This window comes from Calonectris borealis, chromosome 1, assembly GCF_964195595.1.
Source record: "Calonectris borealis chromosome 1, bCalBor7.hap1.2, whole genome shotgun sequence".
NCBI classification, from domain to species: Eukaryota; Metazoa; Chordata; class Aves; order Procellariiformes; family Procellariidae; genus Calonectris; species Calonectris borealis.
The window spans coordinates 102,915,024-102,985,215 of NC_134312.1; the positions used below are offsets into that span (position 1 = coordinate 102,915,024).

Below are 70,192 nucleotides of genomic sequence, written 5' to 3' on the forward strand. Positions count from 1 at the left end.
TAGGAGACTGTCTTTGTGTGAACGACTTAACTTCTCAGGATGCTGGGACCTCTTTGGTAAGGCTGCCTTCTGCCCTTGTCTTACAGGAGAAAACAAAAGGTATCATTTCCTTCCACTGGCGAACAGATGAGTGTTATCAGCTGAATTCAGTTCATTACTCCATATACCTTGTATTCCGCATGCTGGTATTGGAGCCATCAAATGCTGACAGGATGAGAGGAGACGGCCTCAAGTTGTGCCAAGGGAGGTTTAGATTGGATATCAGGAAAACTTTATTCACTGAAAGGGTTGTCAAGCATTGGAACAGGCTGCCCAGGGAAGTGGTGGATTCTCCATCCCTGGAGGTATTTGAAAGACGTGTAGGTGTGGCGTTTAGGGACATGGTTTAGTGGTGGGCTTGGCAGTGTTAGTTTGGGCTCGATGACCTTAAAGGTCTTTTCCAACCTAAATGATTCTATGATTCTATGAAAAATAGTTCCTAAAAATTGCATCTGCTTTGCAATGGGATCATTTCTCTGACAAAAATGTTTTTAGGGCACTTGCGCAACCATTTTTTGGTGAGGTACATCTCTGGAAACACATCTTGGATACTTCCCATTCAACCTGGACAATCTTGTATTAAAAGCATGCGGATGTGCTTTTCGTTCAGATTAATGCAGATGGGGATGTCCGTTCGCATTAAAACCAATAAAAGGGATCCCAGTTCTGTAGGAGGGAATGTGGTTATGAATCCTCACCAGAGAGTAGGTGCTGTGTTTTGGTTTTCAGTATTTACCCAGTTCTACCCTTTCTGATATTTCTCTGAGATGTCAACTGAGAAATAGGGGGAGGTTGTGGGTTTTTTTGTTTTTACCAATCCCTAAATGTTCAAAATAATGGTGTCTGACTGCGCTGGAAGTGAGTTTCTGCAGCGGTGGCTCTGCCATTCAGAAAAGGTTCGTGATGTCAGTGGGTCTACAGGACAAATCTAGCAGTGATATATTTGAACAGCCTTCCCTTTGAGTGCAAAGGATTTCTACCACAAGTGCTGATTAGCGGAATTAATTTCCTCTACATAGCACATACGCTGCAAAATTTCACTTGTCTTTTCTGCTTTTTTCCGAATGATTTTGTGTGAAAGGAAAGAAAAAATGTGGTGTGTGTGGTGCTCTCACATCTTCCTGTTTTCCACAGTAATTGTTTTTAGCAGAATTTAAAGGCCCTTTCTTATTAAATGCAAGCTTCCCTTTTCAGGCTGCAATGCTGCTTCTACCCATTTAAACCTGTTTCTGGAGCACATATAGGTGAAATGCTGAAAGCCTATTAAAGGGCGCGAGAAAGCTTATTCCTATGGGGATTTCTCTGTGAATTAGTGGGCTTATAGTACCCGCTACAGTGCTCATATAAAGGAGTCTCTTCTGAACTGTGACTTCAATATGTATGAGTCCTTTAATTTTGTTAGCATCCTAAGGATGCATAATACCTCTTCGCTTGAAGAGATGGCTTCCAAGAATCAAGGTTACGTGCTTAGGGAAGCTTTGAGTGATGGAAAAATTATGACTTCTGCCTCTGATCAAAGCAGAACAAAGCACTCGGCTGCTACGCTATCTCCGTTATTGCAGTCTCCTTGCAATCAGGGAGCTCTCCAAAGGAGAAGATACCAAGAGCCGTGATACTCAGAAAAAGAGAAGGAGCTCTGACGGAGAATAGCATCCGTGAGATCAGTTGTCTATCTAAAACCTAGGCAGCCTTAATGAAGCAATTAGCTGCTCTGGGTTTCTCTGTGGGTAAGAAGGGGTATGATGCCTCCTTCCTACAGACTGGCAGCTGATGAGCTCAATCGCTTTCCCTGGGACTGCTCGTCTAAGAGCAGGGTTAAACCCCAAACAAGAAATGCAGATGTGGATGTAACAGGCTGGAGTTTCTTTCTAGTTGTAATATGCTAATGGCAGAAATATAAAAATAAAAAAAAGGTTGAATTTAAAATGAAAATGAGATGATAAACTGTACAGCTATAACAGGGTTGCCAGTAACTCTATAATGATGCAGGATAGGTGATTAGACTAGGAGTATAAAGTGCCTGGGCCTATCTGACTTGCAGAGAGGTGCAGTCCCCGTGTGCCTAAAATGCTGCACAGCCGTATGGGACATGCAGTGAGGGGAGGATGGATCGGTGGCCTGAGAGCTGGAACTGTGACTTGGGGAAACAATGGATGAATGACTGTAGTCATTATATTTTTTTCTTCTCCAAGTACTGTGAAAACACTTGTATGTAAACAGATGGTCCTGGTGTCATCTGCATTAGCAAACTGTGCTGGTGGTCCTGTTAGAAAATGCACAGGTAGAGTACAAATGTACAGGATTTAAATCAGAGCCCGAATCACCAAACACATGCACTAGAAACCCTGCAATGGAGAGAGACAGTCCCAGTCTGACTCAATAGCAAACTCCTCTCTGCTGTTTCATACAGAATAACTTTTTTCTCTACAGAAAAGTAGTAACCTGTTCTTGTTCTGCCATTTGATTTCTCTGTAGAATACCAGCTGGTTATGTCAAAATAAAACTCTGATTTGTGTTATGATCCAATAAGCCCAATTCACTTCTACATCAATACATCTACTCCATCTAGTCCAAGGCAGCTATACTGAAGAAAAACTGGAGCAACATAGTGGCAAATAATTTCTGATAAAAAGTATGCATTTGCTTTAAATCAAAGCAATTTAAATCAGCAAGCCAGAAATCTGCATTTAAATAAATTTTAATCTTGGTTTGCATTTGCACTTTATTTTTTTTCCTTGAAGAAAATCAGGTTTTCATTGGTGTGTAACTCTTTCGCTGTGATTATTACAGCTAAACATAACCCCTTACACTATACCGGGGTTCGTTTTATTTTGCAGGAGGGTGTGCAATATCTGTTCAAATCTACATCACCTAGCACATGTTTACTCCCTCGGGCCCTTATTTACTAAGCGGTTTGTTTTTCTGCTTAGGATTTGCTTCAAACTGGTTTTGTTTGGCCGCTCAGATTCATGAGGGCTCTGCCCTTCCAGGCTTTAGAGCAAGGACAGCCCACGCCTCTCCCCTGCCCCGTCCGGAGCCGGGACGAGCGGGGGAGGGGAGGAAGGGGCTGGCGGTGGGTGCCTCCTGGAGGAGGAGGACCCGGCTCTGGGAAGGCAAGCGCTCCCTCCGCCTCTCCGGCTGGGGCTGATGGATGCTCTCCGGAGCCCCTTTGGTCCTGCTGGCGCGTCCGGCGGCTGCTCCCTGTCCGGGTGCTCGGCCGTGACGGCCAACACGTGCAGCTGAAGCGGTCTTTCTTAAATTTTCTTTATGTAACTGAACTTGATGGATGACATCCAGCGGGGCCTGAAATGATGGTGTGGGTTTTTTTTTTTAATTTCAAATATAATTTTATAGGACTATTCCCAGAGTAGAGTCAGGGGTTTAACTTAGTTGCATTTTAAACTCCAGCTTGAGAAGCCCCACCGGTGCCCAGCACTTATGCTCGACACCCGCCGGTCGCGGGCAGGGCCTTTTTCTGCCCCCTCAGCCCGAAACCCTCCTGCCCCCTTGCTGGAGGCTCATCCGAACCGGCACTGAGGGGCGAAGGCGGCACCCGTGCCCCTCCCTGGGCGGCGGGCGCTGGAGCCTTACTCACGCCCCGCGAGGAAGCCGTGGGCGGGCGTGAGGTGACTTTATGAGGCCGAGCGCTCGTCCGCTGCTCGGCCTTCCCCCCGCGCCCCGGCGGGGAGTGAGCGTCTCGGCCGCCCTGCGGCATGGCCCGGCACTGAGCCCCTGCCTCCTCCCTGCCTCAGGGGGTGGCCGCAGGGCCGCTCTCCCAGGCAAGCCACAGGTACCCCGGGGCACCGGGGAGGGAAGCGGGGCGGGCTGGGCTTGCGCTTGTGTGTTTTTTTGGGGGCGGCAGCAGGCAGGAAGGAAAGGGGCGCGGCGGCGGGTGCTGTGGCTCCTCGGGCACCGTTCCCCTAACCGTGTCCCCCCCTCTCCTCCCGGCCCAGGAGCTACAGGAAGATGGCGTGCCCGCCCGCCGCCCCGCCGGCGTTGAGGAGGTGGCTGGGGCTCGGGCTCTTCGTGCTGCTCTGCCTTAGTTTAGGTAAGCAGGAGCGGCCGGCGTGGGAGCGCGGGAGGGGGCGCGCTGGGCCTGAGCGGGCGGCAGTGCCCGCCTGCCGGTCTTTGGGGGATGGCGGTCCCCAGGGCACTCGTTCTGGTGTCGTCTGCCAGGGCTGAGGCTGGGCCAGGGTTTGGGCTGGCTGGCTCTGCTAACCATGGCGGCAAGCGCTGAGGACCCGTGAGCTCTCAACTCCCCAGGCCAGTCACGCTGGGCTGCCGACTCCCAGAGAGAGAAGGTGGTCACCCATCCCAGCCGGGGTCAGAGGAAGGAGGGTGTTTTTGGGGCAGTTGACAACTGCGGGGAGGACGTGGCATGGCACCTCAGGCTTTGGCTTCAGTGTTGGGGCGGTTTCTGCAGTTTTTTGGATGGCTAAAAGTGAGTGCGTGGTGGGGAAGACAGGGCAAAGCGGTGGATCGGAGGGGTCTCAGTTGCCCGGGCAGCGCAGCGCAGAGCAAGTGCTTTCGCCAACAACACAAGTCCCCGTAGGAGGACTGCAAGGGCTGTCCCCTGCTGCAAAGCTCACTGAAGTCCGCAGGTCCCCCTTGACCTCAAGAGGCTTGGGATGAGTCTCCTCAGCTGTGTGAAATGTTAACCTGGAAACCACACAAAACTCATTTCTCAGCTGGGATTCGTTGTGGATGCAAAATAGGTTGTGCTTATTGGCAATTTTAGTGTTTCATTGCAGCTAACGATACTCTGGAGCAAACCCGGGCTGAACTGAGGCTTTGATTAAAAATCAAGTGATGCAAAATTAGGAGTTTTTCATGCTGATGTTGTGAAACTGGGAGATATTTGATGCTGAGTTTCATTTTGAGTTTCAGTCTCAGAATCTTAAAACAAAACTGGGAGAATTTAACAGGGATTGAATCGCAGAGCTCACTTGTAAAGAAATCAACCACCTCAAACGCCACTCGTGAGATCTCTGCCCTCCTGTCTTCCCCCGCACTCCTTCCCCTACCTCTGCGCTTGTGAAGCACGTGTCAAGCTGACAGATGTATTTTGCCTGTACTGCAATGGGCAAACAATCCGTCATGTGCAGAACTGTTTCTCTCTCCATACTGTAAGAGCTTGTGATATGTTATTAATGTAATTATGAGCATGTGGTAATTAGCCAGTCATGTAGTTTCTCTAAAAAGGATGCTGATTCCAAGACCGAAGACAGGCAATACTTGGATATACAGTCTGATGCATGCTAATATCCAGTACTAGAAATAGGAGTTTGATAAAAGAAAACTAGGTGTTCCTGTAGTTGTACTTTTTTTTCACGTGACTTACTACGGGAATGATAGTTTATCCTGCTTTCCATCTCTCCGTCTGTTTCTTTAGGCCCCTGCTCGTAACTTTCAAATCCCCTGCCTAGTTTCAACTAAATTTGAGTGGGAGGCAGAGCTGGCAGAGATGCGGCATCTTTGCCCACTGCATGGAAGCCCCTGGCTAGCCACGGGCAGCACTTGAACAGCGGGAGCCCGTGCTGCCCCTCCTCGTGCCCAGCCGACAGAAAGGGCAGAGGGCAGCTGCGAGGGGGCTGTGAGGAGCGGGGCGGCGCTGAGGGCTTGGGAATGGTCTGGGAGGTGTGGGGAGAGGTGCCCGGGCTGGGAAACACAAGGCACAAATCCATATGCTAGCAAGGTTTGGTCACCCTGTTGCTGAGAAGACTTACTTCTCCAAATCGGATCGATTACAAAATTCTGGGGTTTAATTCTGCAAGAGGCGGAGTGGGGAAAAAGCTTTTTTAAAAGCATTATATCAGCTTTTGGGGCATAATTGTTAGATGCTTCCCACACAATGAGTCTGTGGCAGTCCTGGTGCCTCGGGAGCGGGTTGCTTGGCAGGCTGACAAGGACAGCACATCTGATGTGCTTGCTTTCTCCCTCTGTATGCATGTGTACACACCCTGCCACCTTTCTCTCCAAAAAGAGGTATTCCTATGTTAGTCGCCCTTGAAAATGCATGCTATGGTACCCACAAACGAGTGGTTTTGAAAGCTTTACTGGGACTTGTAGATGATGCCTTCCCTAGGTCACCCACAGGGACCACAAGGATCAACTTCTGACCTTGTCGTGGCAAAATGGTGAAGCCCAGAAAGGGAGTCTGCCGTGGCCCTGCCCGTGACTTCCCACGCGTTATTACGCGAGTCACCAAGGCCAGCATTTTCAGAACTGACCCCATGTGGGACTGGTCATGACCACATCAAGGCACAGTCAAAGCTGGCACCCAGGGCTTGTGGCTACATCTTGCATCCTTGGGTTTAGCCCAGGTGTTCCGGTGCTTGCACACCTCCGTGCTGTAGCGCTCTGAAAGGTCATGCTAGGATGAAAGCAGGTGCTCTCCGTATGCCCTACACGAGTGGGATAGTAATATAGGGAATGCCGGGCTGAATTTTTACATCATAGCAGAAGGCGGCTTTAAGAGGGTCTTAATTTAAAAGGATGATTTGAAGGCTGTATTTCATAGGAAATTGTGTATGCCCAAGCTACGCAGAGACATTTGTTTCCTCTTGAATTGAATTTTGCTACGCTGGGATTCATGTGAGATGACCCACTGAAATGCCAGTGTAATTTAGGGCTGCTTCTGAGATGTCATCTGCTGCTGGAGACACTGATGTGCATGAACACCCTGCTGTCTCAGCACAGTGGCAAAGTGGCAGAACAGCCTTGATTACAGCACAAACTTCTTTATTTATGGTCTGAAGGCATTGCTGGCATCCCTATGGGCTTGTTTTTCTCCTGCCATTGCACCTTCACACCTACCTATGAATATCAGGATGTTCTCAGTTGCAGTTTGTTGTATTAGGAAAATGTTGCTAGAAGTCACCCGGTACGCCCTTTCCCTGCCCTGTGTGCAAACATGGCGTAGGCACGGATTGCAGGGCCCCAGCGAGCCCAATTTTTGCCCATGGAGTATTCCTTTTAGGCTTTCCTGGAGTCTTTTCATCTGATTGGGGACCGTCTAGTTCTTGGTTTCTTCCCAGTGGTGAAATTTTTTGGGAAGTTTTGAGGAAAATCCCTACAGCTTTTCTGAGTTATTGGAGAGTCGGCAGGGGGGAATAGCCACTTCCCTCCGCGTTGTGAGCGAGTGCTGGCTCACAAGTAGCTCACTCTGGGAATCCCCTCTCGCATGTTACTGCCAATAAAGACCCTGAGTGGAGCTGGGTTTCAGAAAGGGACAAAGAGGGTTGAGAACGAGAAAGATTCCCTGTTTCATGGCCACTCCCAAATAGTGAAGTGTCTAGCAATGAGCTTTAGGTGCTTGGCGGCTAATTTCCATGCCAGCTCCAGTATGGGTTGTGCCTAGGACAGATTTCATGGCGGAGATGGCTGAAATTTTTCTTTACGTACCGGATTTGTTCACTTGATCACTGGATGCAAATTGAGTTTCTGTCTTATTGCTCTTGTTGCCTTCAGCTGGTTTTTTAATGTCTTTTTTTGGATGAGTTTCTGTCTCCTCCTGTTCCAGACATGCAGAAAAGAAATGTCTTTGGTTCAAAAACAAGAGCAGCTGAACTAAGGAACTCGTTTTTCTGTCTGTCTATCCAGAGTGAAACCTGCTGTAACAGATTGTCTGGAGAAACAGAAACCCAACTAAAGGCTCCTGCTTTTGCTTATAGACGCTGTTTTACTTCTTCTGTTGTGTTTAAGTGAAAGAATTATTTAGAAAAAACGCAGAAAATTAAACATAGACAAGCTACATTCTTAGACAGTCAAAATACAGTTAAATGCCTGCATACCAAGTTTGTAAAACTACTGGTCGAACATTCCTCTCACCCACATTGTTTCCTTTTTCCAGTTAGATCAGAATGAACCCAGATAAGTCCGGTGAGCTGAGGGCAACAGCTTTTTTGCATTTCATTTCTTGGATCACTGAGACGTTTGTAACCTTTTTGCAATGTGAACGTCAGACATTCCTGCATTTAAACATGCAAAGTTGGGGGCTGAAGTTTTTAGACACTGCGGTAGGTTGCCAGCAGAAGTTGCCACCCTGTACGCCCTCACACCTTTCCTGCTGATTGCTGCCTCAGTTCTGAGTTACAAGCGTGGTTTAATAGGCGTAATTAATCTGACATAAATGAAGGCTACCACTGATGGGGTTATCCCCCTGCCTCGCTTGTGATGAGTTGTTAGTTTTTTGGGGGGTTCAGCCTGCTCTCTTCAGTGCCAGTTTGCTTTTACACCTGACGCTGTGTACCCCCGAGGGGTATGCAGACAGGCAGCACTGAGGGGGCCAAACAGGCCATTGCCACTGAAAGCTGCAATCCTGCTCCTCTCTCCTCTGCTTCTGGCTATGCCATCCTCCTCTCCTTTGCACTAGTTCTGGTATGTGTCTGATCCTTGGATGATCTAATTCACCTTCCAGCTTAGCAGAAAGTCTCTTTTTTCTCCTTGTTTTACACTGATGTGGTGTATTGAACCAGCCTCTGGAGAGCCCTGCAAGGAAAGCAATGGGAGCACGTGAGGTTGGAAGGGAAAGGGGAGCCAGATCCCCTCTGCTCATGTGGGGAAGGCATGAGATCAGTGCCAGTTTGTCATCTGGCTGCACCATGAGGTCGTACCAGGCTGGAGGAGAATTTCCACGTTCAGAGAAACTCCTCTTCCTTTTTAACATGTGTTTCCTACTGTAAGCGCTGAGCACCTGTAGATGTGGTATTTTTCACGGGATGGCAAGGCAAATGTGCTGAATGCAGTGAAGTCTGTTTGCTTGGCGAAAGGAGGTCAGTTTTGTTTTTAAATAGATGAACTTTATGTTTAATTGTAGCTGTTCTGTCCCCTTGGAGAGACATCACAATTGGGAGTCTCAGGAGGTCATTTGAGAATATGTAAATCTTTCCCAACATGGAAATGCCACAGGCTTTGCTTCTGCTTTTTCACTGCTATGCTTTTAAAATATCATTGGTCCCGGGGGACTCCCTGGCTGAAAATAAAAGTGCTGACTGCTGGCTAATGGTGGCATATCTAGCTATACAGCACTCAAAAGACGCTCACTTTTTGGCAAGCCCAGAATGCCACTGTATCATACAAGTTGTCAAAAAAGACCATCGAGGCAAGTCTCTCTGCACACCGCTGCTCTCCCCGTAGCAGGTACCCTCCGGTGTAGTTCTAAATGCCTGGCAGACAAGGATTTCATCCCTGTGCCGGGGGAAGTGCTTCAGTCTGAATAGACCTCGCCATCAGGCACTGCTTCCTACCAGCCGAGAGAGCCCCTTCCCCACGCCGCCCTGCCCTGCGATGCTCCCAGCCGGTGCCTCCAGCAGCCCCTGCCCAAGTCTCTCATTTCACTCCCCCTGTGGCTTTTGTAGCTTTCAGACATCTCTGGACTGCTTTGGTTTTGTTTCCTTAGTCATCCTTCCGTTAATTACCATTCGCCATGCTGCACTCTTATATAGGGCTATTTAATCTCCCCTCCAGCTGCGGGGTTATTGTCAAGTTTGTCATCTGCAGAGCGTTCATGAGTTAGTGCCCAAGCAGGGACCAGGCTTTTATAACAAGATAATGGTTGGCCGGCCTCAGGCCTATAGCCTTGTTAGCCGCACTGGTGAATATTGCTATGACTGTGGGCAAGCACTTTAGAAGCAAAAGAAAAAAAAAAGCAATTTTTCTAATTTTGAGTGGGCTTATGTGAGAGGTATCATACTTGATTCTCCTGGTTACGGGGCACTTTCACCTTCTATTAGTTTCAAGAGTGGGCTGGCTACCTGGGGAGCACGTGAGGCAGTGAGATTTAGCAAGCACTGAAGAAAATTGAGGCCTTAAGCAGTGGGGAGGACCTCAGCTTCAAAAGCTGTGCTGCAAGGACAGCAGTATGCATGGCAGTGGTACTGGAGGAATTAGGAAAATGATCTGAGAACATCTTCAGCTGGGAGATAAATATAGAGGAAGTGCAAAGTGATCCAGTCAGCAAGAGACAAAGTCTGCAGGGGAAAAAATTAACAAATTTATTTTTGTCTTTGTGTGTGACAAATGTGCCCCGAAGGACTGTCTTACGCCATATCTAGTTTCTGCCCCCAAAACTGGGAGATCGTAAGAGTGCTGAGCCAGTTGCAGGAACTTGATCTTGAAAGGAACTAAAATACGCAAATCCTCTGAAGACATCCAGATTTAGTGTCCCCCCTGCCCTTTTTTATTCTAGCGGGGTCAGCCACTCCGCGTGCTGGGAACAGAGAAAAGGGGAAGGTTCAGAAAGACTCTTCCCTTGGCTCCTTTCCCCAAGTCAAAGACATCCTCCTGTCCCCATCGCGGTGTCCCTGCCAGTATGCAGCACAGGAGATAAGCAAGCCTCCTTCCTCTCCTCCTCGAGCAACACCCATGTGGAGGGCTCTACAGCAAAGGGGAAGATCTTAAGACACGATATAGTCCCCACCCCACCCCCAAGTACTTTGGCATCTCATCTCCAGCTCCTTGCTTGGATCTGACCTCCTGGCTAGTGCCAGAAATTTGCTGACTGACTTGCAAAGAGTTGCGATCTTACTCACGTTATAAACAAAGCAGACTGGACATACCCAGGCGGTGGGCTTGTCCCAGCCAGGGCAGCGGTGACTCAGAAAGCAGTAAATCTTTATCTCAAGAGTACCGAAACACAGAATCACGAGCTGGGCGCAGCAGCAAGAGGGAGGGGTACCGGCTGGCCCCAGTGCTGCAGTGAGCCCCCTTACCAAAGTATTTCAGATTCCTTTTTGTCTTTTCAGTTGCTAATTGCAGATCATGGAACTTTTTCATGATTAATGGAGTTTCCTTCCCTTTGAATCCAGGTTTTTGACAGAGTCGTGACTCAGTAATGGCGCTTCCTTTCATTCCCCGTCTGGCTGGGTTGCCTTGCTGGCTTTCGTGGCAAAAAGGCTATCAGGGGGATGTGAAATCTGCTTTCTGGTGAGCAGCAATTAAGACTGGAGAAAGCAGAGCAGAGAAAGCAGGTCTGCAACCTGCAAAGGAAACCGTAGTCGGAGGGAGGGCTTCAGCAGGAGTAGTGTGTGTCTAAGAAACTGGGACCACATCGGACACCAGCATGTGTTGAGAGCGCCCTGTGAACCACCCTAAAATGAGTGTTACCTACAGTACATCACTGCTTATCAAAGAATGCTCAGGGAGACCGATAAAATTGATAATTTCATTTGTCATCAATAGGGCCTCAAGTTAATATGCTACTGGGAAAAAAAAAGGGGATTAACGTGCACCCCCAAAGATGGGCTGTCTTTCTGTCTATAGACACAGGAAGGTGTCCTCTGGTTTTCACAGCTGCTTCGTGATTTCAAGGATTTCTTCACTAAAGGCTTTTCATGTGAAACAAAACAGCATTAAAATGGAACAAAGACTGCTGAAGGACTCAGGCACCAAAACACCGTGGGGATATTATAATCGTTGCCAAATCACGCAGTATAGAGCTGGGTGAAGCAAGGTTACTGTTTAGGAGGAATGTGGCAAGGTGAAGGTCAGAAGTGCATAAGGCGTGTGAGGGGTGCCATGCCCTTGCTATACCGCTTCAAGCAGGGCGCCCCGAGGTTATGGCACAGAAGCAAGCAGAGCTGAACTTTTAGAAAAACCTCTTTAAACTGTTTCCCTACCTCAGGCAAGCCATGACATCATCATAAACTAGGATTAATCCCATCATTTAATGGCCACGGGCATGCTTGACTAGCGTGAGTGGGTACAGGGAAGCGAGACTGAGTGAAGTGCGTCGAATGTTTTTCTTCAGGATGCCTTCTCTTCTGCTCCTCTCTCTCACCGCATTTGGGATGAGTAAGGGAACATGACCTCGCAAGAGGTCACCGTGACATGAGTGAAGCAAACGGGTTTTGCAGCCGCTTTGCTTTGCCAGAGCAGCCTAGAGCAGCTGAAGGGTAGCAGCAGGCCTGTGGTTCATGACCGGAGGTTGGGCTTGGGGTTGTGCAAGGGGAAAGGGCTGCTCCTCCTTTCTCTGCGTGCCGAGACTTCCCTTTGCATGCCTCTACTTGCTGAAGTGGAGCCTGGGTAGAAGGAGCCTAGGAGGCTTGCCAGGCACTTGTGCCCAGGTTAATATGCAGTCACGGACTCCTTAAAGAGGATGACCAGCAGGGTCTGCAAGCACCCGCTTTTCTCTGCGTCATCCCGTCTTTCTCATTTCACGGGGTCTTTACAGCAAAATGCAAAGGAAGGCAATGATTTTATGCACTGCTGAAATGTCATGATGTCTCCACGTAGAAGTTACCTGGGCATCTAATGGGGTCTTTTCTGTGATTCGTGTATTCAGTGTCACAACACTGATTTAGCTTAAATACAAAGCGTATCTTCACGTATTCCAGTGTAGCACAGGATGTTTGCTGAATTTTAGCCCCATGGAAAGCTTTGGGAGAATCTGATTCCTCACTGGTAAAATCACCTGGGATAAATAAAAGACCAATGGAGAGTATCTGGTCCTTTAAAGACTCAGCTTTTCAAAATTTCTCAATTTTTCAACTGATTGTCTGTCTTGCTCGGAAGTCCCCACAAAATACAGTGTTGTCCTCAAAGGATAAATTCTGCAAGTTTGGGGGAAATGTGCTATTCACAGAAAATGAGGGGCCTGAGCTGTGAATTACCTGGGGACTGTCGGGTGTGATTCCCACACTGACCCCAGGGGACGGCTGCCGGGAGAAAGCCACAGCTCCACTAGACGTGTTTTCCTCAGCTGGCCCAGCCTGGTTACCAAAAGCGCCCTTGCCTCACCACGACGTGGTGTGCACCAACACCCAGAGCTGCTTGAAATCCTTTCTTCCAGCCCACATGCAGGCAGAGGCTGAGAAAGGTGTCGGTGCCCCGGCAGAACAGGAATCCCGGGTGCCAGGCAAAGTCAGTGATGCCAATAATTTAAGAGTAGAGAGACCAGCTGCTGTTGCAAAGATGAATAGGGGACCTTCTGGAAAAAAAGCAACGCAAGGCTGTTTTGACCCTCCCGGTTTTGGAGGGCCACCGACAATATGCTTCAGAGCTTTTTGCAGGACTGTCGGTCAAAAAAAATGTGCAGATCCACTGTCTTACCTGCAGCTTACACAGGGGCACAAAGGACTCCAGACCCACCAAGGACCTTTCCCTTCACATGCATTGCTTAGTGGGTTGTGTGCGAAGCGAGGTAACACAAGGTAAGATCAAAAAAAGGCAAAGCAGTTCAGAAAGGCAGAGAAATGGGGAACGGAGCAGAAAGAGAAGGCTTTGGGGTTTCTGTTCACCAGGAATTATCTGAAGGTTTCCAACAGTTCAGCGGTGCTTCTCTAAAGCATGGCGTGGTCTTTTACTGCCTTTTACAGTCAAACGTCTCTGCAGGACTTCTGTCCCAGAGGCAATCTGCTCTCCCATACCGCCTGACTGTATGTGTGGTCAGGATAACCATACTCTCCGTGGCCAGGGAATTTCTGAAACATGGTTTGGGCAAGGAGTGAAGGAAATAGGGATACGGGCTCAGCAGCTCTCCTGCTTGCTGACTCTCGGAGCGAAGAAGAAAGGACAGTTTTCCTCTACACTCACCTTTCTGTTCCTGTTAGCCCTGCCATGTGAGGCATCTGCAGCACAGGTGTAGTTTGAATGAAACATGTTTTCCTGCCCGGGAACAGAAAGTCAGCCCTGTCATTGGTTCAGTGTTGCCACACGCCGCGGGCTTCCAGTGATGGAGCAACGTGCGTGCACAGCAAGGGAGCGGCTGGGCTTCAGGGGGCATGGGAAGAGGAGGGATCTTTTTTTCTAGAAAAGTCATTAAAAATTATTTCCACAGTGGATACCTCCCCCACAGCCTGGTTATGGAGAGCATTCAGCACAGAAATGGGACAGAACTGAATTTTCATTTTTGCTTTGCCGTTCACCTTTAAAGTGAAAGGGGACTTTTGTGGGGCTGAATGACTCTTTGTGGACTTTGGTTCCTTCAGGCTTGCAGCATTCAGGTTGCAGTTTCAAGGGTGCAGAGCCTTTTAAGGGTAGATGTGACATCAGCAGGAGTTTCCAGCCCCTGCACATGTACTGCCGAGGAGGTTTTTGTTCTCCTTTTGGTTGCAAAGGAGACTCTTAGGGGCAAGGCGTGGAGAACCTCATGCAACTCATGATGCGATGTCACCCTGACATTTACTGTACGCCTACTCTTCCCCTGTTGCTGCAAAAGAAAATAGAAAATTGTCTTTATCAGGCTCCACAATCCCAAAGTTTGGCTGCTCTTGTGAATCTCTCCAGCAATAGTAAGAGCTGAACTGTGAGAACAAGCGAAGATGTGGTCAAGGGAAAAAACACACACACACACACAAATGCATGCAAACACGCAGGAGGAGGAACTTTAAGAATCACAGCCTAAAGTGGGCTGCTTTTAAGGTGAACAGGAGGAAATGCTTTTTCACACAGCATGTAATCAAACCTTGTAACTCATTGTCACAGGATGTTGTGGAAGCCAAAAATATACGTGCATTCCTGAAGGGGCAAGATCTCTTCGTGAAGGGTAGGTCTAGCAGTAACTAGTCTAGCCAGCGTCAAGAAATCCCTAAATTCGTGACTGCCAAAGGTTGGCAGGGCATGGCAGCTTTTATCCTGGGCGGTGTGGAAGAGCTGTTTTTTCTACCATTTTGCTACCAGTTGCTGGCTGACACAGGTCAGCGGGCTGAGTGGGCTCCTGCTCTGCCCCAGTCTGGTTGCTCATAGTCTGCGATGCATTATAAGGGGAAGTACAAGTAGTGTGTGTGGGGGGGGAAATTGAATCTTTCCCTTTGGAAGACCAATGAAGTGGATGAGTGGAGGGAAACCAGTTAAATGAGAAACTGCTCATTTAATTACATATTCTATTTAATTAGTATGAAAGCATTCCATAATGTTGCCAGGACCTCCCCAGAATTTTTCAATCTGCTTCCTATGGATTTAATATAAAATGTGTGGGTGGGACAGGGGTAGGTGTGTCGCAGCAGAAGGGTGTAAAACTTACTTCGCATTCTGTCCCAGGCTCTCTGCCTGGGCTAAACTTCATCAAGCAGCCCCAATGCTGCCCCAAGATCAGGCTGTGCCGGGCCTTCCGACACCGGCAGCTGGAGGACTGCAAAGCATGTCATCGGGGAGTGCCGCTGGGCACAGGTCAGCATGCTCCAGGGGTCTCGCTGCCGCGTCCCAAGGGTTTGTGAGTCACCTCTAAGCAAACAAGCCCTGGTGGGCAACAAGCTTGTGGCTGTTTTGGACACTTCAGCTGAATCTGAATGTCACAGCACCCTGCTCACACCCTGAGCGCTGCACTCTGTGCCCGTGTACGGCGTGGCTGTGGTTAGGCGTTAGCAGTGACAATAACGTGAGCCAGCATCAGCCAGATTTTGCTGGGGGTGTGTGGCAGTTCTTAGGCTCAGCTTTGTCAAGCGTTCAGGCTTCAGGCTGAGGCTTTGCACGTGGGGTCTCACTTCCACTGACCGCTAATGCTGCACTCTCCCCATCGGTGACACACTGCCTAGTCAGGACTTTCCCGCTTTCTCTCTCAGACGTGTTTACTGAGACCTATTCTGCAGGGAAGGAAGAGGGAATTTGAATCTTCTCTGTCCTGAGGCTGGCTATTTCCTTGTTTTTCTGCTCTCAGTCAATGGAGTGCAACAGATTGGCATCCCCCTTCCACTACTGGAGATGGGTGCTAAGGTAGTGAGGCTGAAGCAAGCAGAGCAAACGTACAGCAACCCGACCTTCCGCACCAACAAAGCGGGGTGTGCAGGGATAGGCACCATCCTGAAGTTCGCACAAACCAGGCGAAAGCCCAACCATCTGCCCTGGCCTTGCTGCAGCACAGGACCGCGCATCAGGGCTGGGTCGCTCTCCCAGCAACAGCAGGAGCTCCTTGCTGGGCTGCTCCCTCACGTGTCAGGTCCTGGCCCCTGCGAGCGCCTACCCACTGGAAAGAGGGAGTGGGAAAGCAGGGCTGATCGCGGGAGCGGCGTGCGTAGAAGTCGTAGTGCGAAGCAGGGGGATTACTGCTAACCTGGTCAAAGTTGTACTGAATTTCCCCCTTGCAAGGGCCTCAGCTTGTTGTTGTAGGCACATACCCTGTATACTAGGTACGGCACCGACACGGTCGCTGGGCAGGAGTTGGGGAATGCCTGTGCTGTTTTGCAAGTAATCCCAAGGGAGGCCCATGGGCCTTCGCAAATATCAGTTTCTTTCAGCTAGACTAGGCAGAATTCTTCATATGCTAATACTAGGAGGCTGCTGACAGTGTGGCTGTAACCTTTGTTTATCATTGTAGGGTTGCTTCTAGCTTCTGGGATCTTGAAAGGTTTGTTTGTTTGTTCCAAAAAAAATCCCAAATCCCCAAACTAATAGTCCACTGTGGCCCTGTTTGGCATGCAGGGAACCCACCGGAGCATGACACAGACTTTCCAAACACTGACCTCTGAAAAGGGAAAGCAGAGGAGATAGCAGTTTGGGCATGTATGTTTTTATCCCTTTACATGAATAATGGCAATTCTTTACTCTGAGGTTTTTTCAAGGGGCCAGCAAAATTTCTGTTCAGGCAGGTAACCCTCCTGCCTTTGCCTTCAGTAATGCATGCAGAAATCATTGTGTGCCCGCTAGCTCGGGATCCTAAGTAGGACTGGAGCATCACGTAAAAGGCAATGCCAAGGTAGGCCTCCCCTCAGTGCAGAGCTGAAGTTGTGAACAGCTCGGTGAGTGATGAGGTACATTAGCGGGTGCAGACAGAGCCGAAAGAGGCGAGCTCTATGCAGCAGGTCCTGGCACAAGACTATACCACTGTCTCACTGACTTTTGTTTGCCCCCCACCTACAGGCTATGCACTGGAGAAGAAAGTAATCAAAAGCAAAGCGGGGGAAAAAATTGGCCTTCCTTGTTGCCATGAAATTCCCAGCACAGGAAGCCTACATGATTACCGGGTCTACTGGCAGAAGAACACCACGGACGTCGTGCTTGCCTATGCAGAGGGGAAGATGATCTCCCAGCACGAGCGGTACAAGAACCGGGTAGAGATGGACACCAGGACCCTCACCCTATGGATCTCCCCCGTGGAAACCCTGGACAATGGCCCTTACCAGTGTGTAGTTCAGCACCTCAGATTTTCGCAGAACTCAATTGTTGTGTGTGATGAGCTTGTCTCCCTCTTTGTTACAGGTAGGTGGATTGCCTCTCGACACCTGAGGCTTTCTGGTGCCAACCTCTGAGGGTAAGAGACACTCCTCCAAGCTTTAGTCGTAGTGTAGCAGATAGACTTTCATCAGGAAGCCTAAAAGAGTGCTGGAAGGTGTGTTAAGGCCCCTGAATTTCCATTCTAGCAGCCTCCCTCCTTACCTTTCCAAAGCTACCCCAGGTACAGAAAATTTGCCTTTCCCACCACCATCCCACCATCCTCCCCTTGATGCCTCCCTCTTGGGCAAGGACCCCTCCCAGGACACCTCCCCAGGTACCACTGCTGGTGGGTGCCCTAGGCCGCCTCTGCCCCCTGCTGTCTTTTGGGCAAAGCAGAGACCAAGCCCTTGGCGCACAAGAAGCGTCCAAGCCGAAAGAGGAATGGGATGGCACTGCTTCCCTGCGGCCACAGCAGCATCCCAGCCCTGCATCCAACCCCTTGGGAGCGCAGGCTCTCCGGGGGACTGGCCAGCTCGCTGGCTACGCTGCAGCTCCACAATCTAAGGCTGAACTCAGCTGGAGATTTGAGGCTTTTCACCTTAAAGAAACAACCCGAGTTCCTTTGCTCAAAACGAATCTGAATCTTTTCTTGGAGGCTACAAAAAGTTCCGTTGACATTATTTTCCATTTCCACCACTGTTTTTGTGGCAGCTGGTTTCAAACAAAGGCAGAGATACTGGTAACATATATAAATATATACACATACATTTGAATACCTTTAGCAGCAGAGAGTTCCAGAAATCTTCCATACAAGCCAGTGAATGAGCATTCCCCATCTGGAATGAGATTCGTCAGCACAAAAAGCCAAGCTCCTGAGGTTGCCTGCCTGTCTGAGGGCATGGTGGTCATATGTGCAAGGAGACAAATTTAGTGATCTTTCTGGGAACCGATATGAAAAAAGGGAAGTGCACTGCCAGCACCCTCTCTGGCTGTGAGGGCTGAGGGGTTAACTGCATGAAAAACATGAAACAACGGATCTCTCTTCCTTCCTGCAAATAGTCCAGTTTCTTTCCTTCCAGAAATCCCCTTGCTGTCTTAACAGGCCAGTTGTAACAATTGTGGTAGACTTCTGCTCCCTTTGGAAAAGTAGGATCGGTTATTGTGGGGATCAGGAAAGGGAAAGCTCCCCTTGCCCCTGCTGGAATCAGGCTACCCTGAGAGAGGCAGAAAGGTGTTACTCCCTGGTGACTGATAAGGGAGCTGCGGTGAAGTCGACTGGGATGTTTGAAGGGACTTTCCAGACTGGACGTCAGTGCCGCATTGCTCAACAGATAGTGGGCCTGGAAGGAAATCCAGGTCTCTCCTTGTCTGCCACTGGTTGGCCGTGCAATGCTGAGTGAGGTTCTTTCACTAGTTACTCGGTAGCCTAGACCATGGGTTTGTGGTCAGCCTAAGCCGTGGAAGACGCGCTATGACCACAAGGCTGTCTGCCTTATCCCAGCAGTCATGCGGTCAAATGGTGAGTCAGGCAGGGCGCAATCGCAGACAAAACCTTAGCTGCTCCAAAAAGGGTCATTTTGCAGTGAGTTGAGCAACCTGCTGCAGCTCTCTGCCTGGCCTTGCCGTGGCTGGGTCTAGTGCCTGAGGGGGTGTGCAGGCTACAGACCTACAGCTGGCAGGGGTGGGAGGGAGAATTTGGTCCCTTTAGCAGCAGTGGTGTTGGTGTGACTTACGCCCACCAGGAAGCCACACGCTGAGTTTTTGTTCCAGAGTGGTGCCTCTCTTGCTGAAGGTGTGGTCCCACAGAGATTTTTCCAGTGGGAGAGTTGCCTTAAATAGTTCCTTTGCCATCCCTTGCCGCCTCCTCCTCACCCTGGGCTGTTTATTGCAACCCGTGGGCATCCTTAGTTGTACCAACACAACTGTTTACAGTAACAAGATGAACCAGACTGGCAAAGGGAAGCAGGCTAAAAATGACACCACCTTTTTTCTCCTTCTTCACTCGTATTAGTCCTCTCATCCATTTCACCATGCACCCTCACAAACACTTGCAGCAATACATCTGACCGGGCGGGAAGGCATGGAACAAGCTGTGTGGGTGGGAAACCTCTGGAAACTGTCTTTGGCAAGGAGAAAAAAATCCAGTGAAAATATGGTCTGTGTATTGCTACGCATTTTTGCAACAATGACTAGTATGACTGGGTCTTGCTCTCAGCTGGGCCTTCTGGAGGGGCTCTCATGCAGAAAATGTAATTCAGTCTTTTGCTGGCCACCCTGGCTGAGAGACCAACATGTGACTTACCTCCTTTCCCAGAAGAGATGGGCCCTCTGTGAGCTTCTGGCTGGGACTAATGAGGGAGGGAAAAGGAAATTGTCTACCATTGCCTGTAATACAGATTTTTATTCAGTCCTGTATTTTTCCTACCTGTTTTATGATTCCTTCAGTTGTTGCACAAACTGCTGTATGTAGAGAGAAACGGTGGCATTGGAGAGGTGGGGTCATGAAGTCTGTGTTCTGCCCAGGGAGGAGAAGCAGCAAAGGCTAAGGCCATATCTAGTCAAGGCTGTGGGGAGAACACTAAGGCAAAGAAAGGCCAAACAGATTATGATAGAGGAAGAATGCCCTGTGGGGGAGTCTTTGCTTTGACCGCGGGTGATCAGGACTGCAGCCCTCGCTGTAATCTGACAGAATGGTAACTAAATCTTTCTTGCTTCAGCTGAATTCAGTAAGCCGAACATAACAGCAGAAGTATCCGCTCATTCTTGTGAATCAACTGAGATGGTGGTAAGATGTTCTTCTCATGGAGGTTTCCCCAAACCCAAAATCTCTGGAGCCCTCAACAACGTGTCCGTGGTGTGGAATGCCAGCTGGGTGTCCGAGTCCAGCCTCAGCCCATACAACGTCACTGGCAAACTGTTGCTCAACGTGACCAAAGACATCAGCATCACTTGCTCCATTGAACACAATGGCTTTGCCAAGTCCACCAGTTTGCTTCTGAGTAGGTTTTTTTAATAGTTTGTGTTACAAAACTATTTTGTTGAATCTGCTGAGTTGCCTCTCTGAGAAAGCGATAAATTTTGTCTATCTGTTCATGCAGGGATGACCCAATGATCCCACCTGCAAGCTGCACACCAAAATATTTCAAAGGCTGTAAGACAGCAGGGTTGTGAGAGGAGAGTTATGACAGTGACTGACAACCAGAGACAGCTCTGTCTTCCTGCTGCTCTGCTGTGAGTCACAGCTGGGCTGAGAGGGCAACTGGATCCCATTGTGATCTGCTGATGTCAGCCTCGGTGGCTCCCACAGGTTGGGGGTTGCAACCATTCAGTGCCCCTCTGTACCAGCACGGTCTCGCTGCCAGCTGCATGACACAGACCTGGTATTCGAATGGAGGGACTTGAGAAATGTGTGTGCCTTAAAAGCCACAGGTTGCACTTAAAAAGAATTTCCGCATTTAACAAGCATGTTTGTTCCTGCTTCAGTGACAGAAACTGTCAGCTGGGGTCTAGACAAAATTCTGCTTTCATGAACATACTTAATATAAGGTTAACTCATACGGAAAAAATTCCATCACTGCACATGGCTTAAAAGTGATAACATAATAGATAAGTCTGTGCTTTGAAAAGCTTGAGGCACAAGTGGAAACAGCATGAGGGAAGGTAGCACTCTACAGTCCGGATGTTTTGCAGTAGAAGGGGATTTGCAAGAAAATTCTTAAAGCCAAAAGGATTTTTTTTTAATGTTGTTACCAAAAAAGTATTCTGAAATATCTCTGGGTCTGATGTTTTCACTGTAGAGATAAGGGCGCCTTCAAGGGAAGCTAGAGAAGCACTACTTTTCCTAGGGAATTGTACCTTATTCATCAAGGTACCTTATTCATCAGTCTTACTAAAATCAAAGGGGCTCATGAGGAGAGGTGCCATTCAGCTTCAGGACGAATGCTAGAAACTAGCGCTTTACGAATATTGGTTATTGCTGGGTGTAGTGCATAATGTCCCTAGAGATGGTAATGGAAGGGGGTTATGAATATCACACTACGTAGAAAAGGAGAGCAACAAAAAAAGTAATAATAGTAATAGACTCTTGTCACACAGATACTCAGAGGATGGTGCAATCAACAGTGACAACAGCAGTCACAAAACCCCTGCTTTTTGATTTTTAAGATGTGGAAGCACTCCCATTTTGGTATGGTGGAAGTGGTCCTCCAGACAACTCTTTCATGAACACGGAGTTCCAGACAGAATACAGCCTCTGGTAAATGTAGGAGGCAAACCCTGCAGTGGAGGGGACGATTGTACAGTGGATCAGGCTGGTATCTTAGAAGTTGAGTGATGCCTAATTGTGCCAGGTGCAGATGATGAAAATCTGAAGACCTATGAACATGCACCAAGTCTGTCCCTCCGGTTGAATTAGGGCTGTCCTGTACTGTACAGGAAAGGCCCATTATCTACTCTGATGTCCAAGTGGCAGAATGGTCATCTCCAGTGGTGAAAAGCCAAAGGCTCCAGATCCACTGAAACCAAACTCTGCCACAACGCTCTTTTCCTGCCATGCAGAAAAAAGTCTATTCTAGTCTGTTTAATGCATCGTTCTCCATCACCTGTGAATTCAGAGGGAAAAAAAATTAGACATAAATCTAGTGAAAACAGTAAGAAAAACTCCAGAGTACCTTTGAGAACGGAAGTTTTCTAGATATGGACTCAGACTTTTCCACCAAGCCTAACCAGTTTCTTTAAAAACAGCTCATGTGTTTTTAAATATTGCCGGTCTCGGTTCTGTTCTGGACAAAGACCCAGCATTTCAGATTCTGTGGATGTGTTAAAAATTTCAGCACATAGCAAATGTGGGGGGATGGAAGAAATGTAGGTGCCAGCTTTGTCTGTTTGTTTATTCAATAGGTAAATTTTCAGGCTGAGTATCTGAGTTAGAATTTGGCCAGAATCACCAAAATTCACATACTTGCACTTGCATGAAAATGCCAATATGTTGCTGGGCCCTGTATTTATGTTTTATTTCTTCTGGCTCAGGAAAAATGAATGACTGCATTGTCCCTACTGTGCCTCCATCTTACAATGTCGTTACTGCTTCAAGTATCATCATTATTATCTTCCTTTTGGCTATCACCCTAGCAGCAAGATACCTCTTAAGGCATGGTAAGTCTAGCTCCTTTTTCAGGAAACAGTCTCTTACTGCTTATGGAGTTTCTATGTAAAATACACATTTATAGAAATTATACTGACACACTAGGTATTTTTGTACCTTCTTCTCATTTCCTTTTTTTTTTTTCTTTTTTAATGCAGCATCTACTGTCACAAAATCTAAGTCCAGCTCAGGACTTTCCTACATTTTCTGTGCACACAGCACTAGTGTTCAGGTTTGAGAGTGAAGGCGTGATAGGGAGTTTTGACAGCAGATCAGAATATTTCCAAAATCAGGGGTATAAAGAATTGAAGAGATTCACAAAGGTCCGTTTTTATGTATTAAGATGCTTGAAGATGCCAAGAATCTTGGTGATCATGATAGATACATTTGAGCACTGACAGTTTCAAAATGCGATCTCTCTACACACTCTACTGAGACAATCGCTCAGAAAAGTCACAGAGCCAAAGCTACAAAAATACATAGTGCTAGGACCACAGAAAGGACTTAAGCATAGCAATGTCCCACTTTTAGGAGAACCCCGATCAGGAGAGATGGATTTGTCGTCTTTGTGGCACAGGTGAGGTGCCCTGTACCACCCTATGAAGTCTTCAGTAACTCCAGACATGTCTCCAGGAATTTTTCAATGGTAAAGGGGACTTCAAGCATCTTAGGGTTAGCTGGCAGCTGAGTAGATTTTTTTTTTTTTTGTGGCTCAAAAAAATCTCATCTGTTAGCTGTTGCTCCTAATCATGTCTAAGCTGACCTAGCCAGAAAGCCCCTGAAGATGTGGGTAGACATCTAATGGATTTATAAAGGCAGCTAGGTATCCAGCCACTATGGAGCAGTAAATGTCCTATCCACACCCTGTTAGCTGCTTAGAAAAGCAGTCCTGGAGAAAGACAGCAAGCCTTGCAACACGTTATAAATATCACCCAATCAAGTTCTGTCAGGTCGCTGGGGAAGTCAAGGCTGGAGACAAGAATCCCACACTGAGAGCGCTCTATGTTCAGCCCACTTAAACCAGAAGCCGCCAGTCTGAGCATCTTAGCTCATCACGGTAGCAGTGGTATCCCCCGTTGGAAAGAGGTTATTTGTTAGGCACCAGGGACTCAGTTCACTTAGGGACACTTGTAAGTTTGTCGTGCTTGTGTCTTCTGCTACCTCTATTTCAACTTCAGACAAGTTCACTCCCAAGTCAGAGGTGTGGAGGTAGCGTTACTGTTTTTCTTTTCCCCTCCTCACCAACCACATCCCTTCAAAACGAATGGTGTGGCCACTGAGTCAGGCTGGGCTAGTTTTCTTTTTGGTGTTTTATCACAAAGAAAGGAAGCTTCTGGAAGGCAGTGACTCTTGCCTACACCTGTGCACCTCCTCATTTTCCACTCATGTGCCCCTCTGACACCTCTCCCCTGCTGTGCCCCAGGGCTATGTCAACAGGAAAGCAGCAAGCCCGTTTAAACCAAGAAAATCACAGCTGATCACAGCCTGTGCTGTTAGCTGCATGGATAATGAACTTCTAATTATAGAAGAAAATGAACTAGAATTGGAAGATTTGGCGCTAAACAAATATAGGCTGGAAATTAAAAGGTTCCTTAGCATTAAATTAGTAAGATTCTGGAGCATTCTGAGATAGCCTTTTATATAGAAACCAAATTGCTTTTAAAGTAGATGTAAAAAGCATACCAATGTGGCAGAATGTGATCACCTGCAACAGCATGGGACGTGGCTGCCTAAATTGGAATTTCCCTTTCAGTCCCATTTTCCTAATATGCCCAGGGAGTAGATTTGCCGAGTCAGGTGGTGCCATTTTGTACAGCCACTTTCCAGACCAGGCGTATACTGTAAGAAACCGAAGCCAGAGCTTCAATCCAACTTCCCAGTTTGTACAGTTGCCACATTTCGGTGCTGCTGTGCATTACCACCTGTCTGGGAAGGGAAATATCTGTCCTAAGAGTGCTTCCCGCTGGTGTTGCTACAGGTCACCTTTCAAGAGCTACTGTGGGAGCTCAGAATAGGTCTGAGAGTACCTCTGTTGTTCTGGCATATGGAAAGCTGAGTCAGGAGCTGCTTTGATGCTAAGAGCGGTTCCTGAGCTCAAAAAGCCACGCTTCAAAGAGCTGAATTGTGGGAGGGAAGAATAGAAAGATAGAGCAAAACAGAAATAAGAGTTCTCAGATGCGTGATTGTGGTGGTGACCAAAACATGTAGATGCTTTGTTGAGGTTCACAAACCCCTACTTTGAGGCACTCACAGCCTATCTTTGCAGTAATTTAAGAATGGAAATGCTCTAGATATTATTTTTTTGGCTCTTCAACTAATTTAACACAAAGCACCAAGATTAGACGAGGATTAGAAGTCACTTAAAGAATAGCTTAGGGTCCATGTTGTAAAAGTTGTGCAAGATCAGTAGTACAGAGAGATTCAACTTGAATAATTAAAACAAAAGTCATTCATAGATGCTGAGATACTGAGGGGACCTGTTTAATATGAACTCCTTTTAAAGCACTGAAAGAGTTGGTTGGCTGGTTCTAACACCAGCGTTCTTTCACTCACTTGGTAAACCGCATTTAGTGACATGTAACTTTTACCATTATTTCCCTTCTGACCTTATCTTAGCTTGTAGCAACCTGTCTTTGTGCCAGGCTGAGGTCCTAGCCCTGTGCTAATGAGAACTGTTTTATCCATATGACACTATATAGATAACATTTGTATATAACAGAGCTTTCTATCAGATCAGACTATGGCTATGGGCCAGCCATATTCAGATGCGCTGCAGGGATGAGTCCTGCCAAGGAAAAATAGAAGTATCTAGATCTAAAAGATTTCTTTTTCTTTAATTTCTTCTCTCCTTTCTTCCCACTCTCAGTTCTACTTTACTTTGTTGAAGAAGACATTTGGATTCAGCACTTTTATGTCCTCTGGAATTCCAAATACTAATGAGGGATCTTCTTTTTCAGTCTGTTCTCACTGTTGTAAGCCTCAGGATTCAGTGGAAGAGGGTGTGAAAGAATGTACGAAGCCACCCGTGAGCTCTAAAGTGACATCTGAAACATCATCTGTATGACTAGGTCGCATTTGCAGGTAGTTTTCTTCACCATTCTTCTCTTGGCAAAATAGTTTCTCAAATACTATTAGATTCTTGTGCGATGTTAGCTCACAAAACCACGTATGGCTTTTAATACGTGTGTGCTGTCCTTTAGGGTAAATAAAAGCGGTAGGGCCCTATTGCCAACTCAGACACATGGTGTTTCCTGGTCAAGTAACTAGAGGAATGATGCTCATGTTGCTTGTGGGGCATTGCTTCGTTTGGGTTATTTCAAATTTCTAGAAATGAATCTAGTGAAAAATGTTAGGAACCAAATTTCCTGGGCTGCTAAGCTGCTTTCTCCACAGAATGGGCCCTGCATGGATGGCGTGCAAGTTTTTGTGGCATTAATTTCCTTAATTAACATAAATTTTTAGGGACTAAATGGGGATGAAGAGAGAGAGAGATGAAAGAGAAGGAACATTTGACAACTTTGACTGTCAGTGTCTCCTCTGAACCTGTGTAAGGAAGCAGGTTAGTATCTGAGAGGAGGGTTTGTGGCACGGTCATCCATCAGGATCTGCAGTGACATCCCCTGCCACTGCCCTTGTGCTCGTTTTGTGGGCCTCCCAAGTAAGAACCGGGCAGTCCTTTAGTTCCTGTCCTGTTGGACTCGTTTGTGAGTAGCTCATCACTACTACAGGTCCCACATGTGGCTTCATCTCCTAGAGGTTATTTCTGGCTGATGCCCTGTGAGCCACGTGCCTGATCTGATGCACAAACATGAGAACATCACTGATGACAGAAATGAAGCTTTGGCCAAATGGTGGTGAGGGAGAGGTGAACAACAAGAGAACAACTCCAGCTTTCCCAGTAAGATTAGCAATGCCAGTCCACTTCCGAGATATCTCCATTCCCTTCAGCAGCTGGAGGAATGGAGAAGGCAAAGTTTCCCTTCTAAGACTTGCCCAGGAAACACTCGTATTTGAAAAGGAGTTACTTTCGATAATGAGGTGTTGTGAAGGATGGGCTGGGGAAAAGTCTGGCTTACCAAGGTTTCATGACTACAAAGCATTCTATTCATTTTGGCTTGAAAGCTCAGCTGTGTTCAGGGCTGTGTCCTCCAAAAAGACATTATTCAAGTTAAGAGACTTAAGGAAAGATTAGCAGCTAATTGTTCTTATTCGCATCATTATCCAGGTGACTGCATTTCCTGCTCTCAACTACAGCATGCTGAAACGCCAGGGTAATGCTGTAGAGTAACAGCTGTAGAGTCCTAGAAGTCATGAATTTGTCACGCTGTGCATTGCAGTAATCTAAAAGCTTAATATTTTTGAGTCGGAAAGGAGGGGAAACTATCATTCAGGCCACTCATCTCATTTCCAAACTTGAGCACCCACTCATGTTTTCCTCTGGGGAAGGCCCTATCTGGAACAGATACTAGAGCCTTGGTTAGCATGAATTCTGGGGGGTTTTGTGATGGGAGTGGCAGGAGTTCACCTGCTGAATAAATCCATTCTGCCACATTCCTCTTTTGTTATAAAAGTTTGCCAGGCTTTTTCTGTAAGTGGCTGATGTTTCCCAACTCCAGTGCCTGGAACGGCTGGAGGCAGGGATGGAAGCTGTGCTTCCTTAGCGGCTGACTGTCATCTCGTAACTGTGTGATGCGCTGAGCCATGTCCTATTGCTGCTTAAATAGGGTAGCGCATTCATTAGTCGTCCTCACTTTGCAGAGGGATGGCACCTCTGTACGGTCCAAAGGTTGTCACAGTAAGCGTTGAGCCAGTCTGTAGCTCACTGCAGTGCCTGTCTTGAGCTGTGTCGCTCTGAACAGCTTTGTCTTTGCTGTAATAGGAGCCCTCTTGTGGAGGGCTATCGCAGGTTGATCCTCGTCTGTCTCGGCTCTGCAACATTCTGGCTTACATTTAGGATTAAGAAGAAGGGGGGGAAAAATCAGTAAAATCTTTTCTGTGTGTCCTTCAGGTTTCTTATCCTGTGTATTCCGCACTGCAGTCCCCACTGTTCGTTGTACAGCAATCCTTATTGCGTTGACCCTTTGGCTCTCTGAAAGGGGGTGACAGCAGTAGAAAATTCTGCTCAAGAAGACTGACAACATAATCTCGTGTGAATGAATACAAAACCCCACCTATGTCACAGAACTGTGGGGTGATCTCGTTACAACGGGGTCGCTGGAATTCCAACTGGGAAGACCCTCCGTGTTCCTGCAACAGGGCAGAAGAGGAGTGTCATCAGCATCAATACACCAGTTCAAGAGTTTGGGATCCTCTGGCTTTGACACTGCCTCTATGAAGATCAGGGGGCCTGCAGAGCCCTAGCAGGTAGCCCACGCTTACCTACCCCTTTAGTAATGTAGAGCTGGCCTTTGGGAGACCCCAGACCCCGACACACAATCTCAAGTCAGGCTGTGCCTCCGTGTTGCGACTGGGAGCAGCTAAAACTTCTTTTATATTCAGCCTCGCACGGATATCTGCCAGTACTGTTCTTTGTGCTGGAGGACTTTGGATTTGGACTTGACCATTACAGATACATGTCCCTTCTCCCCTAAAGAGGCAATAATGCACACACTTTTCACGAAAAAGCACCTTGAGGTGGGACCATATGCCTCATGCTTGTTTTCAGTGTTATGAGACTTTTTAGGGAATGACACATGCTGACGGCACACCTAACAGCTAACCAATATTGCTTATCTACAGCAGTGACAGAAGTTCTCGTAACCTTTCTCTCCTGAAAGGATGGCCTCGCCAACCCGGGTACCAAGATACGGCTCCTCCGTTAAATTACTCAGAGATACAGGAGCACATCTGACACAGCGCAGCCCGCCGGTGGTGGCTGGTGAGCGCACGCATGTGCACACCTTTGCGCATACGCATGTACAAGCTTTTATATGCATTCCTTCCTACCCACACCTGTAAAGCCCCATTTAAATTTCTGTAACGCTCAGTGGTTATCTCACATGTATCTACTGTAACGAAATGTAACTCAGGGCCTTGCTCCATAAACATAGGTCTGCTCTTGTTTGTACATTTGCCTAGAAATATGTGTTAGGGTAGGCTCTCCAGATTCCTGGGAGTCTCTCACAGCGACATAGGGATCTACTTTGCGTTGAATGCTGCTGCTTTCTGCCAGCATTCTCTCTACCCAGCCAGGACTTGAACGAAGTTCCCTACAGGATGCTAACATTGGATAGGACTCATCTGATCTGGGTGATATTCTTGCCTACTGTGTAGGAAAGTGGTTTCTCATTTTGAGGGGAAAAGAAGAAAAAACCCCAAGCCCCAACAAGCTTCCTAAGCGACTGCATACTAACCTAACTCAACCCTGCCCTGAGTTTGACAGGTTTGTTCTTCCCTTTCGCTCTGTCCCACTGCAAGCTGTACCCATTCCCTTACTGCTCTATCCATGTGTGTCGTTAGCAGGGCAGACCAAAGTCTGAAAGCCGTCCTCTTTGTGGGATGTTTTGTTGCTTGAGCTGTTTATCTTGCTAGGACACAGCAAAGAAATATTCCATCCATTTCACTTTTTTCTAGCAGGTACATACTGAGAGAGAAATTGCTGGAGGAAATAGGAGGACTAAAAGCGGTGTATAGAGGATTGAGCTATGAGAGGCTAAGGGATCAAGTCACTAGTAAAAAAAAAAGACACTGCTCCCTCTCTGCTCCTGCAGAGTCATGCTGCCCCACCAGCTTTCTTACTGCTTTCCCATTGGATGAAGTGAAATGGGAACTTCCGAACATTCTTATGGAGGGTTTTTTGACAGAGAAAAGGAGATAAGGTGGGTGATAAGGAAACAGTACTCTTTGCACTTGTGCATTCTGGCTGCAAGCAGAACACAGGTGACACAGAAAGCAGCGTTTCCAAAAGGCAGCCTGACCTTATTGCAGGACTCGGTCTACGGGCAACGGTGTCTCATACTTTTCAAGTTTCCTTTTCTTTCAGTCTATGCTTGCTCCTTCCAGCACAAACTACTAGCTTCTTGCAGGCTGAACACCCTCTTTTTGTATTTACTTTGCTCATTTTCAGCATTGTGCTTCCTTGCCTGCTGTAACCACGATGCATTTCCACCTTACCAACCACACCGCAGCTCTGGCAGTTGTACCGGCACAACATCTTCCCTCTGCCTATCCCCTGCTCTGCTTCTGCTCCTGACTGATGATTGCACAGCCTCCTGGAGAAGGGTTTGTCTTTTGCACTGTGCCAAACCTTTCTACATCACCACAGACTCCTGTGACACTTTAACTTCTTCTAAAGTAAACAAAAAGTTTCACTGACAAATATGTCTAGCATCAGTTTTGATATTCTTGATGGGTGGGTTGTTTAGTTTATTTTTTCCTTAAGCACTTATACTATGAATCATGTTTCCTATTGCCTTATTATGCTGTATTCAGTGAATTGCACACAAATGGTTTCTGAGAGACCTTTTCAGCTTCATATCTGGGTCTTTATACCAGGTGAGCTGTTCTGTTTATCACAGGTATTTTGTATATAACATTTTTTCCCAGGGTTCCTCTTTTAATTGTATTAAAAAATAAATAGTAAACTCAGTTTCCTTTCCTCAGTAATGAAAAATGTCTGTTCTAAGTGCTGAGAAGCGGTAGAGCCTTTCACTTCTTCACACGAGCCCCAGCCACCATTTCGCAGCTGCTAAAAACATACACTGTGTAGCATCAAGGTAGGTGAGGCAGCTGGTTGGCAAAGCTGTAACAGGTACAGCTGGCATCAAGACACAGCTCTGTTTGGTGTGCTCAACAGCAATGACAAAATGGCACTCAGGTACCCAACTTGTAACCTCCACATATCTCATGTCTGTCAGTTTGTCAGGGATTAACTGAGCAGTGTAGCCATGGTGCTCGACATCAGTTTGCCACAGGTCTGCCTTCTCCCTCCCAAAAAGGGAGCTTCTCTGCAAAAGCCAAATCCAGAGTAAGATGTTCTCACTGTACCCCTGCCCCTTGTGTTACCTACTCTGAAAGTGGAGGACCGATAACTTCAGTGCTGTGCTTTTGCGGGAGGGAGTGGAGCGTGAGAAATCCCTTACATTTGTATTTAAAAAATGAGTTCTGAACCAACTCTTCACTCCCGTTTGGACAGTGACTTTGAATACAAGAAAGGAGGAAGTGCAGGTAACTAAATTCAGCAGGAAACAGAGCAAAAAATGGCTGCTGATCTTCAGCGCAGATGGAAGTCTCTGCGTCCCCTTGCTGATGTGCAGCATAAGGACATCTAGCAGCCCTTCCTTTCTACCTTACACAGAGAGAAAATCCACACAACTGCTACAGCTTGGCTCTGCCTACCCTCCCATGGAAGAACATCCCTGCATCAGTGGTCAGACACACGAAAATTAGTATTCTTTAGACATCACATCAAATGTCACTAAATAGGAATAGAGAGAGACCGAGCAATGACACAGCTAAATGTCATCAGAACTCCTGTACAGGTAAGAGTGTGGGATATTGGGTGGGGATGTAACAGCAAAAAAGAAGAGAAAAAACCAGAAAAAGATAAAACATTGCTGTGTGACCACAATGGGAAAAAAGGGACTCAGAAAGGCCTGCTATTTTGTTTTTTTGAGGGGACAGAGGACAGGGACACTACCGTCACCACTGCATGCAGAGCTTAAAAGAGGAAGGGGGAGAGACATCTCCATACCTCTGCTTATTCAGATCCTTCACTTATACATAGAAAAGGAAAATCAAAGCCAGTTGATGACAACCCCGATCACTGAGGTGTTCAAAAAATAAAATGCTCATTTCAGAAGTCAGAAAACACAAGACCTTCTCGGAAGCAAGCTGTGCCAAAAAATCTGCTTTGGGTGGGTGGAATACACTCTGTGGAATCGACTGTTGGTATTTCAATCAACAGTAATCAGCTGTTACGGAGAAAAGCATTCAACCAGAACAGACTGACTACTCTTTTCTTGCGGGAAGGAGGCCTGAAACCCGTGCCTGGATGTAATTCTCCTTCACAGGAGAAAAAACTCCAAGAAAGGGGACCAGAATTCTGACCTTCGCTTTGAGGGAAACAGTGACAGGCCACCCGGCCCTTCTGGGTACAGACCATTATTACATTACCCTCAGCCCTACCCACAGGTAAGAGCTATGGCTTAACAGTTGATCCCTGGTACAAAATAATAAACAGAGCTGGCACTCTCCTGGCTCTTGTCTTTGTTACTGCCCAGATAGAGGAATGTCTGACATCGCCACCAGACTTTATTGCTCGCTGGTGGGATCTTTGATAGGGCTCTTCTTATGGGGTATCACTCAAGTACGTTTCTCTAATGCAAATGCTGTACTAACATAAAGTACATACTGTGCTAACACAAAGAGCTTACGGACACAATCACCACTGCTAGATGGCTTTATTGAGTGTCTTGAACCACATTTCCCCCCAAAGCTCATCCCCTAATTTCCAACCTTCAAATGAAATTAGAGGCCTTTTTATTATTGTTAGAACTGTCCACAGTGCCAACTCTTCCACCATCACCACCAGAAACAAGTCATCCTTTCTGTGGCCCCCTCAGCCACCCTTTTATTAAGGAACCCCGAACATGCCTTTTCCAGGGTATTTCTGTATCATTCCCAGCTCCTCCACCCTTCCTCAACATTGACTGCAAAATACCCCAAGTACTGTAGGAACCAAGTGTGTTTTTCTGCAAAAAGCCTGAAGAAACCACCGCCAGCAAAACAGCATGGGTCCCAGCCGGGCCAAGCCAGGCTGTGGGAGGTGGGTGGCGAGAGGAGGAGAACCACTCGCTCTGGTGCTGCCTGTATTGCGCTTCGACAGCAAGACCTTCAGGCGCTGTCTGAAGAGCGGCTTTCACCAGAGCGTAATTGGAATCAGGGTACCTTTAGCATCCAAACTATTCCTAGGCTCCTTTACCTTGAATATTTCTACATCGCTGGTGGTTTGGACATTTTCAGCAGTGAAATGGGTTCTAGACGAGGCTCTGGGACTGCCCTCCCCCCTGCCAAACCTAGATGACGCTTCCTAGTCTGTATTTCCACCTTCTCAGGTGGAACAGGTTTGGCCCTTCCAAGCTCTTGTGCAGCAATATGCATCCATCAACAATGTTTTCAGCAAAATGCTTTTTCGCAAGTACACAGGATGTAACTGCGTTCACAGACGACTTCCATGACCCCTTGACTGAAGACTTTTTAGGAGCAGAATCACAATACTTTGTAGCTGCTTACAACAGAGATCTGGGGAAGACTCAGTAGTTCCTAGATTCTCTTGCTCTCTCTGTCTCCAGTTCTCCCTGGGCGTTGCTTTCCGTTTGGCCTAAGACTTCAGTCACACTGAGCCTGGATTGCCTAACGAGAGAAGAGAGAGCACAAAGTAATTTTATGCCTGTATCCTCCTGACAAAAGCATCACTGCAGAACCCCAACTCTTGAAAAGTTTCGTCTAGAAGTGGCACTATTTGTGAGTTTTAGTAAGTCACGCAACCACTGTCATACCCTTTTCTCCCCAACACCTCCAGCTGTCCTTCTTTCCTCTCTTTAACGGGGACGGAAAGAAGGCAGCAATGAAGGAAAAGCCAGAGTTCTGGCTTCTCTCAATTTTGCTAAAGAAATACTAATGTGCTTGTCCTGCTTGTCTTCTCAGCCACTGCAAAAGTGAAAAACTGATGCAGAGTTACTGGGCCCGGGGCGGGGCATGAATTTTGAACAAAATACCTTGTTACAAAAAAAGCAGCAACATCTAAGGCTGAGAAGACGAAATCAGCAGTTCTCAAACGGGCGAGTGAAACACACCGAAAACCAAGAGAAGAACTGAGGTTTAGAAAACCTAGTGTGTCATGGTTTCTTTAAATGTTTGAACCACACAGACCTAGACACACTTCTAGCCAAAGACTCGAACAGGCAGAGCTGTTCCTTACCACTCCGCTAACTTCTGTTCATACAGCTCCCTGCTCTCACGATTTCTCTTCTCCTGCAAGGTCTCACCAGCAAGCTTCTGCATTACCATTAAGAGGCCTCCCGCAGGGATCCTAGAGGAGGAAGCAGAAAAGTCACAAGTCACCCAGGAGACACACAACAGTACTAACTTACCGGCATCGGCAAAAGGAGCATGCAGGGGCCAGCCACCAGATCAGTGGCGCGTTCCCCGGTACTCGTATCACACCACAGACTAAGGTGCTCCTATTCGAGTGTCAGCCACCAAATACAGCCAGTCTTCAGCTATGACTCACTGTAGCCCCTTTGATAACATATTTTGAATTTACTCATTGATAGGCACATATAGGGCAAAGGGGTGGAAGGATTTAAGGTGCCCAAACAACCCCTGCAGATCACCTCACCCATAATTTAGACAGTCACACCCCTGCTTAGCTTCTGTCCAGCGCTGGAGGTACTTGTGTTTTCACTGGTAAAGCTCCCTAGGCTGCTTCCAGGCATGCCCACAGCTGACACCACCCTGTCGGTGCTAAGTAGCACATATAAAGCTCATCCTCTTGTCCAGGCAGGATCCCCAAATTCACTTGTGAGGATATTCATAAGCCAGCACTTTGAGAAGAAATCCCAGTTCTGCTTGAAAAGTCAGACTTCTCCTGAGGTAAGGGGTCATTATGCTGACAGACAGAGCCCCGGAGAGAGAACTGTGGGTTCCTCCCTGCCCCTGGGAGCTTTAGGAGATACATGACTGCAAGACATACAGGAAGAGATGTGCCACCTTACAGCCTTGGGTTGTGCGGCCCAACCACGCAGCTTCTTCCTCAGCGTTTCCTATTGCCTGCTGCTCCACATTTTGGCTTTGACGGAGCCTATTTTGTAAAAAAATCATTTTTTACACAGATTCCTAACCTCGGGGCTGGCTGTTCCCAGGGTGCCCCCTTTTTCAAAAGGTGTCATCGTGACATCCAACACCCCTTGTGTGCCGTCTGGATTCTGAGCTGCTACAGGAGCAGTTGCTGATGAAGCTGAGAAGGGAGCCCAGAAGCTGTGTCTTACACCCCTGCCTTTACCCACAGACAACACAGTTCCTTAAAACAGATGTCCAACGGTTCTGCGCACAACCATTGGGCTCATCAGTGCCCATGCCAAGGAAGGGGGTCAGGAGACATGTCTATAACCCATCCTCATCATTTCCTATTTAACGGTAGTTAGTGTTGCCTCTAATAAGCAAATAGCAGCAAGCAAGACGCTCTGTTGAGAGCACTGAGTTCTTATCACTGAGGAAGCAGCAAAACACAAATCAAGAAAAAAAGAAGAAAAAAAAAACAGTTTAAAGGTTGGAAGAGAAGTCATCATCATGAAGTCCCAAGAGAGATACAGAAAATTCCTCAAGGCAAGAGAGTAGGGGAATTTTCTGTAGCCCCACCTACGATTCAAGGCTTGGTCGCCAACAACGACAGTGAGGCCGCCAACTAACACCCTTCAAGAGTCTCCATCACTCATCGGCAGCAGTCGCAACTCACCCAAACGCTGTTCCAAACACGAAGCCACCTGCCAGTCCCTGCAGGCCCAAGTGCATTCTGAAAAGGGCTCCTGTGAAGGCTAAAAAAATCACAAACCCACTGAAACCACAAACAGCCCCCCACCAGCCATCACATAGAGACAGAGGGAGCTGCTTTGCTGCACTTCTCCTCTCCGTGAGCTGACATCCACTTTTAACAGAGCAGAAACCAAGCGCCTTGGCCAGCGGGAGGGACCCTCACCATACAGTCACCTTGGTCTCTGCGCTAAAACATTGCGCAAAACCCCTTCTGCTTCAGAAAAACTCCCCAAGACATGCTAAGAAGTAAAGGTATCTATGAAAGTAAAACCAAGTCTCTCCAGGCTGGAGCATGATCCCTCCCCCTTTTTTTTTCTATTCAGCAACAGCTAATAATAGTAGCTGCCATGTAAGGCAGAAAAGATCAGTAAAACACGTATCCAACCGTAAGGGCAATAAAGCCTGTAAAACTCAAGCAGATCACTTACCCGGAGCCCTCTTGCCGAAAGCGGACATGCAAAACTTAGCATGAAAAGGGTAGTTTATAAACAGTGCACTGAACCGTCATAAAGAGCAGAAATAAGAAATGCTTTCCCTGCTAAATAGGTGGTTATGAGAGCAGGTTATGCACCAAGTGTTGCCTTTACCCTAAACAAGCATTTTTCACCCAAAAAACTCCAGCAAGTATTTTGAAGATGAACTGATAACTGCAAAACTCCCCAGTGGTTCAGAAGTGCATCGATATCTCTCTGTTACAAATAAAGGCACGCAGCAATTAAACAACGGAGCAAAGTCCCGACGGCAGTCGGGAGAACAGGAAACAAAACCCAGGAGCACAGAAGCTAGAGACTCACTCAAATCCAAGAGACACGGATTTCTGCTTATGCTTTCCTGTTTATGACCCTTGCTCACGAAAAGTACACAAGGTTATAGCAGTCTTACCTCCTGCCGAAGCAAAATTACTGATGGTGGTTTTATTGCGGTACACAGACAGACCAGTGCTCACCGTGCTGCAAAGATAAGGCACAGAAGTCGTCAGTTGCACGTGGAGAAAGACAGGTAGCAAAACACAGCCTGCAATAAAGCTGGATTTCATTAAGCCAACCCCCAGCTTGCCTCTAACCACCTTGTTGCCCATCTGTCCAGAGCGCACACGTGCCAGCCAGAAGTGCCTTGATTTCTGTGACTTTACTGCAGGCAGCTGCACAGCCAGAAGCTGGGGAATACCAGGATTCCCGGCCTGGATCTGGGACATTCATTCTTTTTGTTTTTAATCAAAGACATTTTTTTCCATCCTATATTCAAGGATAAAAGGAACTAAGCAACGAAAAGGTCCTGTCAGTCAGTCAGTCCTGACGTAGCACCTTTACCCCCAGAAGCTGAACCCACGTGTCAGTAAGATCTTGCCTGATGTAGGCAGTCCCCACCCCTAGAGCTAAGTCACACTCATGATGTCAGCAGGGTCACCTACTCTTGCAGCATGAGATTTCCTGCCAGGGGAGGTAGACCATCTCCTCCAAAAACATCAGTTAAGCCCCAAAACACTCTCTGTTCTCAGTTCAGCAGCCGCATCCTCCCCAGCACTTTAGCGAGCCTCCTGCAGGACATCTACAAGTCAACAGCGATCTCCCTCTCCTTCCCAACGCTGTAACGTCACCCTAGCCTTGGTACAAGGTAAAACTAAACAATTTGGTTTTAAACTGCAAAACTCAAAATTCGCGCAAGGGCAGGACGAAATCTTCAACTTGGACTTTACAGAAACAATTAACGCTGAGCGGCAAATATCTTCTTTCAAAGCCTTTTACAAAGGGGTGGTGAAAAAGGGCGACGATCTGACTGCAGGGAGACATCTGGTGTAAGACGACGAGGTTACATGTCAAGCCCAGGAAAATCTGAAGAAATCAAAAGCTTCAGGAGAGAAAGCAAACAGTACGCTAACGAAACCTAAGAACAGATACTAAACCAAAAGGAGCCAAAGAAACCAAGAGAGATTGAGGAAGAAATTCAGAAAGGAACAAAAAAATTAGTGAGACAGAGATATAAAATAATGCGAGTCAATACTGCTGGTATCTTAAAAGCAGAAGGGGAATTTAAACAGAACATACCTGCAGATATAGTCAATGCAGGTTTAGGACTAGACATAAATTTACCATTTTGAATGTCGGGGAAGGAGATATTCCTAGTTTAAAAGGGCATTATTCAGAACAGCGTGCTTAGTTTGATCCTATATTGTCAGAAATACACTGACTCATCTGGGGGAGAAAATCAGAGAAGTGGAACATTATCTCTGCCGTTGGTTGTGTCTGTAGGAAAAATTTGAAGGCCTAAAGAGGTACATACAACTGGTAGGTCTGATGTTCAGCGACTGCTTAATAACAAGATGATCATCTGCAAACGTTTGAGGACAAGAACAAAGAATTGTGAGTAATGCTAGTGTATACAAACCATGAGTAATGAGACATAACAAAAAGGAGAAAAATTAGCGTGGGATAGAAAGCTCTTCCAGAAACAGCCAACACACTGTAACACTCTCCCAGAGAAAAACGCAAAAAAAGCCACGAAGCAAAAGCAGAAAGAAGCCGTCAAGCACAGGGAAGAAGAGTATTGAAGTCAATAATAGCATGGATTAGATGTAAGGAACAGGGCTTTTCCAGTTTTAGTTTTTGTCTTGGTTCATTAGAAGATTTCAATTCTGGGATAATTATAAAAGGTTAAATCCTCTTCATGTTCACGCCTTATCAATCAGACTTACGGTTAACATAACACTTTGAGCCTCAATCAATCACCAGTAGTCTCTCAAGGCTGCGAGCACTGCCGGCAGGAAGGGCTCCTGGCCACTAACTACTGCGTAAGCATAAGCCAGCTCTTCTCCCACTACCATCAGGAAACACTCACTTGAATATTGTCACAAAAGCGGCTACTCTCCAACTCCAGCGCCAGCCGTAGCGGATGAAACTCCGGAGACCAGCACGATGTGCGGATTGCTAGGGGGAGAGAGAAGACAGGTTACAGCTCACAGCCCGGCTCCTCCCCGCCGGCACCACCAGCCCGCTGCCATTTGGGTCACGGGACTGATGTCACTTGGGGACGATACCCTGACCCTTAGGGATCAAGTCGGTCATCTTCAGAGGAACAGCCGCTCACGTTCACCCCAGCCACCAACAGGAAAACCAAGAATTCATTCCAGTTTGTAATGTCAACTGGTCTTTCTAATCCTGGTGCTGAAACACGTCTGGGGGGACAGGGAGAGCCTTCTGAGGGCAGTACAGGAGAGCAGCAGAGGAGAAGAAAGGCGGGGGCAAACTAGAAACTCGTTCTTCATTATTATCAGTTCATAAGTATTAATAAATAATAACCATTAATAAATAATAACCATAATAAGTAAATAATAACCACCTACTTTAAATGTTAAGAGACCATCAAGCTCTGCAGTTTAGCACTGGCGCTTAAAAGTTTGGCAATAAGCGGCTTTTAAAAAGATGTGATAAACAGAAGCTTCATAAAAATTAAAAATGTTCCAGTTAATACCACGAAAGAAAATAAATTCTCTCCTCCAGTGCCTGTGCTGTAAGTGCTTAGCCGGGGTGCAGCTACACAAGAGAGTCAGCAGAAGGACAGGGTGAAGCCAGGCACCCATACTTTGCAGGCAGCTACGTCGGGGTCAAATCTAAATAGTGAATGATGTAAAATCAGGCAGATTTTTAAAGGTGGTTTTTTTTCCTAATAATCCAGGTAACCAACAGTTTAATTAACAAACAAACTCCCAATACATCTATAAAATGTCAAAAATGTTCTTTGCTGTGAGGCGTAGCTAAAAGAATTTTAAATGGTCTTACAAGAACTCACACGACTAAGAGGACACCGCCAGTCTGACACTGGGGAGTGAAGTCTCTTGCCAACACACCGAAATTTAAAAGCCAAAAGACTCTTCAAGACTTGAAGATCTTGATTCACCAGCCACTTAACACCCACTCGGAGCCGCGTGTCACGCCTCTTCCTAAACCAAGGTCATTCCGAGTCCCCGCGAACTGCAGGCCGCAGCGGCCCCCCCCTCCCACGGCCGGGGCCGGCGCCGTGAGGCGGCCCCCGCCCCGCACGCCCGCGGAGGCTCCGGGGAGGCTTCGGTTCCCCGACGGGACCCCCGGCCGCTCCCCCCGTGTAATCCCCCTGCACAGCGGGTCTCCTGGCTCCGCGGGTGGGCTCGGCCGGGCCGGGCCGGTGCGGGGGCGTGGGGCGCGTACCACCGCATCGGCGCGGTTCTGGAAGAGCTCCCCGTGGCTCCTCTCGATGAAGGCCTTCCGGGCGTGGTAGAAGGCCGGCAGCCCGCCGTACACCCAGCCGACGACTCCCCCGGTGAAGGCCGACTTGACGATGTTCACCGTTTCCTCCGGGTACCGCTGCCGCTCGCTGCAAGGGAAGGGCAGGGCTGGGCACCTCCACGCGGGACCCGCGGGCAGCGCCGGGCCCAGCGGACGCCCGCAGCGGCCCGCCACCCGCCCGCCCCGGTCCGGCCCGGCCCGGCCCAGCCCGGTCCTCACTCGCGCCGCCAGAGCTCGCTGAGCCGCTCCCAGCCCGTCTGCGGCGGCGGCGCCGGGCGGCCGAACCGCGGCTGAGCGCCGACCCCCTCCGCCATGGCCCTCCCCGCCGCCGGCGGCAGCGCCGGGCGGGCGCGGCAGCGCCCCCTGCCCCCCGGCGGGGCACGGCACGGAGCGGCGCGGCGGGAGCGGGCCTGGCCTCGCTGCCCCTCCGGGAGCGCCCGCAGAGGCGGGGGGGAGCCCGGCTGCCCCGCAGGTAGAAGCGAGGTCCCGTCCTCCCCACGAAGAGCGACGGCCCGGGGCTGGTTCAGCGATGCGAAAGCAAGGGGTCGGACTGAGAAGCGCCCAGCTCACACAGGCGACTGACCAGAAGAAGGTTCCAGCCACGGTGACCCCAGACCGGCAGCAGAGACACCCCGAGCGCTACTGTGAAAAACCAGACAGGCTTCACCGCCTTTGGGGAAACAGCTGGGGGCTATCCAGATCTTTTATTACAATTCTGACTAAGCAATGATGCGTCCCACAAAACTTCATTTTCGTTTGTTTTATTCCAAAAGCACTTAAGTAAAAACGGTTTAAAAATATTATACATAGCTGTTTCAGTTTCTCAGAGTGCTGTCTTTCCATGGACTAAAAATACAAAACCAGAAAACCCCTTCCCCTCCTGCACAGTTCTTTTCCTCAGAAACCAGGCCATTTCAATACCCTGATTTGTTTCCTCTGCAGGCTGGGATAACCCAGGCGCCCGTCACCTAACCAGTGTGCTGCTCCGGCAACCAGCGCTTGATGTATAGGTCTGGCAGTTATTACGTCCCTGTACCAGGGCTTGGCAGTGCTGCGAGGCCTCCGTATGAGCCCATCTGTGCGTAGGTGCGCTTAGCGTTATTGTTCCTTGTAGTGTTTTCTTCTTCCCTGATCCAAACTCTCTGCAGAGGAGACCGCGAGCTGTTGCTATCATTCTCCTCCATTAATGTGCTGCTTCCTACACCTTGAGGCCGCTTTATCATCAAGGGTGCTCACCCGGGAGGCAGCAGCCCTCCTGGGATCCCATCCTGCTGCCCACACTCTTCTGAGCACCTGTCTGGATGCCAGAGAAGATGCTGCTTCCTACCAGGCCTCTCAACTCAGGGGCCACAGAGCATTTCAGAAATTGCACTCCCTCTGCAGGCATAAATACAGTGAGCACAAGTAACCTGTGAGTGAACTCAAAAGGAGTAATGTGAGGAGTAGCTGCCACTGTGTGGCCAAAGACATTCCCTCAACCAGACTGAAGGAGATGAGAAAAGGAGCGTAACAGCTGTGGGAAAGAAAAGCAAATATTGAAGTGAGCAGATGTGTTACCAACCTCAAAAGAAATCCCAAAACAACAAAAACACAACCCTAGAAAGACTACAGAAGGGGATCAGAGCAGAGAATCTGTGAACATCTGGAAAAAAGAAGAGCTCACTCTAACTCTGCATATACTTTCTCTGGGTTCTTAAGGATGTCTGGCCAGCCGACCGGGGAGAGCTTGTTAATAGGGGCTCAGTTCTGCATGGCTGCACGGGCACCCAGCTCATCTGTCGGAGGCTGAACCATCTTTATCTCAGTTGCCAGCTGCTTGACTGTCTGCTACTCAGGCTGTGGCAACATCATCATCACCGGCCGCTCCCCTATGAGGTAGGTAGTTCAACTGTGCAAGGATCATTTATCCTTTCAATGGCACATCAAAGCCTTATCATCATCCTTTTTAAAAACCTGACATAAACATCAGAAGACTAAGCTCTAGGCTATCTAAAAAGGTTACCCCAAATCCCAGTACCTGCTTCTGTCAGAGAACACCTAATATCCCAAGTGCTATCACACAGGTGAAAAAACATTGACCATCTACAAAAAAAGGGGCACATATCTCCCAGCTGAGTGTAATCGACAGTCTGTGTACCTTGCTCATGAATACAGAGGACTTGGTAAAAAGTGCAGTAAAATTAACAGAAAGGCTTCTCATTGACTGAATGGGATTTAGGATCACTCTGAGACAGGTAGTAACTAAGTCCCAAACGCTAACAACCCTCTTCCAGAGACAAGCATAACCACCCCATTAAATAGCCATAATCCAACATTCTACTTAATGTTCTTATGGCGACAGTATAACCAGTATAATTTCAAAGTTAGCCTATTGCTGTTCTCTGTAATTCTAGCGTAAAAAGTAAGAAGTCTGAGAGAACAAGAAAGAAGATACACTGATCTTCAGATTTCCACAGAGATCAGTTTGAGCTGAAGAGAAAAACAGAGAAGTCTCTACAGTTCTGTTTTCAGCCATTCAGAAGTGATCTCGCTGTAGCTCTTCCTCCTCTTCACTTTGTAAGTCAAGGCTTGGGAATATTCAGACAGCAGATGCTCCCAGTAGCAAGAGACATCCTCCATCTGCAAGTGCTCGGTGATGAATTGGCGTCCCCTAGAGACACACAAGGCACAGTCAGAACCAATTTCCAGTTCCTACAAGAGTCTTCGGGTTTGTTTTATATGTATATCAACTTTCACTCTTCTGTGTTTCAAATGAGAAACAACATGCACTGCTCTGTACCATCTATTTTAATTTCACACTGTTCATTCATGCTCACAGCTCTGACAGTTGCAGTGCTTTTGTTACCCTCAAGATGGTATTTGTTATCTGGGATAATAAATATCAGATTTCACATATCAGATATAGCCTGAGCAGCACTGATGCACGCTGCTTCAGAAGCCAGCCGCTGCCAGCCTGGATACATAATGCTAATAATGCAGACACAGTTCCCAGGGGTCAACTCGCCTCATACTGAGACAAAAGTTCCAAACTTCTGATAGCTTTCAGTGGGGTTCCTGACGTGGGTCACATCTGAACCAAAGACCTAACCATATCATCTTGTTCTCCTGTTTCCCCGGCTTGTTACGAGTTCTCCAACCCTCCTGCTGTTATTGCAGAATATCAGTTATACTGCACCCTATTAATACTAGGCTGTCTTTGATAGATAACCCCTTCAAAAGCTGCGTAAGAAAATGCTTTGGAAGAAGACTGCCTGATAGCCAGAAAGGACACACCACTTACCTCTCTGAAATTTCTTGTGCTATGGCATCATTTTCCTTTACAAATTGCAACAGCTCCCTAAAATGAAGACCAAAAAAATGCTATGAAACAAGTAGCTCAATGGAGAACTCTGTCCCTTAGCTAAACTATTGTGGAGGGCGAGATTAAGGATCCACAACTGAGTGAGGGACTGGTGCTCCTCACTTCAGAGCACAGAAGAAACCTGCCTTTCTCAGTTGTTCTGTATCAGTTCTGGACGGCAGGCTAAAATCTGGGAGCTAACACATTTTTGGCCCAGCGATACATTCCTCTCTCCCTCATCTGTGCTGCAGGGCCCACTTGCAAATTTAAGTGCCCAGCGCCTGCTGATTTCAGTGAGGGTGATAGACCTCCATACCCCAGTGAAACCGTACTCTCTAAGTAATATGAGCAAAGGATTCTTTGGGGGCAGTAATAAAGAGAAAAGAACATGACCTGCAAAAGCCTTTGTCTGATGCCTAGGAGTGGATGCACTTCTTAGTGTAATACAAACCAAATTGCCTTCCCAAACACAGCAGCGTGTTCTCGTGGCATGCAATGCTCCACTAAGCACACTTGGGGTCTCACACCTGACGTTAGAGAGGTCTGATCGGACTGGGATGTAGTGGACCCAAGGCTTCAGCTGGGGGTAGAAGAACTCCAACCACTCTTCTCCAACGTGAAAGACGAGTGAACCGCACAAGAAAAGGTGTTTCAACCGGAAACTGGCAGCCACTCCCCGGAAATTAAACAGATATCTTTAAAAGAATAAGCAAAGAAAAGGACACGATTACACTTGGCATTTTGTAAGGAAATGCACTAAAAAACCAGGCTCCGACTAGCAGTCAGCCTTCCCTCACAGGTAGCAGCTGCGGGGGTCTCCCTCACACTGAGACAAGCACCTGTTGCTGAAACGAAGGGAAGACATTTATTTGAAGCTCCTCACATGAAAGGTAAGCTAAGTTAAGGATGTGCTAGGTGAGCTTCCGCTGCCTGTCAAAACTGAGGCTGAAAATCAAGGCACGCTGCTTTACCTCTGATAACGACACCTGCCCATGACAAACCAAAAGAGGCCTCACTGACAACTGCCAACAAGGCATGGAAGGTCACAAGTTGGATGCTGATCCTGTGACTCTTCACTTCAGAGACTCTGTTACCACAAGGAGCTTTTTCCCAATTCTCTCTTGTCTTGCAGTGAGCTTTTCTGTTCATTGCTCTGCTTTGCTGCATCTCTCTCAGTTCCTTCTTTTTTTTTTTTTTTCCTTCTTCTTTTTTTCCCCCCTCTGGCATCCTGCTTTAATCTGAATCTGGGAATGCAACCCTAGGAGGTTAAACAGGCTAGCACACAACAGACGGACTTTGCAGATAACAAAGAATCCACAATTTTGTTTTCAGTACTTTCTGCCAAGTTTGTAAAGTGGGCTTGGCTGGGGGAGGATTTCTCTTAGAAAACTGTATCTCAGAGGGATGTTTGTTTACTTACTTGCTTGCTTTTTTAAACCCACATTTCTCCAATTATATGGAAAGCTGTTTTTCCTGTGGGTAAAATCCCTCAGTACATATAACTAATCTTTGAAGTCAAACATTTTGAGCTGAAGGAAGGGAGTTCTTCCTTTAATGAAGCTATTTTGGGTGAGATGGGGATTATGTATTATATACATTAGGGGTGAGATGGGAATTTTAGCTAAACTTAGTTCAGCAGTAAGTGACAAGGAGTAAATCTGAAATTATTTTGCATTCTTTGTATTACCTAGGAGCTCAAGGCAGGGATGAAGAGCTCGTTGCATTAGGAACTGAACAAATACATGTAGAGATGTAATAAGAACAGTGGTCTGGAAGCGAGGAAATGCCTCTGTCCAGTTCCAGACACAGCTCCCATCATCCGTGACCTCAGCCAAGTCACTGAGGGCTGCTCACAGACAGCCTCCTATGGCACCTACGCTGAAGGAAGCAGTGAGAAGTTCATGTTGACCCTACCATTCCCTGGGCTACAACAAAAGTGTGTGAGAATGTCTCAGCCTATACTGTACGAGGGCCTTCGGAGGCATCAGGAGTTGGGAAGTCTATGTGTAACAGAAGGGAGAAATCTGGGCAACAGTCTAGTGAAATATAAAATGAGACAAGTCAATCACATTTGCACAAAAACACAGATCCAGCCAAATGACTGAGTTCTTGTATCAGCAGATTCTAGCTGGTAGAATCATAACTAAGTAATTTTAAAGCAAAAGAAAAAGCAAAACATCAGACATACATGTGCACACACACTAAGAATTTATACTTTTTACAGAGAAACCCACAAGAATATTACACCGAAAACCCCTCCCTAAAGTAGTGAAAAAATAAAAACCTTTGTAAATCAAACCCACATTCTCCCAAACAACCTACAAAGTATGAATCAATACTATATCTGCCCAATCATATTTCAGGTTCTCTCTTTTACTATACATATCCAATGGCAATGCTTGCCCCAGTATGCATATGAAGACAGGATTCCTTGGTTCCTTATGTCTTTGAAGACAGTAATACTATCACTGTAGCACTGAGAAAACAATTTTGAACACACAGCTGGTACAGGAATATGAAGAAAAAATGATAGAAAAATAAACCAAAATTTTCGGTCTATGCTTATTAGCGATCTATGACCTTTACCTTCCCCAAAACACTTTATTTCTCCTGACCTGACAGGGGAAAGCTGACACTCAAAGGGGCCATGCTAAGCTCCCAAATTTTCAACTGCCTTAAGTCTGTTCACAAGCTTTCTTGTCTGCATGGAGCTGGTTGCTGGAATTAGCCCTTAAAATAAAATGAGACCTTACAGCATGCAAGGAAAGAAATAACCCATAGCCCTTGAACAGCTTTACTAATCAAAACTCTTACTTGTATTTGCAGTGATCAACCAGTGGAATTTCCTTTGCAGGAGGCTTTCCTAAGGTGTCCTTAAAATAAAGAGAATTAAAAAAAAAAAATCACTAAGCTTTATATGGTGATTTCATATTTGTTTTCCTTCTCAATTAAAAACAAAGCTGAAGTCTCAAAACCCTCCATTCCCACTTCTGAGAAAACCTTCTCTGGTGAGCTTTTATAAGCATTATGAAGAATTCCCAGCCCTTCAAACAAGAAAAAAAGTTCAGTAAATTACACACTGCCTGTAAGCAAATGCCAGCACAAACACATTAAATGATAATGTTTAGTTGGCAGCTACAGAGTGGAAAACAGCTTGGGACAATGGACTGTGTGAAGCCGGATTAGCCAAGACTCTCTGGAGAGAGCTGGACTGAAGACTAAGTATGGAACTAAAAAGTTATCAGCAACAGTTATCAGAAAGTTATCAACAAGACCAAGAAATGGAGATGACAGAAAAGGATTTAAAAAGACTGACACTACTACACAGGCAGCTTGGGGCTAAAAGGGGAAGAATTGGCTAATTTTGTTGTAATGGAAGAGAGGATTGGTACAGGTTCATTTTCTTACATGTGCTGGTTTCCTTAACAAGGAGTGTAGATGGAAGAAAAATGTTTGGCCTGCCAGGCTCTAGAGACTCCTTCCTTTCATCTCTCAGAGAGATGAGGCCATCAAGGGAACTACAAGCCTCCCCCACTCTAGAGGATCACCCACAACTCTCCAACAAGATGCATCTCAATCATCAAAGCCATCTTGCAATGCTACCCTTTCTGGCCTTCGCACTCAGAAGACAGACAACACCCACACACCTTCTCAGATTTCCAAGCCTGGTTTTTAGTGTACTCAGCATCAACAAGTTCTGGGTTTTCTCGGGACAGCAGAATGAGGGGATCTCTCTCAGGGCTCGTTCTGCAAAAGAAATGCTGTCAGTCGTTGCCAATCCACCTGACTCAACACAGCTAACAAACTACAGGACTAAAGATCCTGCCTCTTTATGAGGCTGACCTCCCTATGTCCCCCGAAAACATTATTAAATGCCTAACATACAGTGTATTTCTGTCCAAGGGTGTATTAGCAGAAGAGAATGAGTTATGTGTACCGAAATGATTTGAGGCCCTGTTTCTTTATTTCACTTACTAAATATTTAATGGTATTATTTAAGCAATTCCCAGGACAAATCAGCAGAGATATTTCCTTCAGGCATTATCCTGACGGGTGCCAAATACTTTAACTCCCTCCTAAGTCAGAGAGAGCTAAGACGCGCTAAGCATCTTCAGCACTTGATCCCTCTGACGCTAATTTAAAACACTACTGATAAACAAGGTTACAACATCCCTGAGACTCACTCATCGTCATCTCCTGAGCCTACCTAGTAAGATATCAAATCCATCCCTATTGGGGATGGAGGAGGAACAAAGTGTTGGAGGAACAAAAAGGAGTAGGGGTTAACACTGTTTTCAAACTGTCACTGGAGAGAGGGCAAAAATAATATACTCTTATTCCCCACTACTCAGGTAACTTAATCCAAGAATACTTGTTGATTCACTGTCGAGCACTTCCATAGAGAATGAAGTATTCACATTGGCAAGAAGCATGCACATCAATATCAAATCTTTAAATTTGTATCATGCACCTGCAGTTCCCCTCACAGAACAAAACAAGCTTGTTCCTAGTGTGACAGTTTTACTCATTAAGAAATAACATAGCAAATCCATCACAACTTCTGTTTCCAATATAGACTTATTATAATAAACTAGTTGCAAATGGCAGTTCTTATGGAGAATCACTAACGGTGAAACACTGCTGTACAAAATGTCTTGCTTTCCTTACTTTTAAAAAATACATTCTGGGTTACACCTGTTTAGATCTTGGAGATACAGCTGTCACGGCATATGTTGGTAGAATCTCCTGTTACAGGAAAATATGCTCACCTGGATCCTCGGAAATATCCTTTAGAGATTTTTTTCATCCATGGCCATTTTTCTGCAGATCTGAAAATATTGTTTATACACGGCAATAAATGATTTAATATAACCATGAAACAGCGCTCTCATCAGTTTTCACAGCATGATCTCTTTTTATTATTCTTCATTTTTGATGGAAATCACTTTCTTCATCATAGCAGAAAAAACTCTCAGCCAGGTCCAATGAAACAGGTTTTCCTGTGAATATTGTGTTTAAGGCAACATGATATAGGCTACTTTTCAGAATACCTTTCAGTCAAAACAGTGAATTACACACAACCCCCTCGCCAAACCTTTAATGGTATTAAAATTTACCTAAAATTTGCATCCACTTTTTGTATTGTTTTATTTTTCTGTACTTCACTGAATATGGATAGTGCAAAATGACTAGAGAGTTTCTAAGCTCTGTCATTTCCCATTAAAAAAAACAACCAAACAACAACAAACAAAAAAAACCCGCCTAGTGTTTTGCATTTAAAACACAGGGGTTCATTTTTTTCCCCAAATAACTTTCATTTTAAATCTAAGCAAGTCCTTCAAAATAGCTGTTCACACGTTTTGTTTCTGTCAGTGCAGTCACCTGCCTCCCTCTGGGGAACACTTTGTTGTACTTTTTTGTTGCACCTGACTTGACATATAGGTCCTGATCCCCAAACTGATCTGCGCAGGTCAAGCTTTGCATCTGTTTGTAACCCAGTGGGGTTTACTGAGAAAGCAAGGATAAGTAAATGCTTTGGACCTTCATAATACTGTATCACATTAGGTTTCAGTTATGATTAGTTCCACAGATCTTCAGATTTTGAAGAGGGAAACATTCAACCCTGCATTCTGATGTCAAGTGATTGACATCAAGGTGTTTTTTAATTGTTACGTTTCTATGATCACTCACTGTTGCACACTTTGTTTGTCACTCTCCATGGGAAACAGTCCCTTATACTGCTAATAGACAAAGATCCTGCCAAAAGAAAGACTCCCAGTCAGAAACATCTTCTGTCTTACTCTCAGCCCAGTAATGACTCTTGATTCTTGGGAATGATTCCAGGTTTCTCTATTGCACAATAATACTCAAGTAAAAGCAGATCTAAAGGCGGCTTTCCTTTACCCTTCCAGAAGCTTATACAAACATCCTGGATCATCCCTGCAGTGAAAAAACCACAGCTCCTAGAGAAGTAGTTGGAAACAAAGGAAAATATTTCCATGTGTCAGGAGAGATTTCCGCAGGCAAAAGATAACTGCTACTTTATTGACAAACTCTATCCCACCGAAAATGATAGTAATCTGGCTCTGACAGCATGAAGAATGCGTACACTTTGTCCTCTGCATTCCTTACTAAAATGTTGGAAACGGAGAAGCTAATTATAACTTCTAGTTACATCATCCAAGGTTTCCATGGAGAATTCTTATACAGCAGTTAGGCTGTATGTAGTTAATAAGAGGCAGCAGGACAGACCACGGGCCAACAGACCTATGGTCATAGACTTCAATGTTGGCCCGATGCTGCCCAGTGCTAGATGGCTTTTACTGTAAGTTTGTCTTCCATTAAACCTTCCCACACACGTAACCATTTCCGAAACGTACCTTCTGAGGTCCTCTCTCATGAGGTCCCAGCGCCCTAAACCTGTTGGGTAAATTGGCCAAACAGCCGGTCCTCCTTCCCAAAATGTCCAGGCAGGATACATGATATCATTGTATTCAGGTGTCTTAAGAAAAAGGAGAATAATAAAAGAGTAAGAGTAATGTTTACTTCAGTTTACTGACGGAGCTCACCAGCAATGAACATCCCTTCTGGGAATTCCGTCAGCTTTCTCTGTTACTGTTCCACAAGCAGCCATGAGAGCTTTGTTGTCACCACAGTGTTGCTGGGGTTCGTATGAGGACAACCCAGCAGAGAAAAGCCAGTGTATTTCAGCATGCATACTTGCTCTGAGTGGGCCACTGGACCAGATGACCACCTAAGACCCTTTCCAACCAAAATGTTTCAATGATTTAAAAAAGGCTACGTCTTGCTGCATAACAACATGGGACTTTCAAAGAAGTTCCATGGTATAGCTGATTAGTAAATAGCAGAAGATCTGAGCTCCACTCACCTTTCTAAAGACTTGTGTCTATGTGTAGCTACAAATGTTTTCTACTGATCATAAGCTAAGGCATTATTATCTCCTCAGAGATAAAGGCACTTTTAGACACTTTGACATTTAGACTTTCAGTACTTCAGTTCATTCCAGCCTTCCTAGAGATGACTTAAAAATTCACTGTAACAAATATCCACATCATGTAAGAATTTCAGTTCCTCAGTCCTATTTGGATGCTTAAATTCCCATTTAATCAGAGGGAAGACCAGCACTTAAGACTAAACCCTTTCATGAAACCAGACTACAGGTCACTTCCTTGTACTAGTAATAATAATAATATCCAAATTATCCATCTTTCTGTCACCTGTAGATACTGGAGAGAGTCCAAGGCCACCAACATAGTTAGGAGGTTGGTGCACATGACATATAAACAGGGGCTGAGGACTGGGTTTGTTCATGCACAGGAAGAGGAGGCTTGGGGGAATCTAAATGCTGTCTCCTACTACCTAATGGGAGAGTTTAGAGAAGACAGAGGCAAACTTTTCAGAAGTGTGCTGAGACAGAAGGAGAGGCAACAGGCTTTGATTACAAGAGGGAAAATTCCAATTAGATATTGGGAAATATGTTTTCATTCTGAGGGAGGTCAAACACTGGAGCATGTGCCCAGGGAGGCTATGGATGCCCTGTCCTCGGGGATGCTCAGCACTGGCGAGGACACAGCCCGGTGCACCCTGATCTAGTTGGTCCTGCTCTGAGCGAGGTGCTAGACTGGGTGACCTCCTGAAGTCCCTTCCAACCTAAATGAGTGTGTGCTTCTATGATCTGCTCCTTCTCAATCTTGCTATAAACAGGCATTGATAACAAACCGTGACAGCTCCACCACCACCCCAGGGTCGGCCTTGCAGGATGCAGAACCGGACAATCCTGCAATCCCTTATGCTTTCAGCCTTAGAAAGCACCCTGGACCAGCATCTTGGAGCCTTCCTCATTCTGGTAGGGACTAACACTGGCTGGTTAAATGTGAGCTGCGCTTGGGTCACTGGGTTTCAGTTAAGGCTAGGGCTGAGGTTACAGTTCAGATATTGGACAACAGTGACTGGAGAACTCAGTTTCTTGGAGGGTCCTGCAAGGCACCCAGGGGCAGGATGATGAATATGGCTGCAAAGATTAAACACCTGCAACCTGCTCTGCATCAGCTTGGGTTCTGCTGGCTAGAGTTAAGGCTGTGTGATGGTCAAGGGGCAAGACAGATAGCTTTACTACAACATCTGGCAGCGAACATGGCTCTTGAATGACAGTGCTTGCAATGCTGTACTGAAATTCTAGAGAGAGTTTTAGGACGGCTGGGGACTAGGCGATAGTTACAGATTGTATTAGGGTTCAGACTGCACGAGCTGAAGACCTGGGTAAGATGCTACAAGTTAGCCAAAACATAATAGGGCCTGAACTAGCAAGAGCAAATAGTTTATGGCTTCTTTTTGCATCTTACTGTCTGCTAGGCTTCAGCCAAGGACAGGATCACGATCAGGATTAGGTAGCGAGGGTGTAGGATTTGGGCACGTTGGGCATACACTAAGGCAAAGCAAGATCAGCTGAAGCTTGAGGTGTAACGGTATTTTGTTGGAAAAGATGAGACACTATGCTACAGTCGGGTTTAACAATGGGAGAGGCTGGAAAACATATGGGAGAGCCCTCCAGTCCGGGAACAGAGATGCAGAGAACGAATGTCTCTGTGTGTGTGCCTCTGCGTGTGTGTGCATGTTTGGAAATGAAAAAGGGAATCCAGGGGAAAAGGGTTCACAGGAGACAGCAATATTACAGAAAAGAAGATAAGAAACACTTATCTGTGGTACCAAAAAGAACTAAATTATTTACATTAAATGAGATTAACTGTATGACAGCTGACTGATGATCAAAATCCTTAACGATGCTGATAAACTATGGCTACAATTTTAACAGAGGCATTGTAGCAAATGACAGCGATGCTGGCACATATCCCATCCAGTTGTGCATCATTCCAATGTGGCAGAGGTACATTTTTTGATCTGGAAGAGGAGCTAATGATGGGAAAAACCGTTCTATTGAATAAATCTGCAAGTCTGTCTGCCAGAAAACTGGAAATGAAAGGAAACATAAAGAGCAAAAAAGAGCATGCAATTTTGACACACAGAAAACCTGTGGGGAACCACCCTCAAAAATACATTCCCAAGAGAAAGGAGGACTTGCATGTCTCAGAAATGCTCAGTTTTTAAAGGTATGCGCACCTTACTGAAGGAGAAGACCGGGATAATGGGTTTCATCCACTTGGGGACCTGGGGGTAGTCTCGCACATTGATCACCATTTCCATGTCAGGGAGGTGGTTGATGATCCCCAGAAGGAAGTGCTCAACTCCACTGCATCTGTGGAGAAACGACATACGGCAAAGAGCTATAAGGAGAAGGCAGAATCCTGCAGCCTCTTGCAGGCCTTTCTCTCTGCACAGGAGCAGAAGAGATGGTGAGCCTGAGCCACACCATGATGCCGGCTGCCTATAGCAGCCTCTAAACCCCAAAACAGTACAGACACCAATGAAGCAACCCATCCTGTTAAATCCGTCCTGATCTGCAGTTTTTTCTGGGACCCCACAACCAACCAACCCTTTGTACGCTATGACACTTACCTCTTGCTACATTTAAGCCTCATACATAATTTTCTAGGCTCTTGCTCTGATAAGGAATTCAGACCTTTGAAATATCATTGTGCTCAATGACTTTCAACTTGGCAGAGTTGGAAGTACTGTGTCCCAGCTAGGAAGACGAGATCTTCTGCACAGCTCTTACCTTGCAGGGAACAAGCAGTCCTGCTCACGGTACAATTTGTTCTTAATGATTTGGTAGTGTGTCCCGAGCTTCCGGCTCACCACATCTGATATTATTTCCTTGGAAATGCCACCTCGAAAAGGAGCCAGGTCCTGCTTCCAGACACTGAAACAAAACAATCAGCCATTATTATGTACAATAGGGAGGAGGCTGTGCATTAAATTACTGCAGTATATGAAACCGACTTCTAACTAAAACAAGCTCTGTGTAGCTTCCAGGAGTTCTGCTACGTATGGCATAATGGAGAATTTAATTTAAGTCACTTGTAAGAGCCGTTACTCAGAGTCTCAAAGGTCCAAGCTTCACTCTTTGACTATCTATGTACTGTTTGCCCAAACAGAAAGCTCAGTACAGGACTCTGAGGCTAAATCAACATGGACAACTCTAGTTACTCTCCCTGAAAGCACCTTACATACCCTGGCAGATTATGCGTAAAAGCCTTCAGCTCACTTAACCTTTGAGTTGCAAAGCCTGTGCTCTGGCCTTCCATGAATGATTGGCCACACCAAGACCAAATTCCTCACACAATGTCATGCTATTTAGACATTTAAGAAGAAGGTGAGGGTCTAGTTGCAAGGAACAGCATCGCCCAATAATACTGTGTGCAGTGGTGACATCTGCACATCACCAGTGAGCTCCAGGAATGCAGTATGAAAACATAAACGTATAAGAAATATAAGAAAATACAGGAGGAGGATGCAGTTTATGTAAATTTAGTCTAAAGGTCCTCAGATCTAACTGCTTGGAGCATTTAACGAACACTGTCAGATTGTAACAGCCATGGAGACATCCTCCCCACTTTTTGGCAGACACTGCACCAACGCCTTGGTTTAATACAACACTGTCGGGGTGATCCCACTGTGAGGGTGGTCAAACACTGGCACAGTTTGTCCCGAGAGGCCGTGGAGTCTCTATTTGAGATATTCTGGACACAGTCCTGGCAACCCTGCTTGAGCAGAGGTGTTGGACTTAATGATTTCAAGAAGTCCCCTCCAACCTCCAGGATTCTGCTATTTCGTAATCAGGTGGAAAACGGTTAAACTACATAAAGAATTGCCACTGAAATGATGAGCTGACCACAGGATAAGCAGTCTGGCAGGGACGCAAATGTAATGAGCTTGAGAACAGGAAGAAAGTTGCACATTCATGTCATTGTAACCTAAGGTGTTCTTCCCAAAGCGGGCAGGAGATGGTGGAGTGTATGTTTAAAGATCAGGAGACGTCTTTAGGCTGTATCTGAATTGGAACTGAGGAAAAAGACTGGAAGGCTAAACTAGAAGAGACTTTTCCTCATCAATATTTCAAGAGCAATAAAGATCAAAAACACCAAACAGAGCGTACAAATGGTTGCCCAGTATGACTCATCTCATAGTAAAAGCCGATATAGCACTCATCTCACCCCCAAAATGAATGAGCACATCTGGTATTTTTTAAATAGGAAGCTTAAAGTTGGGCATCTGCGTTTCTGCATTTGGAATGCAAAACCTAAGGACAAAAGGGTATTTTGACTCTTCCCTGTATTCCCTCTTCCCCCTTAAATAAAAACATTGCTTAAAGATATCAGAAAAACCCAGTCCTACAGTCCATACCCACATAACAGTGATGACCTACGCACCGGTAATATTCTCCATGCTGAAGTCATGCTCTACCAGTGGGAACAGAAGTGAAGTTTGGTTTGGCTATGTCTACACTTGTACCGCCTACAGTCGTCTTGCATCCACACATAGTCTCTAGCTCTCTGCACTAAATAACTCTAGGAAGATCAGGCAAAGTGCTGACATTTTGCATAATGCTCCATAGTCATAAAAAAATAAACAGGACTTGTGTCTTCCTGAATGAGTGCCTCTTGGATCATACTTTGGTCATGTGAAAATCAGGTAGTTAAATATCCACTGCCACTCCAATTCTCAGAAGCAGTGAGCTAAACTCTGTAGAAAGAGCACTCCTCCAATTCTCCCCTCCCATCTTCCACTGGAAGCCCTATCCGAGCACAGGGAATGAGCAAAGCACAACACGCTATCACACTAAATGAATCTGTATTTTGTAACAACCTTTCTTAATCTAGCTATTTTAAAATATTTTGCACATAATTGATTTCTTCCACTTTTAAAAGCCCACGAGACAGACTTGTCAGCAACATTGCACTGAGAGAGAAGGCAGAAGTGGACTGTTAACCCAGAAATATCACCAACTGTGTATGGGTTTATTGTGTGATCATATATGAAATGCTGACATAGTGTATGTTGTTCAACCACAGAGGATAACAAGGAGACTGATCAGTTTGGAGGTGAACACACCTTCTATTGGAACTATGGAGGGCAACCTGTTTCACTCAGTGCTATTAATAACTTCCCTCTTGCAAGCACCGTAACCTATGATGGCTGCAGATACGACACTTTAGAGCCCATATAGTCTATCGCTAATTCCCACCCATCAGGGCTGGCAAAAGTACTCCCTCTCATGGCCTGTGCAGTCAAAAGGAAACCAGTCTCTCACCTTTGGTGGCAGCTGCAATTCTCTTTTACACACGGCTTATAGACTTCCACAGCTTTCTTAATTTGGTCAGTTATTGTTTTCCATTTGGCAGCTAAAATACGCAGGAAGGAAGAGTCACAGGAATTAATCCCTTAAACAACCAGAGCAACTAGTGGGAGCTAAACATGAATTCTGGTCCAGCTAGCGATAGCAATGCACCACGGTCCCGCAACAAACTCCGGTTCTCCTCCGGTCCATGCAGCTCAACCAGAGCGTGCCTAAAGCAAGCGAGGGAAAGAAGAGGGGCCCAGCTGCGCCCACGGAGGGGCCACCCAGCTGAGGCGGGCCGGGGAAGGGGCAGTGGGTCGGGGCACCCCGTGACGGCCCCCGGGCTGAAAGGGAAGCCGGGAGGAGTGCTCCTCCCGGCTTCTCTTTCAGCCCGGGGGCCGTCACCGGGTGCCGGGGGAGCTGCCCGGGCGAGCGGAGGACGAGGAGGAGGCGAGACTCCCTCGGCGCCCTCACAGGCTCCCGTCCGGGCCACCGACCCTCCCCGCCGGCCGCGAAGCCGCGTCCCGTTCCCCCCTCAGCAACACCCTCACCGCCCGGGCGACGCGAAGGGCCCCGGGCGCCGCTCACCTGCCGGGCCGCCCGCCGCGGCGGGCTCCAGTCGCCACACGGCGGCCACCGCCGCCAGCGCCCACAGGGCCAGCGCCGCCCGCCCCATGCCGCCGCCGCCGCCAGCACAGCCGTGCGCATGCGCGACCCGCCGCCGGCGGGAGCGGGTAGGGAGTGATGCCCCAACCAAAGATGGCGGCCGTCGCCGCCAGCCCCGCACAAAGATGGCGGCGCTAGCAGCGGGCGTTGTGCCGTGGCGCTTGATGGGAGCTGTAGTTCCCGCGGCGGCTCAGTGGCGGCGCTGTCCCTCCCCGCTCAAGGGCTGCGAGTGGGGGGACCCCCGCGGGAGCCACGTCGTGACCGCTGACGGCTTTTGTAGCTTACGGAAATAAAGGCTCCTGGCCGCCCCCCACTGGCGTGGGGGGGCCTACAGTAGATGGGGGCTGCGAAAATAGCCACTGCCCAGAGCAGATCTGAGTGTGCGTCTGTGACAGTCCCTCCAAGTAATCCCCTAGCTCCGCTCGTGTGCGGCTCAGGAGTCCTACGAGCCTTACGCAGGTCTTGCATACCTGGTGGCCCTCGCTCCCTTTGGGGTTTTTTGGGGGGGAACTTCCCTGGACACCTGAATTCATCGAGCAGTTTGAGGCTCTTCCTCCGGGCCCAACCTCTTGCTGTTGCCAAGGCCTGATTCAATTTGATCATTCAGGATCAAGTCACGAGTATCATCGTTATGGTATAAAGGTTTAGATTGATTTGTATAAACTTCTGCGCAGCTTCAGGGATGTGGACTGCAAGAAAGAAAAGAAACAGCAGGATTGAGAATTGGTGGTTGAGTGCCATCAACATAACGCGTAGGACCTTCTCTTTGCAAAATGGTTTCTAAGAATACAGGCTTCAAAACTACCCTCCACTTAGTGTTTGAGTCAGCCTTCAGGAGACAGGCTCATTAACCCCGTGCTGGATGTAAAAACCATGCTGACAAGCAGCCAAATTAACGCAGGTAAGAAAGGATGGGGCTAAGCAGACACTGTCCTAACACAAATCCAGACCAGTCGGTCGATGTTTCTTCCCTAGGTTGAGTGTGGGAAGGCCTGTCCCCTCTTTCTGGGGTCTATTATTCAAATGTGAACACTAAACCTTCATCTTTCCTACCCTAGATCCAGCTTGGCGGTTTTGGATTCCAGGAGGAGGTGCTGTGGCTGCTCATTAATAAGAAGGAGCCACATTTACGTTAAGTTTGTACCTACAGCGTGAAGACTGAGTGATTAGCCCCAAAAGCCACCAACTTAACTTGTCATAAAGGCCTCTTTTGTGTGAACCTGAATTGGTCCTGTAGGTACTGTAGGTTTGGATGGAGAAATAGTTACCAGAAAACAGATCAAAGAGTAAAAGCACGTGCTGAAAAGGAATATGAAGGTTTCCCGAGGACTGATAAATTCTGGAGACCGGTAGTCCTGCTGAATCTGCAAGAGCTGATAAACTCCGGGCACCAAGTACCTGCTCAATCTGTGCAAAGCCACAAATGAATGCTGGTATCAACCGTGGGTTGTGTGACTGTAGGGCAGGGGCTGCTATATGCAAACAAAGACTGCAGGATTATGTGTACATCTATTGAAATAAATGACTTTGAGGGACTTTCTGAACACCTACTTGGAAGCTGCTAGTATACAACTGGGGTTGTCCTCCAGCTGGGTAACTGGGTGATTGTATGAGTGAACTATGAGGGAATAAGAGAATGTTGTGTGTATTATCTGCTATTAGTAGTAACAGCTTCCTAGAGTGAAAACCTTGAGTACTTCTGGCTGTCTCATCCTAAACAACTGTTGCACAGCCAAAGAATTTTTAAGCAAATCAGGGGAATTAATCCCTTCTTTCCATCTTCTCCTAAAGTCCTTCTGTCTTCCTTTTGATTTCTGCATAGGGTCTGCATTCTTCCTTTTCCTCCACAGTCTCTCTCACAGCTGCAGCAGTCATAGATCCAAAACTGGAGTCTGGTCTGAAGACTCCCCCAAAAGTGTGAACCTTAAGTGAGGTAAAAGCAAAAACTGCCGATACTCTTAGATATCTGTATTTGCCTCCACTGGCCTCACTCGGTCTTATGGGTAATCCACCCATTATTTCTAGCACAGTTTTCTGTCTTCCCTCTCATGTTCCAGACCAGATTTTCCTGCTTCTTTCCTGGCTGACTGAATAGAGACATCAGCATGCTCTTCTAACACCGTTTCTGGTTATTTCTCACAGCTCCCCGCTAGTCTCCTACACAGCCGGTAGAGCTGTAGTAGTTCGCTCTGTAGCAAAGGTTATTTGGGGTGCTTTCTCTGAGGCAAAGAGTAGGAGTGGTAGTCAGCATAAATGTTTAATAGGCCCTGAGAGCTAAGGCTTTAAGATGAAGCTCCTTTTGAAGCTACATTTACAGCCTCTGCTCTCCCAGGCTTTGTATAATGAAAGCACCCCAGGCCACTGTGGTGTGGTTTTGGCATGCGCTGTAATTCCCCCCGAGCACCTTGGACGGTTGTAAGCTTCAGAACCCCTTGACTCTCACTTCAAACACAGCCTTTGCCTCACCTTCTCTACCTTCTTAATTTCCTGCAAATCCAGTGCTCTGTGCAGGAGCATCTGGCTCTGATCTTTGATACCCTCCCTCAAACACAGTCCTTCCCTCATTTTTTTTCTCTGCCAAATCAAGCACAAACACCCACAAATTTACTTTCATCATGTTCCATGTGCCTGGAGTGGAAAATCACTTGGCTGTAAGTCTGGTGTCCTTGCTTTACATATTCAACATAGGTTAGAAGAAGGATGCTTGGGAAAGAGCTTGGTTCTCTAAGCTGGTTATAAGACTGAGATAAAGGAAACGTGCTTTCTGGATCTTGCGTTTCTCTCAGAGCTGTGGTCTGACTTTTCTGATTGCTACTGTCTGCTTGTGCAGGGGTGCCGGTGGGGGGCTTTTCTCCTTTAATTCATCCTTTTGTGCTTAATGGAAGTCCTAGGTTTTCTGAACTCCTCAAACACTGGTGAATTTTTCATATGAAGAATGGCCATCCTACCTGCACTGAAGTTCTCCAGAAGTATGGACAACTAGAGAAGGTTTGTGTGCAGCTGGAAAAGGTGGTGCTAGTAAAAAGGGAAATATCCAGACATCGTAAATGAAGCTTCCAGTAGTTGTGAGGTAGCTGACGTGTGGCTCTTTGTATAGCTTTCACGCTTGATTTTCAGTGAGGCTAGGCTGCTGCAGAAGGCTTAGGTAGTCTCAAAGCTCGGTGGAGGGAGGAAGGAAGCTATACAGGCTGCTGAAGTTCAAAACCTGTGATTGACATTACCAGGGCTTCTGGGGCTGAGCCCAGTCTTTCCCATAAGAAGCCACACGGCTTCTAGAGAGTCAAGATTGTTTCCTGTTGGTGAGCTTCTCGTGGAGATTCCTTTCCCTTTGGCTCTCAGCTGTGTCCTGTAACACTCAGCCCTGTGGAAGTGTTGGACTGTGGCTGGCAGGATTCAGGAAAGCTGGCCACACCTTCAATACCTGGCTTGGGGATGTTTGGTATTGAATATTCAATTATTTTATGCAAAGGAGACTAATTATGAAACTGTTACAGCAACTGGAGCACTGCATGAGACCTTAGTACCAGAATATGACACCCAGTAAGAGCTGGGGTCATGAACTAAGGCTCAGACTAAGACTCTGCAGGTCCTGCAGAACTGCTGAGCTGGACTGGGCAAAACAAGTGCAGGAGATCCCAGGGTTCGGTCTCGATGAAACCCCATCCAGAGGGGTGAAGAAAGTGAAGGAAGTCGGCGACCCAGCCCTTAGCCCAGCCTGAGGGTTTGCGAAGGCAATGGAAACAATGGGGGATCCAAGAAAAAGTGGGCAAGGCGTCTGTCGCTCAAGCCCGAGGTCAAAGTTTAAGTACTTGTGCATGCTGTGGGAACAACACAAACCAACTGCATCTGGTGCTTGAGAAAAGATGCAAGAGCAGCAGTGGTTTCATCCCTTGAGGAATTTGTATGTGCCAGGGGATGCCTGTGCTTGTGGTAGTGATGACAGTATTATAAAGAATTTTTCATAATGGCAACAGAGTGTAGCAGCCCCAAAAGGGAAGAAGGACACCTGTTTAGTGTGAACTGTATGTGTAAGTGCACATATAAACGTGGGGCCAGGACTATATTTAAGTCTTTTTATTTGTACCCCTAAAAAAGGGAACAGGCGAATCCACCTTTCTTGGAGGAGTTCAGAAAATACAGGATTCTTGTTTTGTACAGAAGAATTTAATGAGGGATTAAAAGTCATCAATACCGCTGCACAAACAACAAGCTGGAAAAGGCACAGATTTGTAATGGTGGAGCATGGGGGGGGGGTCTGGTAGATTTGGAAGGTATCAGGCCCTTTGCCTCATCAAGAGGATGTATTTAATACTTGTACCCATTTGCCTTTGCAGTTGCATGGCAGGGCATCAACACAAGCTAAAATTGAGTATATTCCTATAGAAAAGGCTTTGGCATTAGGCCATGGCTGTAAAGACTTTTTAAAATCTGTTTGAAAGGCCAAGTTAACTAAAACTGATCATAAATCACTTTTTGCCATTGCCAGTGGGGATCTGGCAAACACCTTCCTGCAAACAGAACGTCTCTTTCTTTAGCTACAGTTGTATAACTTGCAAATTGAATGCGAACCTGAGAAAGATTTAGTAGTTGCAGGCACACTCTCTAGTGCCTTTGACAAAAATGCTGTGGAACAAAGTCCCAGGCTAGATTATGTATATGTCAATTGGGGAAAACAAAACAGAAAAACCCAGCCCTGTCGGTTCTCAAATGAAATGCAGACTTCTATTGCTAGTGGTTTGCTGAGGACGAGACACTGCAGGATGTAATTAAGGTTCTACTAGAAAATGATTTGCACAGCTTATTCTGTCCCTGTTTCAGTTTAAAACGATTTAGATACCACTTCTCTGAGGCATGAAGAAAACTGATCCTTGAAGTGTTGCAGGAAAATAAAGATACAGAAAGCCATTTAGAGCCTGAAGGCAGCGTGAGACATCTCTGCCTCCCTCAACAGTCAGAAATACAAGTGATGTTAAATGGAGGAGCGCGTGCTGGTGGAAAACACTCACCCTCTAGAAGGAAGTTAACGAAGTAGGCTTGCAGCAGCTTGATGTGGGAGTCCTGAGCAGCCATTTTCGTATCGCCGGGTAGACTTTGCTGGAAGGCACTACAGCATTATAAGGGAGCAGGTCTCCTGTATCTGCTAACAGTGGATTTCATATACATAACAATAACGTCTGTCAATGGACTACGGTTCAGTACAAGCTTACGTGTATCGCAGCTAATCCCCAGTGCCTAAACCTACCACACCGGTGGAAAGTGATGTCGAAATACTGCCAGAAAGGGGATAGTGTCAATCTGTTGCACTTCTGGCAATACTCAGTTGCAGTGGATTGTCACATCTGTGCTAGCAGAAACTGATATCATAGTACGGGTGGGTTGGTTGAGATAAATAAACAGAAAAAGTGGAACAAAAACGTGGTATGATTTTGTAGTCTGGGATTGGCAGTGTTTCACAAGTGATATAGATGCATAGTAACAGCAAGAAACAACAATTACAGATGGGGTGTGCTCGGTGGAGACTTTGTGATGATGTGAAGTGGTTGTTGTAGGCAGTGTGTGCTGTGGAGAAATAGATTCATGTTTCCCAAATTCTAGAGGGCAGTGGGAGAGTGTAAATTGCTGCTTTTCACGGTGGTGATGTCAGGGTAGAATGGCTGAAGTCCAGAAAGGCAAGCAGCTAGAAATAGTGGGCTTTTTGCTAACTAACTACAGTACGGGTTTTCCAGAGGACAGGTGACAACACGGGACATCTGGGGCAACAGGACATTTATTAGGGGGAGGAGACAGCTTGTATGTACTTACCATTGTCCATTAGTTGGGTGTAGTTGAACTTGGCTCCCCAGGGAAGCTGTGGGGACCTGTACCTTTCAGAAGCTCTCAGAGGCGGGGTGCCATTGTGCAGAGGCTCACGCTGAACAGCACCTATCAGCTGGAGCTCAGATAGCGATTAATGCAAAGCTCTTTGGGGTTCCTGGTTAGGAGTAATTCCTTAACAACGTAGAATATGAGAGCTCTTAAGCACTAATTCAACTGGCGACAAATGGCATGTTCATGTACAAAGTGTTGAGTATTGAGAGGGCTCTAGTTCCTCCTGAAGTCCCAGCACTTGTCACTACCAGTGTCACTGCTTCAGCTACTCTGTTTCCTGAAGACCATCATCGCTGGAGAATTCCTAGATGTTTGTGACTCCATAGACGTTAATTCATTCAAGTTGTTAAATCATTGAAGCATTGAACTGTAATTGTGAGCAGCTTTGTTCCAACTACTTTTTTGCAGAGCTGCACAAAAATTGTGCTTTTCTGTATCTTAGCATTGCTTGAATGTAATAGCATTTCCTTCTGCTAATAAACTGAGGCATTAAGTTTCTAATTTAGGGACGGGATAAAATGAGTTGTGCTGTGATTTCTAATCATGGGAGAACTCTTCTAATGTGCACACGTTCAGTGTTTGTCTTATAAAAATGGTTTCTTAACAATGCCCATTGCAGCTAATTTGTAACTACATAGTGTAAACATTGATTTCTAAAGTTTTTTTAATAGATCCCCAAGCTACTTAATTATCACTTACTGACCCTTGTTTTCTAATGGTGATTAGTTTAGTTTCCTCAAACTTTATAAGAGCTGGGCCTCAAGTGGCAGTCAGTTGGACAACTTCTTATTCCATATCTAATAGGATAGGAAGGTCTCCAAAGCATTACTAGTTCATGTCTTCCCAGGAGTAGGATATTCCCTTCATGGTGATACCCCTCTTAGCTGGACATCTAGGATGTTCCTTCTGGTTCAGCTAAAGCTTGTATTAAAATCAGGGAGACGCAATTCAAATCAGAACTTCTCCGGGGGTTAAAAAATCCTTCCTCTCACTAAGCCTCTTGCTTGTGGTAGGCTTCTTTCAGGTCTGGCACACCTTTTGGTCTATGAACCAGCTGGATTCTTCAGTACCCATGTCTGTGTGAGTTGAGGGGAGAGAGCAACCTGCTTTCTGAGAAAAATTTGCCATGAGGAAAGTCTTTAGCCTAACTTAATCCCTATTACAGTTCCATTGACTTTAACAGTTGTCAGAGCTGAACTTCTCTTTTAGAGATTGAGTCTTCCACTGCAACTTTGCATCCCACTACGCTATTTAAATGACTAGCACATTGGCTGTAACATCAGAGCATCACATCTTACACAGCAGATGGTTAGAGATGCAGTTCAGGGACTTGGCCACCTTGAATGAGCTATCACCAACAGGAAAGGGGATGGTTGTAGAAAAAGTTGATCGGTCTCTATCCTCATTTGGAAAAATAAAAGGTGAGACACATGGAGGGAGATTGGGAAGGGATAAGGAAATTGTAGAAAGGTCACCAGAGACACCAGAGATTTCAAAAGCTTTCAAGGCCGTTGCAGGCCATAAAGTACATTCCTTATCGTCTTTGTTTTGCTGTATACTAATCACCAATCTGTTCCAGGCACTAAGCTAGCAATTCGAACACATGACCTCAGAGTACCCCCTGCACTGCCTGTGCTACAAAAATAATAGTTGTACTTTACCTCTCAGGTAAACCCTACAATTTATAAAGGGTGAATAAATACCAGCTATTGAAGATCTGAGGAGCAAGAGATGCATGCATCCAGAAGAGATTTGAAACAGTTGGCACAGACTTCAGTACAGTTGGCTTGTACTCCTCTACAGCAACCTGGGACATCTTCTTCTAACAGGACTGGAAAGAATATCCTTGGGCTAGGAATCCAGGCCCTTGGACCATGTGCTGCAAGCAGCTGTGTTTTGCAGAGTACCCACAAGGCTAAAAGCACTTGGCTTATTCAGTCCTCAAAGCAAGATAAATCCTGTCCTGATAGCATTGTTGGTTACTGAAATACATTGAGAAGACTCGAAGAGAAGTAGGAAGCGTGGGGAAAAGTGCTGATTAAAGTAAGGGGCATAAAAGAGAAAAGGTAGAGACTGATTTTGACTCTATTTAGGTAGAAAATTTGAGAAAGGCTTTTACTGATCACAGAGGAGAGCTTCTGGAAGAGAATTCCAAAAGCAGTAGTTGTTGGTTTTCTTGTTACCTTCTATTGTCAGAGGGCTAGATCTATCTTAAGAGGGATACTGAGATGGTCTGTCAGTGATGATAGGGCATGGCTCAGAGATGCCCACCAGTCTGAAACAAGCAGTGAAACTTTTCTTCTTGTCAAATACAGTATCACTGAAAACTCAGAAAATAGGACTGAAAGATGCAGTGGGATGCCTTCTAGTCCATCTCTCTATCCGATAGCAAGGCTAGCTGTTCCTGTCATTCTTGACCAACATTTGCCCTTTTCTTAAAGACATGCAGTGATGGAGCCTGCTCAGACTTGTAGGAATTTTTGGCTCATTTTGGACTTGCTTCCATGGTAAGTCCAAATCCTGTCTTCCAATGCTGGCATTGTAGCTCCTGTGTAGCTAGTCCTACTCCTGTCTACTACATTTGAATAGCTGATTTTTCCTAAGTAACTGTAGAATTTTGCATGTCTTTTTGAACAACATCTTTTTTTTTCCAGACTTTCTCAGATAATCAAAGCTGTTTTGAATACTAAGTCTGTTTTCCAGCATATTTGCAGCCCCTCCCAGCAAGGTGCCATCTAGAAGTTTAATAAGCTCAGCCTCTGTTCCTTCATTCTTGTCAGTAATGAAAATATTGAATAATACAAGTTGTGGGAGAGTTCTTTACAGAAATCTAGCTTGATATATCTCTCCAGTTTGATGGAGAAGTAGTAGTAACTTCACTGGGTATGAAATTTCCCTCCCTCCCAACTGACGATCAAGAACAATTTGCTTTTACAGATTGTGAAATGTTCCAAGTTTAAAATCTTTTACGAAGAAAACGCTCCAAAGGCTGGGGAAGAGTAGAATACACCTAACAACAGAACTTACTCATAGATTGTAGAAGATCCATGCTCTGGCTGTAAAATCCATAAACATTTAAAGGGAGATGATCTGCTCAAGGAAATTCTTTAAGCATTTATGGCACTCTATCAGACAGCTACCAGGCCAAGACACCTCCTGGCCTTAAAGCTGGCGTGTTACAGAAATAATCTCAGCAGACTGTTGAAAAAAAACCTATATAGAAAGCTTGGCAATTCCTTAAAGGTTTGTTTCTTTGAAAAAAGCTCTCGTGATTTGCTACTTTTGACTTTTGAGTCATACAGTGATATCACACTGATGGTACATTGATCTGCATGTAGCTAAGTACTTCTCAGACATACTTCTAAGGCTGCTTAGACATTCAAATGACCAAGAGGAGTGCTTGAATTTTTCAAGGTAATTATGCCTTGTACCTTCAAGATTTAAGCCACCTCTAACTTTTTGGTATCAGGAAGAGCGCCCTGCAGAAGGCAGATTATTCCAAATGGTTGTGCTATCGTTCAAAGGGATCTCAACAGGCTGCAGAAATGGGCCAACGAGAGTCTCATGAAGTTCCACAAAGGGAAATGCCAAGAACTGTCCCCGGGCAGGAGTAACCCCATGCCACCACTACAGGCCAGAGGGGCTGAGAGGCTGGAAAGCAGCTTTGCAGAGAAGGACCTGTGGGTCCTGGTGGACACCAAGTTGAACATGAGCCAGCAATGTGCCCTTGTGGCAAAGGAGGCTGCATTAGGAAGAGCATCACCGGCAGGTCAAGGGAGGTGATCCTTCCCCTCTGCTCAGCCCTGGTGAGTCACATCTGGAGTGGTGTCCAGTCTTGGGCTCCGCAGTACAAGACAGGCATGGGCTACTGGAACAAGTCCAGCAAAGAGCCAGAAAGATGATTAAGGGCTTGGAGTGTTTCTTATATGGGGAAAGGCTGAGAGGGCTGGGACCGTCCAGCCTGGAGAAGGGAAGGCTCAGGGGGATCTCATCAATGTGTATAAATGCCTAATGGGGGGCAGTGAAGAAGACAGAGACAGACTCTTCTCCTTGGTATATAGTGAAAGGACAAGAGGCAACAGGCACAAGCTGAAACACAAGAAGTTCTGTCCGAACATAAGAAAACAATTTTTTTTTCCTTTTTTACTGTGATGAGGGGTTGAACACTGGAACAGGTGTCCAGAGATGGTGCAGAGTCTCCATCCATGAAGATATTAAAAATCTGGCTGGATACAGCCCTAAGCAACCTGCTCTAGTTGTCCCTGCTTTGACTGGGGTTGGACTAGGCAATTTTCAGAGGTCCCTTCCCACCTCAAGGATTTTGTCATTCTTGGGGACATTCTTACATGTTCTTCTGACGCATCCACGTGTGGCACCATCAGAAACAGGGCACTGACTTGAGTCCCAGGTTGTACAGAAGTCCAAAGGAGGAATTTGCATTTTGATGTAAGGGAATGAGAGAAAGGTGTCTGTTCCCTGTGTCTCTCACGCTTAGCAGAGACACCTCTACATGTGCCAACTGATGCCAAATTAGCATTTTACACATAACTAACTCTGGAAAGGCAAAAGGAAGCAGTGAAGAAAGCCCTGTGTGATGTAAGTGCAGACCTTTCTATACATATAGGTCTGGATACATAATTAAGAATGCTCTCACTCAGTTATACACTTTATCCATTATTATTATTGTTAATGTTTTCCTATCATAATCTATTTTTAATTACAGGCAAAGATGGATATGTAAATCATCCCCACTCTGACCTAATGAAGAAGCAATTGCATTTTCTTTCCTGTAGTGGGAGAGGACACAGATGAAGTCGCTGCCCCAAGACACAGCCCTGAGCACAAGGTAAGCCATTAGTTTCAAACAACCTGTTGTTTGAAACAGGGGATGGGGAGCTGGGGAGCTGTCGCCGGGAAGGGCCGCAGGAAGAGCTGATAGCATGGCGTGGCAAGGGACAAGAGACATTGCTTGCTCCAAAGGCATACTCAAATTTCTGTACAGGGAAACCGCCTGTCTTTGTGCATTTCCACAGCGTGTAGGGAAACGGGACTGGAACGAAAGACAGAGGCTGTGTATCAAGAAACGCTTTGCTGATGCAACTGATTTCTTCTCCACATAGAAACAGCCCAGCAGAGCCTCAAAAGCCAGGCAATGAGCAAACAGCATATTGGATTTTTCTGTATAGGTATATTAACAGCGTGTATTTTTCTCAGCTTCTCAAGTAGACCTTTTCCTGTTCTGCCTATTTCTTATTTCAACATCCTTTTTTTCCAAATTGTACAGTCTTTGTGTGCACTGCAGAGATGCTTCTGTGAATATAGGCTGCCTGATAGGCCCCTGATATGTAGTTGAATGCTGCCTTCTGAAGGTATCTGTAGGATCCTAAGAAAGAAATTATTCTTTAGTTTATAAGTAGGTCAGAGAGCATCACCTATTGCTCAAATGAAGGATTCCTCTCTTACTTTGGGGTGCAGAACCTGGAGCTCTGCTTGTGCTCCAACTCCAGGTTGTTCTGTGACAGAGCTGCTTGGGTTATGCTATAAAAAAAGTAAGAAGGCAAACATTGTAAGGGACATTTTAATGTGTACATAAAGTCTTATCGGTATTTCCGTACTGCTTCTCTATATCAGAGAGCAGTAGTCGTCCAATCTTTCTATACCAACATCCAATAATTCTGGACCGAATTTGAGGGCTGATCTGTTACTGGGATGTGACTGGTACTGTGAGGGAGAGTAGCAAAAGAGGTCTTTATATCACTGCATCTGGATGCCATATACATATTCTGAATGACCTGTCATCAACAGCTGGCCTGCGTAACCACGTGGTTTGAACTGGAATTGCAGAGTGCTGCCATGATGCTGGTATCAGCAAGTTCTGGCTGCAGAGGCATCAGCCTCTGAGTGCCACCTTCTGTGGAGCTGAACTGGCTTTCTATGAGGGCTTTTCCAACAGAAGCCAAGACGCTGTGACAACATCTGTCTGCCGCCGTGACACCCAGACAACGTAGCATACTCTCTCTCTGGTACAACTAGCTGCTGAGCTCTCTGAATCCCAGCCCTGCCATCCTCGTAGGACCTCTGCAGTAAAATAAAATGGCCTGCAGGTCTGGGGTGAGGCTGCTGGAGCTTCTCCTGTTATCCCAGATCTGAGACTCCAGGAAGAAGGAAGAATTTCTCCTTCCCAGAACAGTGTTTCTCATTAGCCCTAGTTTCAGGCAAACCATTTTTTGGATGAACTGGTATCCTTCAGCAAGACAATAGTACTCAAACGCACTCGTTTCGGAGCCGTGTGCTTTGCGCATTAGTCCCTCCTGCTTTGAAAGAAGAGATGTCTGTATTTACAGGTTTATCTAGACTGTGTTGTCATATCCGTGTGGAGTATCATACACTGAAACTTCAAAATGTGCCAGACTCCCTGCCTTTTTTTCCTTTAAGCCGTAGGGTGTTTCTGGTTTGTTCTTTACTGTGCCCTCCTTGAAAGGGGGGAGTGTTGTGTTGCTGAAGTGGCAGCCTTGGGCAAGATGTGGTATGTGATTTCTCTCACCAGCTTTGGGGTTAAGTGCCAGCAGTGAGGTACTTTGTCTTGCTCTCCCTTCCTGTCCTTCTTTCCCTCCCAAGAAAATGCTGCCCCTGTCGTTAACCCACATCCATTCGGGACAACGGGGGCTTCTGCCTTGGTCTCCAGGAGAAGTGGAAGCAGCCCCCGCTGCTGGAGCGTCTTCAGCTGCAGCCCCGCTGAGGTGCCCCTCCTGCTGCTGAAGAGTAAATCCCCAGTAGCTCTTTTAACCGCCCTTCTCATACTACTTGAAAAATAACTTTCTCTTGTCATTAACGCTGATCTATAGCCGCATTAATGTGTGAAATCACTGGGTGTGAAAATAGTGTACTAACCGCTACTTAATGTAATATTACCACAGTAATGTCTCTAAAAATATCTTGTCCACTTGATTGCTTTCATTGTGAACTAGAGATAATGTACCACTTACAGCTGATGATTAAAATTCATAAAGCTTTGGTTCTTAATTACAGCAACTTGCAATCAAAGTGAAATGTCAGATCCTGAATGTTGTTTATCTGTATACAAATTCACAAAAACAAGAAAATATAAGGACCATCTACACAACAAAGCTGAGCTTCTTTGCTTTAAGTTAAGTAAAATAAATACCCATGTGGGTATTTATTGAGACAGGTTGGAATTGGTAAGCATGAGATCTTTGACGTGGCAGAATTCATCTCTTATGAAACGCATATCTTTGAGAATATTCAAATGTTTAAATTGTAGAAGAGATTTGGAAAATATATTGATGAAGATGGAAATGTAAACTTGATAGAAAACTGTTGTGGGTGGATGGAAGTAACTGATGTGCTACAAATGGAAATTTTGCAATGCAGGCTCAAGGTTAAACCTAAGAGGCATCCAAAGAGGGAGATATCTGAAAATGCAGAGATGGATTCCCACTGCCGTGGGAATTGCCATGGTGGCTGGAAGGAGAGAGTCAGGTCCTTGGCTTCCAATGTCAATGTGACTTAACTACAATCATGCTTTTGGTCAACGGTGGCACTGTAGAACAAAACTACATTTTTTTGGGTGCCCTTAGCTCTGCATTTCCAGACCTATGGTATTTCTTTTTTTTTTTTTTTTTTTTTAAGTTAATGCTAAGTTCTGAGGGTTTACAGTGCTCTGGGATGTATCTTACCCTAAATTTACTAACACATACTCTCAGCCCTAACTCCATGTCAACATAGCTCCCCCCCTCGCCTTTTTTTCTTCCTGGTATGTGAGATACAGGCATAACTAAGTGTAGAAACTACAGTTCTATTTCATTTATAGTCCTACCGGCATTCTTCAATTGTTGTATCTGTCCTGTGCCAGTCTGGAAGAATCTAAGCCAGAGGGAGCCCATTTCTCATAACATCAGTAAAACAAAATAACATTAGAACAATAGGATCACTTCCTTACTAAATCTGAGTAGCTCCATTTCTTTCTTTTGATTAAATGTCACTTTGAAGGAGATCTGGCCCATTGTTTGGAAACTTCTTTAGAAAAGCTAAGTTTTTTTCCACAGGATAATGCCACTGTCTACACACTGATTATTTTTTTGCATCCTTTTTGCCAGAAGATTAAAAAAAAAATTTTGCATAAATGGGAAATCAAACCTTGGCAATGGTATTCATTCTCCTAGGCTTTCCACGTCACCTGTCTCTTCAGGTGTTACTCTTCCTGGTGGTTTTGGTCATGTTTGCAGTGACACTGATGAGGAAAGTGCTCAATTTTAGAGCTGATCCACTACACCCTAGTGTTATTCCCTCGGCAGTTTGTCTCATAGACATTTGCTATTTGTCTACCTCTGTTCCAGCTACACTGGCGAATGTTTTCGAAACAGGAAAACCATTTCCTACACTGGCCGCATCATGCAGCTCTGATTCACTGTGACTTATCCTGGCATGCAGTCTGTCCTGCTGGCTGTCGTGGCTTATGTAGCTTCTGTAGTTCTCTGCTGGTGTTCACGCTACTTGCGTATCATGAACAGGATGGCTAGTTTGCAGCGGGAAGGATTTCTATGGCTGTGTGGCTTGGTGAGCTCCCTGGTACATGCTCTCCTGATGTCAGCCTTAGTCATCAGCAATTCCTAACAGCTCAGCACTTCTGGGGTGTCCCGCTGCTACCGAAGCTCTCCTGCTCGGAGTGCTGCTGCAGCGAAAGCTGCTCTCCAAGTAGGTCGTTCTTCGATTGGAGTGAGCCCCTTCCTTGTGCTCTTCTGTACCTGTTTCATAGGTGCCATCCAGAAGATAGACTCAGCCACAAGTAGAGCAGAAGTCTCTGAGCAAGGCAGAGGCAAAGTAAGTCACCTTCCCTCCCCAATTCTGCCCCTTCGCAACTTCAGGCTAACCCCTTTGCCTAGGGCATGGTATGAGCTTGCTGGGATGTTACCTCTTTGTAGCAGCTTCAAAGGGTCTCTCACTGAGTCCTGCTCAGAGCTTTCCCCTATTTAGTACCT

The 70,192-nt window shown here is 46.4% G+C and overlaps 3 protein-coding genes across 3 annotated transcripts; 1 reads left to right on the forward strand and 2 right to left on the reverse strand.

Moving 5' to 3' along the window:
• Positions 1–3,758: 3,758 nt before the first annotated feature.
• Positions 3,759–31,226, forward strand: LOC142091120 (T-lymphocyte activation antigen CD80-like). Its single transcript, XM_075170021.1, has 7 exons — positions 3,759–3,829; positions 3,993–4,087; positions 16,834–17,172; positions 19,845–20,126; positions 22,156–22,281; positions 25,228–25,351; positions 27,279–31,226. The coding sequence occupies exons 2-6, from the start codon at positions 4,006–4,008 to the stop codon at positions 25,332–25,334; spliced, it is 936 nt and encodes a 311-aa protein (XP_075026122.1). The 5' UTR covers positions 3,759–3,829; positions 3,993–4,005; the 3' UTR covers positions 25,335–25,351; positions 27,279–31,226.
• A 428-nt stretch (positions 31,227–31,654) lies between these two features.
• On the reverse strand, positions 31,655–39,412 carry TIMMDC1 (translocase of inner mitochondrial membrane domain containing 1). The gene is made up of 7 exons (XM_075170035.1): positions 39,283–39,412; positions 38,986–39,151; positions 37,640–37,728; positions 35,687–35,754; positions 34,728–34,806; positions 33,192–33,302; positions 31,655–32,623 (listed from the first exon to the last, which is right to left on the reverse strand). The coding sequence occupies exons 1-7, from the start codon at positions 39,375–39,377 to the stop codon at positions 32,524–32,526; spliced, it is 708 nt and encodes a 235-aa protein (XP_075026136.1). The 5' UTR covers positions 39,378–39,412; the 3' UTR covers positions 31,655–32,523.
• A 396-nt stretch (positions 39,413–39,808) lies between these two features.
• On the reverse strand, positions 39,809–55,365 carry POGLUT1 (protein O-glucosyltransferase 1). The gene is made up of 11 exons (XM_075170050.1): positions 55,248–55,365; positions 54,633–54,723; positions 52,098–52,241; positions 51,542–51,677; positions 48,784–48,905; positions 47,173–47,232; positions 46,051–46,150; positions 45,218–45,276; positions 42,931–43,098; positions 42,344–42,400; positions 39,809–41,713 (listed from the first exon to the last, which is right to left on the reverse strand). The coding sequence occupies exons 1-11, from the start codon at positions 55,333–55,335 to the stop codon at positions 41,557–41,559; spliced, it is 1,182 nt and encodes a 393-aa protein (XP_075026151.1). The 5' UTR covers positions 55,336–55,365; the 3' UTR covers positions 39,809–41,556.
• Between the last annotated feature and the right edge of the window lie 14,827 nt (positions 55,366–70,192).

Coding starts and splice junctions, on each gene's coding strand:
- LOC142091120 (XM_075170021.1), top strand. CDS start 4,006: ATGGCGTGCCCGCCCGCCGCCCCGCCGGCGTTGAGGAGGTGGCTGGGG. Junction 4,088..16,833: donor GCTGCTCTGCCTTAGTTTAG/GTAAGCAGGAGC, acceptor CCCCACCTACAG/GCTATGCACTGGAGAAGAAA. Junction 20,127..22,155: donor GTCCACCAGTTTGCTTCTGA/GTAGGTTTTTTT, acceptor CTTCTGGCTCAG/GAAAAATGAATGACTGCATT.
- TIMMDC1 (XM_075170035.1), bottom strand. CDS start 39,377: ATGGCGGAGGGGGTCGGCGCTCAGCCGCGGTTCGGCCGCCCGGCGCCG. Junction 37,729..38,985: donor AGAACCGCGCCGATGCGGTG/GTACGCGCCCCA, acceptor CTCTCCCCCTAG/CAATCCGCACATCGTGCTGG. Junction 32,624..33,191: donor GAACAGAAGTTAGCGGAGTG/GTAAGGAACAGC, acceptor TTCTCTCGTTAG/GCAATCCAGGCTCAGTGTGA.
- POGLUT1 (XM_075170050.1), bottom strand. CDS start 55,335: ATGGGGCGGGCGGCGCTGGCCCTGTGGGCGCTGGCGGCGGTGGCCGCC. Junction 51,678..52,097: donor GACTGCTTGTTCCCTGCAAG/GTAAGAGCTGTG, acceptor GTTTCTCCACAG/ATGCAGTGGAGTTGAGCACT. Junction 48,906..51,541: donor CGGTCTTCTCCTTCAGTAAG/GTGCGCATACCT, acceptor CTTTTTCTTAAG/ACACCTGAATACAATGATAT.